The sequence below is a fragment of the Synchiropus splendidus genome, chromosome 4 (assembly GCF_027744825.2).
Source record: "Synchiropus splendidus isolate RoL2022-P1 chromosome 4, RoL_Sspl_1.0, whole genome shotgun sequence".
Classification (NCBI taxonomy): domain Eukaryota; kingdom Metazoa; phylum Chordata; class Actinopteri; order Syngnathiformes; family Callionymidae; genus Synchiropus; species Synchiropus splendidus.
In genome coordinates, this window is record NC_071337.1 from 14504968 (window position 1) to 14577056 (window position 72089).

The 72089-nt window shown below is 41.8% G+C and overlaps 1 protein-coding gene across 4 annotated transcripts; it reads left to right on the forward strand.

Moving 5' to 3' along the window:
- Positions 1-7846: 7846 nt before the first annotated feature.
- Positions 7847-56052, forward strand: runx1t1 (RUNX1 partner transcriptional co-repressor 1). Of its 4 annotated transcripts, none has more exons than XM_053862177.1 (11): positions 7847-8223; positions 34788-34925; positions 37032-37273; positions 38775-38864; positions 41462-41643; positions 45168-45430; positions 45833-45930; positions 47289-47484; positions 47657-47725; positions 50571-50803; positions 52129-56052. In XM_053862177.1, exons 1-11 carry the CDS (start codon positions 8196-8198, stop codon positions 52453-52455), a joined length of 1866 nt encoding a protein of 621 aa, XP_053718152.1. In that variant the 5' UTR covers positions 7847-8195; the 3' UTR covers positions 52456-56052. The 4 variants fall into 4 exon arrangements, with proteins under 4 accessions (XP_053718152.1, XP_053718155.1, XP_053718153.1 ...); XM_053862180.1 differs by having other exon boundaries at positions 50613-50803; XM_053862178.1 differs by having other exon boundaries at positions 45833-45921.
- Positions 56053-72089: the final 16037 nt, after the last annotated feature.

Sequence of the window (72089 nt, forward strand, 5' to 3'; positions counted from 1 at the left end):
CACGAACACAGACTGATGGACAGAAAAAGAGTGAAAATTGCCCTGAATGGACAAAATGTTCTTAATGTTCTTCTTAATGGTACGTGATGGTTGCAACGTCTTTCCGGGACGTTTCTTGAATCTGAGCCGGTGAAACACAGTCCTGATGTACAGATGAACTACCCAGAAGATATAAGCCTGTCAAGCCTGAAAAAACAATAGTCGGGATGGCATGATAATCACGTTCATTTTTTTGCAGCCACGGTTCAAACGTGGAAAAATAAACAACATTAAATCACACAATCGATTTGCTTAATTGTTCTGAACATGAATAGCAATGTTATTGTCACGGCTGATGAAGCACACGCCGTCGACAGGCTTCGGCTTTTGTAATATCTACCATCGCAGCTTCATAATGACAGCTGCGCTCGGCTCTTTGTTCGCTGTCACTTGAAGCAGGAGTCGTCTTGTGAGCCTCCTGATGTTGGTGTAACAAGTGCACACAACAATGGACGGAGCTCGGAAAGTAATTAACAGCTCAACATTGCTTCTTTCTTCTCCAGAAACAAAAGGGAGGTCTTGTCTTCCTTTGACACAGACGGAACAACTCACTGATTATATTCTCCAGCAAGGACGCACTTCAGTGATGTCGGAGGGAGATCACATGTGAATCCATCGTTCATAACATGCTCAAAATTTGTAAGTCTTCATCTGACGGTCAGCTGATGGTATCAAGATGTCTTGAGCAGGCCAAAGGTTGTTGCTATATTACTGCGATATTGCTATTTATAACCAAAAGTTTTATAACAAGGTGTTCCTGGGTCACATTTTTTTTCTTCTGGGTCTGCCCGCGGCCTCCACTCAGGCACGGAAGATGTCTTTACTACCATCTCAAATGGCTTCTGGGTCATTTCACAAAACTGATGCGGTTGCCTCTTAGCATGTGTTAGCAAGACATCCAACTTAAGGAAGACACATATGACCTGCCAAAATGCATCAGTATGCACTCAATTTGATGTGCAAAATTGTAGGTTGGCCATTCCATTGGAGATTTACAGAATTTTGTTTTTATTTTGGTTTTATATTTATTATGACATTGAAATAAATGATTCAAAACACTCTAGTCAGCAGTTTTCGTCCTTTTAAATCCACTTTGAGACATTTTCATAATGCTTCCGAGGGCATCCCAAATGGAGTCGACCAAAAAGGCACCTGTTTTCTGAAATAACCGCCCTCTCATTATAGAAAGGCAGCACTTCCACTCTGAGCCTCTCGAGGATGGTTCAGCACCTCACCCTCTAAGGAAGAACCTGGACACCACACTGAGGAATTTCTCATAGGGCTTTTCTCCAAAGTAAATAAAGCCCATATGTTCTCCTAGTTTTAAAATGTATCTGCCAAGGCTTGTTGTGAGCATCAGTAGCGATTCCCGCCGTCCTATCCATCATCATCACCTTCCTCGCTCGTGGACATGACTCCCCAACTTCTCCAAAACCATCCCCCAGATGGCTCTCTGCAGTGCTCACTCACTTCACACACCTGATGTAAGGCTATCTGTCTTCTGATAATGAGCCAGCGCTGGCGCTCCTGCAGCTGGGGCCTCTGTTCCGGGCACCGGTGGGTATCAGAAGTGGGTGGCAGTGAGGTGGTGCAGAGTCTAATTGTTATTGATGGATGAGTGCCAGGCTGTGAGGTGGGCTTCGTGGGAGGCTGATGAGTTGCTGGTGACCAGTGTGCAACATGTGCAGGCAGAGACGGAAGGACTCTCTTTGTAGATGAATGCTGCAGCGCTTAATTGTTCCATTCATAACACATCAGATTCATCTTCCAGATTTTATTTATCCCAGCAATTGAAGAGGACACTTCCTCCAGCTGAGCAAAGGAAGTGAATAGTTGGATTATTCTTGGGGATAAAATTGCTGTTGGTCCACTGGTGCTGAGGGGCTTCTGTTTGTTTGGTGTAATCTGCACCTGGAGTGGGATCTTTGCTGCGGTCCAGTGGGTCGGAGCTTCACATCGTCGCTCCTTCTGGCTGTTTTTCTGCTTTCTCCGCTGTTAGTTGGTTGACCTTTTTTTCTTTCTCTTGGTCAGCATGACCAGTGTCCACTTCATGGCTGTGCAATAGTGCATGGATGTGGTGTGGGTGTCACGTTTCGTGTCTCTTTTATTTTGTTATTTCCTGTGTTCCTGTTTCCTTGTCTTTTTTCAGCTCCACAGCAGCGCAGCTGGATCCCATTCCGCTGATCAGACTCCACTGATTTCTACACCTGGGTTCCAGTCTGCGCTGCGAGATGGTTGCTTCACGTCTTCACAGTTTTTCGCCCTGCCCTTGAGTGCATTTCCAGTTCCGTGTTCTGGTGTCGACGTCCTTGGTTCAGCGTTCCTGTTCGTCTTTTGTGTTCTCGCGAATTCTTGTGAATAAATCTACCCTCGATCTCCAAGCCTTCTGTCAGCCTGCAACAATCCAGCAACTGGGTCTGATCCCACAGACAGCCATGACAGCGGGTGTGGAACACACTTGGGGTGGGGGAGGTCCACCTACACACAATAATGGTTTTGCCAGCTGAAAATGGTGTAAGTTTAATAAAGAAAGTGATGATTTTGCCTCACATGAAGGTGCTCGGCTCCAGGTTGTCCCTCCACAGTCACGCAGAAGAAACCAGCAACCTTGGACAAACCTTTACTTCTATCTTGTAATCTTTTCAGTCGTGTTTCAAGTTTCCTCAAGTCGACTTTTTCATTTCCCATCACTTCTTTTTTAATTTATTGAAATCAGTTGCCACTGCAATGTGGAAGCCTTAGGGCATCCAATCGGCCGTCACCCCCTCCACTGACGGCGAGAGCATATCTATCCTAATGTGTCTTTCAACTTTTCCTTTGTTCCTTGAGACCAGAAGGAAGAGGGGTGACGAGGGGAGCAGAGGCTATGATGAGATAGACAGTGCAGTGGAAATAAGGGAGATCTGTTTTTTTTTTCTTTTTTTTTAAATCAAAGCGCCTTGGAACATATAGTGCGCCAAAGCACCGTGGGAGACTGCTGATTTTGGGACTGGATGTATCAAAATTCAGTACAGAAGAGAATCCTTTTTCTTCCCCCACATGTTCCCTGTAGACTTAAATGTAGACACCAGTCTTTGTACTCTTTAATAACTCGTCCTTTATTCTCTTTAGCTCACCATCAGTCAGCAGCGAGACGTGACATGAAATGTCTGACTTGTGTTTCAGGATATTTGTCGCCGTTATCTCATTTACATTTCCATCAAAGATGACAGTCATTGTCTCTCGGTGACAGGGATGTGAATTCTATATTACCCCAGTGGGTGTGTCAGGTTCCACTCTATACAGTGAGCCAGCATGAGGTGCTGCATTGCAGAAATCGCCTGCCATTTTTCTGTTCTTACGCAGGGTTAGGATTCTTTATTTTACTGGGAATACTAATATTGAGGTGCGAAAAAGTGACCTGTAGAATCCTGGAGCTGGTTTATGGTCATGTTAAATGAAAAATAAAGACTCACTTCTGAGTGGGAAACTGATGATGGATTATACAAACTATATCTTTTAGAAGATTTTAAATAAGTTCCCAATTACGGCAAGTCAACGCTCAGGAAAAGCAGAGCCACCACCAGCTATCCTGAAAATGACTGTGGGAAATTTATGGACTTTCACCTGCATTTATAATTGACTGTTTATACCATGGTTCTGAAATATTCTCCCTTATTTCATTGGCTGCTTCTTGAACTGCTGTGGTACTTTTAAAGTAAAATATCTCTACATTTATATACCATATGGAATATAGTCAAAAGGTTCATATATAACATACAACAACTCGATATCTGTTCAGTTTCCAAAAGCGCAATGGGACTGTGATTATACCACTTCTGTTTAATGCCAGTCTGAATGTGGTGAGAACCTGTTTGTACAGAGATTAACTGTCATCACAAACGTATCGGCAGTTATAAGCAGGGATGAACCAGGCAGTTCTATTATTACTATTATTATTATTATTATTGGGGTGTTTTTTTTAGTTATTATATTATTTTACGTATTTTTTTGGGGGGGATTCATCATACGAATATAAGAAAAGTATATAATGCAATTGAATAGCTGTGCGGAAAAACAGAACACATTTTGGAAAAAAATAAATGAGGACAATAAGATACAGTTTACAAGTTATAAGATCAAGAGTTGTAGCTTTAAAATACTTATTAAACTCTGTAAGTACATTGAAAAAAGCAATATAGGAAAAAACCTCCAAAATGAACACGGACAGAAACTTCACATAACTGATTATGAAAAGTTGTGTTTAAGGCCTTTTCATGTCGACTGACTTCTCATCTACTCCCACCATCACCAGAGGTGTCGGTGCTTCTCGGCCTCAGGTCACGCTGATCCGATGCCAGATAAGTTCTCAGGTTTGAACGACACCTGTTTACTGTCAACTGCTGGTATTATCCTTTGTTCTATGTGTAAACACCAACAAATCTTAATTTTTTTTTTAACTCTGTCCTCACAAATACAGATGTAAAAGTGTGTGTGAGCAGCTTACAGGTGGCCTCCCAGTAGGTGGGAAAATGCAGGAAGTCTGCTTGTCGTTGTGAACATGTATCAGACGCAGCATGTTTTTCCCTTCTAGAGGCGAGGTATCCTGTGTGTGTGTCCCGATCTGTGGGTGTTTGTGTACGTGTGTCGCCGATCACACTGGGCGACCGACTTCCAGGAACCCCTGCAGCAAAACAGGCACTGTGGGTTTCCTGATCTCACGCACTGCTATCACAGGACGCACACACACACACACACACACGGATCGTTGCCCAGTTCTTTTTTCCCTTGCAGGTTTCCTCAACGCCTATCCCTGAGCCTCCGGCCGTCAAGATGTTTCAGTGTGATTGTTATGAGAGATGTGGACCTTGTGGGGACAGACCTGAGGAGCCACAGAGGTGAGGAGCTACTTCAAAAGTCCTTCTGAGTTACTGACCATCCTGTGCTCTCAAAAGCGGTGCCTTTTTGCTTTTGGACCTAAAACACTCCAAAACTTATTTTTAGAGTTAGTCAACACCTCTAACAGTAATAAAATAACATTTTATGCCATTAATAAAATTATTTTTCTGCAAAATCATATCACCAAATCCTCCCTACGTGTGCTTTTAGAGCACATTCAACAAAATCAGATATGCCTTCATATTTAACCCAGGCAAACCCAAGTGCCACTGTTGGGTTTGGTAATAAAATGCAAAGGTTCCACCTCCTGCGTGCGTGAGCGGCTGAGATGCTGAGTCTACAAATATTTCCCGTTTGAATAGAACTGACTGAAGCTTTTCAGATGATATGGGAGAGATAAAGAAATAGAGAAATGCATTATTGAACTGTTGCAGTCAATTGCCACTAATGGCATCATCTTGCCCCCTGCGGAGACTCTATTGATGCAACATAAAGCTGCACACTGTGGGTTCCGTAATAATCCAAGACTGTTTTACACTGTCTAGCAGAGGAACATGAGTTTTGAGGAGTGACAGATATATTATTAGTATTAGTATTGATTCACCGTCCATCTCCCCTCAAATTCAGGTGACTGGGAGGGGGGTCGTGTCAACAAGGGAAAGTATTCTACTACCATTCTAATGGGGTTGTTGAAAATACATTCCTTAGAATGACTCACTCCTGACGCTCTGGCCTCTTCTGGGGTTTGTAGCCACGGCTCTGATGTTATACGATGACCTTGTAAGCAAGAGATTAAACTTAAATCGAGATGTATGAAAGCACTATACATTGAAATAAGATGTTAGATTTACATATAATAGAATTTAGACTGACAATCCATAAACGTATTTGTCATGATGAGAGCAGTTTTATGCATGTGGATGTTATTGAATATAGTTATTGAACAGTACAGTTTGGTCCCAACTGAGCTCTATTTCAAACGTGTTATATAAATACACGATTAATGAAAACTACTCAAAGATTTTGGATGAAGTCACGTGAGTGCCACTTGAGCTAGAGGTGTGTATAGAAGCAGAGCTTCGTGGCCTGGTTTAATTTATAGGATGGTTTGAACGGCTATGATGCATGACTTGTTCAACGATGCAGTTCAAGTGGTCGGGTTGTTATCACCAAGTTGTAAATGTAGCTTCTGCTCAGCGTTCACAGACTCTGCAGGCGAGATGACTTCCAGATGGTCTGGAGAAAGTGTTTGACTTTGGCGGGTGCTGCCAGACTCCCGGCTCTTGTTTCACTGCTGAGGTCAGTGCCTAAGTGCTCGCGGTGACGTGACCATAGCCTTTCATGCTACAGTCTGCATGAGCACATGACTGAGATACAACTCTGAAATTCAATGAAACATATATATATCGCTGATATGATTTAGATCACTTTAAAACTGCAGTATTTTTTTAAGGCTACACACAGTATGAATATTTGCACATTCTTTGTCTCATATTATATTTTAAATATGGTATGCTTTGACTATTCATTTAAAACTATACATAAATTATTAATTATAAAATAAGACCATCTTGTTTTTAAGCTTTTCTTTTATTAAATAATTAGGGAATTTAGAATTTAAAACTCCACCTGTGTGAAAAAAATAGTTTGAACGGATGCACAACACCGGAAGTGAGCCATATAATGATCAGCAAAAACATCCACTTTAAATACATTGAAAAAAAATACATTGGTTGGGACAGGCGTTTGCAAGGTGAGGTGGTCACATGACACCATCAGGAAGGAAATGCAGTCTGTTTGATGTGTTGACACCAGTGAAGCAACTGGGGCGCATGAGAGGTGTGAAAAGTCAGTAATGGCTGACAGATGAGTGAATAGTGCTTGTGGCACAAAAATGCAAGAAATTAAACGGGGGAAAAAAGGGAAGTCACCCATCGCCGCTAGCGCGCCAACACATGTTTACGTATGAATGAACTACACACAACTTCTTACATAGTAAATGTCTTAGGTGACATTTTCCTCTTATACCCATATTCCTTTCCTAAATGACCTAAACATTCATTTCCACTTCTGTACTACTGTTCGATATTTTGCCACTACTGTGTCTTGCAATCATAAATGGCGTTATATGTTCTCTGCAAACCGTCAGTTACGTAGTGTTGCTGTGGCGTTTTCCCTGGTAAATAAACAGTAGCGGCATTGCCAGCATGAAGACAGGAGTCCACACTATTTGGCTACAATGAACAAGCCGAGAATCTAATGGCTGTCATTTTGATGACACAGTATGTCATGGCACATTTAACTAGTAGGAGCAATGATTCATGATGAATAAATGATAATCTGACAAATCAGAAATTGAAAAAATATGAAATGGAAGAAGTACCTGACAAATCTGTTTGTTGTTATTACTGTGTGTTTTTCTGCTCCCTAGAAAAAGAGGTTTTTAATCTCAATGGGACAATGGTTGCATAAAGGTTAAAGAAAAGAAAAACGAAAAACATATATAGTCAAAGGAATTACAAATAAATAAAATAGAACATTGTGTGCAAATTGTGTTTATGACGAAATATGTGCATAATTCTGATGTGGCACACCAACATTTGCGTTATCATCCCTAGCTGGGGCTTGACCGGGCTGTCAAAGGGCCACACGTGCCGTAAGGGCCACGCTTCGACGATGTCACTGAATGACAGATTGAGACACAGGGTTCAGATCTAACAGCTTTGTTTGCTTTAGTCCAAGTGTTAAACGCTTCCCTACGTCGCCGTCGCACCTGCGCCGGGCTCCTGAACTCTGCTCCTCTCAGGACCCACAGATGCTGGAAGCTGACCAGTCGCCTGCTCCTGCTTCTGGTCCCGCCCACCGCCACCTGGCTCCGCTGCGCGCCGCCGACTGCAGGCAGAGCTCTGCTACTCCTCTTCCTCGCATCGACAGAGAGAAGCAGACACTCGCTGCAGAGACACCACCAGCGTGTCTATGATCCACATGGTGTTAGGAACGACCCGCAGAGACCTGACGGTTTAAGGTCCGAGAGCTGGACGGACGGAGCAGCCCATCATCTCCATCTCTTCCTGCGCGCTTTGACCAAGATTGTGTGACCGGTCCGATATTCCACGGCGGTTTTGGCTTTTGGGACTTGAGCTGCTGGAAGTAGCGCCATACACCAAGTCGGACTCTGCAGCGTCTGGGCAGCCGACAAACACGCGGGTCCTCGCGGGGACGCGGCGCGCGGTGGAAGGTTCTGGGAATTATAAAACCCTCGCACATCAACATACCGCATGGTTGGAATTTCTGACTCCCTTCAGTGTAAGTCTTCTTTCTTTCCCATTTTTGAATTTGAACCTCAGCTTTCGCCCCCAGTTTCTCTCTCTCTTTTTAACGTTACTGTGCGCTTTTGTCTCGGGAGCCGCAGCACTCCAGATGTGCAGAGGCAGATAGTGAAGCAGATAATTCATCATTTTCTTAAATGTTAACGACTCCTGCCTGACAGCTCATTCACGGACACAAACACTATTCTCGGGATAATCTGAGGACATATTCAGACAAGTGGCCCCTTGACTTTTTAACGTTAATTTAAGTCATAGTTATTTGAAAAGGATGTTCAAATGAGAGCGTCTTATATCTTGGAGTATTCCTTTTGACCAATATTTTATCCTGTTAAAACATTTTTCTAGCTACATTGTATTGATGGTGGCGATGTACATTGCAATTGAGGACTGGAACTTGAAGCAGAAACAAAATAATGCAGAGTGAAATGATCTTTTTTGGGGTGGGTGAGGAGCTGCTCCTTCTTCTGATGCTTCCCTTTGGTGTGGAACAGGGTGGATGAGGGTGTGACATGCTGGGGTGAACTTGCTCTACATACATGAATGACAGAACACTATCAACATGAGTGAACTCCATCCATAACATATTCACACACTTCCTTCATATCTTCTCTCATCATGCCCAAATAACACCAAATAACTTAGTTTTAACATATTCATATATGGACTTTCATTTAGGCAGGGATGACCTGAACATGTGTGTGTTCTCAGAGCAAGGCAGACAAAGCGAGTGATGGAGTAAATGAAAGGCAAACAAGTCTGCTGCTGTAGGGAGAGGCACGGATGAGTTCTGTTTGCTGGTTGACGTGCGTGTGTGTTTGCTGCATCCACACCATATGAGCAGACGTGTATTAATATCGCTGGCTGGCTCGGAGAGGTCCATCTGCCCTCGCACCTGTCCGCTCCTCCATCCCTTCTCCTTCTTGGATTGCAGGTCAATCGCCTTCTGATTTTCTCTCACGCTTTAACACGGCCACGATAAGTGCATCTGTACAAATCACATCACTACATCCAGAAGTGCCTGTCTGAGCTCCACACACTTAATAGCTTTTATACCGCGCAGACCCCGAGACAAGAGCAACAAGGACTTCAGAGGAGGACTAGATGGAGGGATAAAATTATGACCCACTTCTTCTGCTCGGTGGTGTCGTATAGCAACACTGACTAAACAAAGTGGCAGCAGAAAGACACCTTATTAAGTGCTGGCTCTGCATTCAATCTCCTCTAATAGTTGAAATACCGCAGCCGCACAGACGGGTTAGCACTGGGTTTCTCCTCGTGTTTTTAACCATGGAAGTGGCTTCATACTTCATGAGCTACCTCATAATAAGAGGTTTCATTATCTTGAGTTCTGCATTTCTGCCGCTCATTCCCTGTAGGGGCTGCAGGGGGCTGCAGTCGGCCCGAGCTACATCGGTGAGAGGCAGAGAACTCCAGGTTCCTCACTCCACTTCTCACTCATGCACAGTTAGCATCATCAGTTAACAGGTTTGGATGTGCTACATAATTCTTAAATGGGAGGTAAAAGATCAGCGATGGTCTGAATCAAAATAGCATTTTGTGAAGCATGTTGTGGCTACCAAGCAGAGCCTCGGAAAGTTCGAAATCCACTCTTATTTCGATGAAAAACAAGTTCTAGTTTGCAATCCACCTTCATTTTTTGCCTACTGTAGTAATGCAAAATGAGGCGGTGATCAAAAAGGTTTGAATTACCCTGCATTTCTTTTTAAAAACGACTAAAAATTGAGCCATGAGGAGTATATTTCATACGTTGATTCGACAGCCTTTAGAGCAGGGTGTCCAATAGGCTGCTGGTGATCCACCAGCGGATCACAAAGGTCGCTCTTGAGACTTGGAAAAAAGTCAGTCAAACTTTCATTGGACTTTCAGTGGAAACCTTTGGCTGGTGTCCGCGTATGAATCACATATATTTTAATAAACCCACGGAATATGGGAAGAGCTTCTTCTTCTTCTCTGAGCGACTTAGAGTGGTGCGTCTGCGCAGTACGTTCGAGCAGCTGGAGTTGTATGGGTTTCTTGAGAGGATGATGCTTTGATGAAAGCAGTAAAAAAAAAAAAATTGAGATACTGTCCCCCTGCAGTCATCGAGCTCCTCGCCGCCCGCTGCGTCTCTAATCTGAGTGACTGATTGATGGACGCAGAATTTTGGTCTGCGCACTCCTGACCTTGTCAATCGATCCGTCCATCGATTGTTATCAGCACGTGGGCCGGTCTCCGCGCTGCTTATTGAATTTCATCGCTCATGAAAGAGCAGCGGCGCTGGCAAAAGGACTCAGAGGTGTTTGTGTGTCAGAACACACTTCCTTGTGTTCTCAAATGCCAGAGGTTGTTGCCGCATTGTTTCATGACTTGGCCTTTACAGCCGCTGTCAATGTCACAGCGGAGTCGCAGAAATGATTTTATTTGTTGTATTTATTGAGGGCGGAACGCTTATGTTAAATCATCACCAGTTAAATGGCAATTACTTGAGAGTACCTGTTCTCTCTGAAAGCCGACGCTGTGCTTTGGAGCCCATTTAACTGTAAGTCTTTGGAGTCATTCTTGACGGTTGTTCTTCAAAGTAAGGACCACACTTGGAGATTTGTGATTTGAACTGGTGTCCAAATACTCTTTTCTGGGAGAAGAAAAATAATTACAGACAAAAATATTATTATTTTTTTTATTTCCTACTACTTTGCTGTCTTCATTTTAATAAGTCTTTGGGCTGTTTTTTGCAACCACTCACTGCTATCACTTCTTTCTTAAACAAGAAACCAACAACAAACATTGATTCAGTTTCTCCCACTGTCCCAGCTACCTGGGGCGAGTGGGTCAAACTTAGTGAGCTCAGTTTTAGATGAATAATTCTGATTGACAATGCACACGAAGACGCATAAAAATACTCTCCAAGAGCCAATGATGGAACTTCAAGATGAAGTTTTGAAATAAAACAGGTCCATCTATTCCCCTCCTGCTGCTATCGTGGCATATGTGCATTCAGTTCTGACAAATCTGAGTGAAAAATGGGATTTGACTATTGTGTGTCCAGCAAATGAATTTTAGTTGTTGGACTTGCTGAGAGTTGCTAATCAACTTTACTTTCAGTGCACACACATACACACTCACACACAGGATTCTTCAGTCTGTCCCTCACTCTCTGTTTCGCCTAGTGTTTATTTTCCTGCCTCCATCTGGAGTCTGCTGATATTGTAATCGCCCTAATGCACATTGCATACACACTGACTCTCTTTCTCTCTCACACACACGCACACCTCTTCTTATTCCAGAAGATAAGCCTCTGGATGTGACTGGTGACTGTACACACACACAGGTGTCTATGACTAATGAACACAAAGGAACACACTGCAGAGCGCCTGTGTCTGCTGCGCTCTTCAGTCACACCTTATTTTCAGGTGATGTGGAGCAGCGATAGCTCAGACGAGTCAAGATGTTGTTATTGGTCAACTCCGCCACTTGTCTCATCTGTATTTAGAGATCAGCGCACAGATTTGAGGACAGTGAGAGGTTCATTTTGTGGTGGCGTTTTTCTGCTCTCCAGTTGGGTGCGTTTAAATATTCGACTGTTGTATAGCTGTGAAGTGATTGAGAAAATGTATTGAAGAATATGAAGAATATTCTACCCTCTTGTGAATTGAGTCAGATGATGCTCCGTCTTTTCCTGTACGTGTTTTGAGTCCAACCACTGCTTTGACTGATGAGCGTTCTCCATTCAATAAATGCACTTGAACAATATACTTCAATTTTAGAAGCCTCTGCTGTGAGCTGGTAAAAATAAACGTAATTATGTTCAGCAGTCGTTCCGCCAAGAGTCGAGGAGAAAGCGAAAAGAGAGGAAGAAGCAGAGGGGGGTTGGAGGGAGATGGAGTGAATCAATATATGCAGACGGTGGAGCTTTTTTTCCCCCTCAAATATCGACATATTCAGTCAATTATTGTAAGAAAGTGGAGAAACAAGGATGAGAGTTCTAGTGTGTGTGTGTGTGTTTGTGAGGGAGTGGCTGAAATAGACTGAAAAATGATGCAAAAGCCGGTCCACACTAATGAATATGGCTGTGTATTGGCAGGTATCCTGCAATACGATACGTCACCCGATACAGGAGTGGTGATAAGAAATATATACTGTAAATTCAGCAATACATTATGATGAGAACTATCATCCAAAGGGGGGAAATCAGATAATGAAGCACAACATTATGTGCATTGAAACAACATAAACAAAGTAACTCCAGTCTAAGAAAATGTGAGTGTTAAACACGTCACAAATGCAGCGGCAAGTATCTATGTATTGAATGTGCTGTATGTCATGCTATTCAGTTTCCCTCGCAAGCGCATGCACACACAGCACCCTGACTCACATTCACAGAAAATCTATATAAATCAGTTGTTGCTTGATGTTGGATTTTTGGCTGCGTTTTGCCCGTTTTTCTTTAGTGTACTTTATTGAGATTTTTTATGTGTTTAATGGCAACACTTGCTATTGAGGCAGATGATGGACGGCAGCAGGAGACGCCAATATTAAGGTGTTATTATCTGATGGCTACACAGTGAGTTCCAGTTACCCAGGTCCTGATATTTAAAAAAAAACTGGGGCAAAACATACACAAACTGCGTCATGGGTGAGGACGCGTTTTACCTTATTTTTAAATCACTTTCTAATTCCTCTTATTGGTTGTCCAGAAGTCTGTAGTTCACATCCAGCCTCAGACAAACCTGTGTTGACCTTGGATTCTAATGCCTGCGTGGGTTTTCCCCCAGGCACTCTGGTTTCCTCTCACATCTCACATATAGTATTTATGACTCTAAATTGTCTGTAGGTGTGAATGATAGTGTGAGACTGTCCTTGTCTGTGACTTTGCAACCTGAGCTTCTGGGGACTGATGAATTTTGGAGTTTTTCTTTACTTAATAACATAGACACAAGTGAGAGACACACCTTCCGCTACTGCAGAAAAAGCTACGTGCTGTGTTCAAATGACATCAGATTGAGTCAAACATCTTATTCTGAGTGAAGATTGGTATCTGACAACGCTGCTTCTATAAGCCTGTCCTATAGTGGTGACCCCAGCTGCTCTTATAGATTTTCAATTGACAGCTTTTTCATGAAAGCATCTGTTCTCCCCCTCTGTCGCTCCGTCACCATATGGACGTGTCATCCACCACTGCCGGCTTCAAAGTGACGTATAGCGACACGTCTCTATGGTAACCAGACGGCACTTTTGGAAATATGATATAGAAAAGTGTTTTGGTCTCACATGTAGAGGAAGACGCTGCTGTCTGCCTGTCAATAAAGGTTTGACACGTACAGGAATCCAAATGAAGTCCACTGGACTGATATCTGAAGGATTCTGTCAGATCTTTTATAGCTCCTGCTGCTCGTAGGCATGTTTGCCTTTTTACATGATAAAGCCATTTGGGGAAAGAATCCTGGGTCCTAAAACAGATCCAGATTGTGATTTAGTCAGGCAAACAGTGTGACATGGCCAGTGCATAGCAGGGAGGACAGCTCTCACGGAGCAATAAAAGTCCAGGATGGAGCATAAATCCATCTTCCCTTGTAAGCTCTGAAGATTTTTTTGCAGATGTTTCAAGATGTTTAGCCCAAGCGAAGGTAATTTCTTGCCCATCTGTCTTCTCTCCTCCCCCTTTGTCTCTTTATCAACATCTGGTTTTCAGTGCAGCAGGGAAACAAGTATCCTTTATAAGCCAAGGGTTCCCAGTTCGCCCTCTGCTTGTGCTATTAACTACTGCCTCTTCTCTGTGCTCACATTTGGACATGTGCTAACCATTAGAAAGTCATACCATTCAGAAAATGTAATAACTTAAAGTCAGGACAATTTTTTGTGTGTGTGTGCTGTTATTCGCTCTGTTTTTCCATGACAAGGATGAATTTCTGCATTTTGGCTCCGGGCCGCCCCAAAGGGAGAACAAATTACTGCCTGGATGATGAAGGAACTGCTGCGACAGGAAAACTCCCTCTGTTCAGATGAGAGCTGGTGCTCCTCTTACGTCTCCAATGAGGGGAAGTGATGAACTTTTGTTGTTGACCGTTGTCAACTCAAGTAGAATTCACAACACTGCTCATGTTTCCATTCATCTTTAGGTCATTCAGGTGCTCACAATATGAAACTAAGTGCAGTGTTTATTTTGACAGCAGAATTTGATGTAGTTTTAGTCTTTTGACTAAAATGAAAATTTAGTTTTACCGCCAGTTTTGTCATCTAAATTGTTTTAGTCTTAGTCTAGTTTTAGTCGACAAAATATCACTACATTACAGTCGACTAAAATGAAGTTAGCAATAGAATATCTTCTTGTAATAGAGGTCTTCTGTAGCTATGATCAAGAAAATGAATTTATGTGCTGTGAACTGCAGGGTGAAATACAGTGTTGCCAATCCACAGGCCGATTTATCAAAGCCTCCGTTGTAAACGATAAGAGTCATACTTTTCACTATTTCACATGGTGGGTGACTCGACTGTCAAAGCGTCCCGCTGCACAGTTTCTTGTTTACCACCTGTGTTTGATTTCTGATGGACGTTTTCAACAAAACTTATCTCAAATACTTGACGTTCATTTCAAGGAATACTAGATTAAGAGGGCAACACTAAGCACTTGTGGCAGGTTGCTGTGTTGATCGTGTCTACAATGAAAGCCTTGTTTGATTTATTTATTTTATTTATTTATTTTTGTTGCAGTCTGGAACCATCCCTTAGTAAATACAAAGGCAGTTATGTTTTTACCGCCTATTTCTAATCCTGCAGATTGTTAAACTCGAGGTAGTTGTTTCTCAACTAAACCAGCCAACACATCTAAAAGGAAAGCCTTGAGTTCAGCATCTGATTCATGCGCTTTTAATCCAGCACGCAGCCATACAACCGCACTGCTCTTGTGTCATTAGCCACTTGACAAAAGCATGCTGCGCTCTTTTCATTTCACCAATTATGCACTTATTAAATCAGCCTTGCTACGGTTACATGGCATCCAAATGTAAAAAACTGTGACAGCTGACAGGGCTGCTGTAACCTGCACTTGATCAAGTGAGCGACGACATGAACGGGTGAAGATCTCACGTCAGCAGTTGCGCTGACTAGCAAAGACAACTGACGTGGCTCCTAAGATATATGGGCGTTGGAAGATGACAGAGCGGATCAAGTGGATTTAGAGGATCTTGAAGGGAGTCATGCAAATATACCAATATAAGAGGCATTTATGATTTCAACATGCGATTGGAGGGCTACGTACAGACTGTATTTACTTGGCCTTGTGATATATAACATGATATATTTTATATATATATTATATATGATACATTTTAATTTTCCAGTTCATTAAACTTCTTTGTCCATTTTTGTGTTTTACTGACTGTAACTTTTAATTTGTTGTACCTCACAGTCATTATTATATGAAATCTTTTTTTTACAATATTTTGCCCCAATATGGTCAAGGAATTACATTTTTTGTTTTAAGAATCTTACTCTACCTTTCAAAAATGTTAAGGTTTCCTTTTATTGATTCATAATAATTTAATCATACTACTTATTTTTCGGGATAGCATTTTATAATGTCTATATTTTTATAATTTTAATAATAACAGCAAATAATTATGTGCAAAATTGAGACCCTAGTTTTTTTCTGCCAGCTCTCTGGAAATTTGATTTCCAGAGAATTTTTCTGGGAACTTGCATTTCTGCTCTACATAGTCCAAAGACCAGCTTTCATCTGTCTCTGTGCGTCCTGTGATGGGCTGGTGCATGTCCTGGTGTGCGTCCACCCTGATAGATGTTACTGTATCTCTATTGACTGAGCTGGATCTGGACAAAAATAATCCTTTACTAAACACCGTTGTAACATGTTGTAGAAATGTGTGGCTGCCTCTATCTAAGTATGAACATTCATTTTTAACATTTTTTTGTATGATTCAATAGCCCACACCATTGGGCTCATTTCTCTCAGACTATTTCTGTACACTGTATTATGCCCCCGGCAGCAACTGAGGAAGCCTGATATGACTTCTTATCCCTGGCAGGATTCAAAACGAGTGGGTCACACTCAGGGTCATTCATCCTTCACCATTCGCTGACCAACATCCTCTTTTTCCAGTGTTGACCACCTGACAATCAGTGGAAAACATCCTGGTACTAGAGAGAGGAGACATTCTTTCTAAAATTGAGCTTCTCAGACTTTGGACAAATCCGTCGCGCTCAGGCATCCTGACCCCTTTCACAGGAGCTGCCCCCGCCCTGCATCCCAAGGTTCCTCCTGGTTCCACTTCTGGTTCCTGACCAGCAGAGCTATCTATGAACGTCCAGTGGTTCCTCTCATTCTGCAAAGCTATTGTCTGGAGATTTGGGCTGGGCAGCGAGGGAAGCCGGTAACGGCCTGGTTCCTGTTGCTCTGCTGGTCAGAGGAACTGTGGCACTGTTAACAGTTGTCCATCAAAACAACTGTGGAGCTGATTGTTTCAGGCTAAAGAGCATCCGTGATCAGTCAGCACATCAGCTGAGCCAAAGTTGTGCAAACACAAACTAGACGGACTCTAGTAATATACTTTCATGTGCATACAGTGTACAACACCCACTTGTTTGACTAGTTATTAAAGGGTGCTCTTTTGTTTTTCCTGGTTTTCAGAGTTATGTCCCTGCTGTGTTAGTAAGATGGCTTGCTACCTTTACGTATATAGCATTAGAAATAATATTGGTACATTTTGAAGCTTTTAGCTTGGTTGGCAGTCATGGTGAGGTTAAGGTGTACAGAGCATGTGCTTGACAACAACACATCCTCACTCCCATAGTGTGATGCATCGATGTTGGGAAAGTGGACTTTAGTGCCCTATACTGATGCTGAAGGCAACATCCAGCATTGCATTTTGACATGTTAATTCGATTGAAGCGCATGTCCTGCCATCTGCGACATATTCTGACGCTTTGGGCAACGCAACACGTAAAAAAAAAAGAAAAAAAGTCAGGTAAAGAGAGCTTCCAACCCTGCACCTCATGTCTTTCTAATTCTAATTACATTTTTATCGCAAATTGAATTGTAGTTGATCTTAAGGTGTCAGGCAGCGGAGCTGCTGCTTAGTTCACCTAGTTGAGGGCCAGCTCTGCAAGTAGTGTCCCTTATTATCCGCCCATGAACGATGGGAACCCGACAGCTAGGATAGATGTATCCACTGCTGCGTTACTATACCTCATGGAAAGACTTATTGAATGCAGTTGTTTATATGCAGAGTTTTTTTTCCGAAGGATGAAGATTGTTGTTAGTTTTCAGGACGAGGGGCACATTTTCCTTTCCTAAAAAAAACACAAATGGCTAAATTAGAATTTGGGCTTCTGTTGATGCTCTGGCAGTGAATGTTTGAGTTGAGTATAATGTGATAAACATACAGTTGAAATGTTTTTTTGATGCAGAGCTGCTCTGCATTATGTGAGATCGGATCACAAAAGAAAAAAAAAAAAAATCACGTTATGCATGTGTGACTATACAGTCGCTCTACGTTTAATGTCATTTGACATTGAATTCCTGGTCCTGTTTGCATCAACACATCTGCCTTAAGCTGCATGAATTCTCCTGTCCACAGAGTAAGAATGTTGAAAAGAATGTTTTTTGAAACAGTTTCATAATCATACACGACATGTTTGATCTGATTTTAAAAAATGGTTTCCCTTTGAAATGCCTGCACTCCCTCCATGTTGACTTTCATGCCTCCCTCCTTCTCCCGAAGTGCGTCTTCCTCCTGCCGTCACCGCGTCTCTAGTGGCTGTCAGTCCTGCTGTTGTGTGTATTGTTGCCACAAATCGAGCACTTCATTCATCTTGTGTCTGGAGCCTTGTAGAGAAGTAGAAATGTGTGCTGCTCTCGCCTCTCTTCTGTCTCCACTGACAGCCACCTCTCCACTTTATCATCCCCGAACAGATCAGATTGGAAGTGGGCCAAGTCACTCATAGCCAGATAAATGGAAGGAGTCAGTGAGGGAGGATTTATAGGGCTGCCGGAGGGTGCTGGAGCCGAAATGAAATAAAGCGCATCTCAATTGTGATCATGTGGTTTGTTTACTGACTCTCTTATTTCTGCTCCCCAGGGAGCAGCAAATACTGGATAGATAACTGATCTTCTCATCTTCTCATCTTCATGATGAAGAATGACCCCAGATTACATTGAGACTTGCTTTGAGCAGTTTCTTTCTCAGGAGGAAGACCTGCACATCAGACTCACACTCAGAAGTGATATGCAGCGTAGCATCCAACTCCATGTTCTAGTCACTTCCTCCAATATAGAATTCCAATTTGGATGTAGGAGTAGGGTCAAACCCAGTCATATAAGGGAGTGGATGTTTTCTTATTCATTATCTATGGTCTTTCTTGGCGTCTCAGAACTCAATACTACTTGTGCTTTTGTTGGTTATGGCTGTCAAATATTCAGCCTCCCTTTCAGAGCTTGGTCTAAAATACAGTGGTCTATAATGGGATGATCATCCAAACATGAGGCTGTACCTTAGCATGTGAAGTGTGTGTGTAGGGCTTAGCTACGACCCTTGACACGTACGCCCACACACAAGCTTGGCCTCCACAAAAAAAAAAGTCATTTGTTGGAGCTCATTATTATGTATAGTGAGAAGACGGAGTAACACGCTGAAAGGTGAAATGGGTCCATCATGAATAGAGCACCAGTCGACAGAGGAGAGAGGGAAGACAGGGGGGAGGAGAGGAGGAGGAGGTAGAGGAGAAGCGTCCAGATGGCTGGGGACCTGCTGCACACATGGGGAGTCTCTCGCTCGCTCTTTTTTTATTTTTTCTTTCCTCTGCTGATTGCACTGTTTGGACTTCTGTATATTGCTGTCCAGTCCTTTTCCCGCTCACACTGAAATACACACTCACACACTAAGCATCATCCCACTAGCAACACCACCACAACCTCATTCATCCCTTGGATGCTTCCTACCATAACCTGGAAAAAGTCAGAATTCAATCTGTATATATATATATATATATATATATATATAATAACGTTTTGGGTAGAGAGACTTAGGTGTTAACAGATTCATCGTATATAGCCACTGATTCCCGATTGTCAAATGGCTCTTTTTTACTTGGTTTTACCATGATTTCTCAACACCTACAGTGCATCATAATAAGTCAGTCATTCACACACAGATGGTCGAAGGCAGTGACTCTGCCAGCCAAACTATCAAGTGCCATCAGGGGTTAAGTGTCTTGCTCAGGGGCATATTGACAAAAACATGATGTCTGGAGATTGGATGAAACAGGCGACCTTCCCGTCATAGGTGACCACTGTACCACCTAAGCCAAACAAGTCATTTTCAGGACGCCAGAGGCCTGCAACCTATTTGACTTGGAGGCAACGGAGTCTTTATTAAGACCTGTGCCACAGTTTTGTAAGCATTACAAATGGCTGAAATGTGAGAAGTAGTCCAAAGCCTATGAAGTGGTGCCGTAGATAGACATTAGCTGCAGCTGTGTGTGAGATCAAAACATGTATTATACAAGTATACAAGTGTTTCTTCTAAGGAGCGAGGCATTCATCTAGTCAAACCATTATTATCATTGTGATGAACTATAAAAACAGTGGGGATAATTGCTTCGCTGGTGATGCTTTGTGTAATATACATGAGGGAAGTCGTTTTGGACACTTTTCACACGGCTTCGTTTTTTCTTACCTTTTTTTTTTCTTTTTTCCACGACATGTGTGACTGTGTTTGATATGCAGAATTGAGACTCTGTTTCTGGCAAGTTACATCAGAATGCTCTAAAGCTGAGGCCATCGGTGCTTGATCCTGCTGGAGTGAAAGACAAGAAAGAGAGAGTGGAAGTCACACAGAGGAAGGGTACTGATGTTCACTCGAAAGTTCTTTCTCTTTCTCTCTCCGGATTGTTAACTGCTGCCAAAATGACTTCATTTATCCTTCCATCTGCATTCGTCTGTGCGCCCGTCTGTTGTTGACTTAGTTCCTCCATGCTTCTCTGATTCATTACTTTACATTTTGACTCGACTCACTTTGCTTGTTTAGAATCACTAACAGCTTTAAGAGAAGATAAACACGTTTGTTACATTGGGCCATCAAGGTGAGTGAGGCGCTTGTTTGGCGGAGACTCATGGTAGTGCAAGAAGGGTTGGGAGAATAAACTCTGTGGAAACGTATTTTGTAAATTTGTATTTCTATGTTGGTCAAGTGTCATAAATGCTTTTACTCAAGCTTATCTTTTGTAGTTTCTACTTTGCACTACAGGTTGAAAAATGTCACTCTGTGATATCAATATAGTATCTATATATTTATTATCTATCGATCTAATACCTTTATTGTAAAACAATTCTTTACATCTTGTTCAGTGAGGCCAACCAGGAGGAGGATGTCACAGAGGAAGGCAACCAATGATGTTAGAGGATGTGATAAATAAGGACAACAAGAGGACAGGTGTGTGTAAGGAGGATGCACTTGCTGTGCCTGTGACAGGAAATGCCTTTAGACAAAGAAGGCAACGCTCACCAGCCCAACTAGGGGCTGTCAAAGGGGCAGTTGTGACCCCAAAACTGCACAATCCCTTGGTCTAGATGCAAGATGCAAGGAAGCCAGGAATGGCATATTAGCATAGTTTATCTCAGTATGTCAGTGGTTAAAAAGTAGTCAGTGTTAAAACCTTCAGTGTATGAGTAGTGTATGCTATATAACACAGCATATATTTTATAAAAGTTTCTCAATGGGAATTGTAGTCCAACACATCTGCATAATATCAGAGTATTATTCATTATGATTGTATTTATTATTTCTATTTTGTGACGTGGGATTTAGAGTGAGAAACAAAAAAAAAAAAATTCTGCTCCATCACTTCGTCCATCCAAGTCCTACTCATTGACTCATCGAGTGGACCATTTTAAAGCCTCTTCAGTGAATCATGTCCTCCACAAAATGTCACTGCAGTTCTTTATTTTACTGGCGCTAGCTGCTCACATAGGCACGCAGACACACACAGACACACGACACACAGAAGTTTTGTTTTACTGTTCACTCTCTTTAAGTGTTGACTTGTGTAGCTGTTGGATACCAATGATAACTTTAAACACAAAATGAGCAGTAAACCAGAAACTAAATAACTTCCGCTAACACTGGTTTCCAGCAGAGTGGGGGAATTCTAATGGCTCCCCTTAATGTTCAATCGCAGATCCCTGATTTAGAAGACAAGGTGTGATATGACCTTGAGTAGTGTTTCATAGGATTAAAAATCTGTGAAAAATAAAAATCCATGTTTGCTAATGAAATGAAGTAAGAGTGGAGGGTGCTGTGCATGTGTGTGAAGCAGAAACAGTGGTGCTCTCGGGAGATGAAGCTGGTATCATTGGAAATATTCCGACAAATGGGTGGGTCACGTATGTGTGGGTCACCCGTCAGGCTGGTGGGGTCGTGCGAAAGCACCCACACATGTATGCGGATCAGACGTTCCTGGGACTAGCAGAGAGGACAGTACTGGAGGAATAAATGAAATTCAATGGAGGAAATTAGATCGGGAGGACAAATTGAAAGGAAGTGGACAAGTGGAAGTGGACTGTGCAAACCACAACAGGGATCAATGCAATGCATTAGTTGTCAACAAGATCAATCCAGATTAACCAACATGCTGTTTGCCTTTTCCTCTGATGAGCGCGTGTAAGACTGAAAGATGTTGCAAATGGTGTCTTTATATTGGTGAATGTTTAAACATTTACTGATCACACTTGCTCAGTGTCAACTGAAGAAGGTCACCACACTTTAGGGGGGAGTATTTGTCGACCTGCTTGAAGTTTAAAGACAGAGCAGAGTCCTCTACACAGTCAAGCGATGCCCTTGATGATAGCGCTCATGGAATTAAATAGAACTTGTGGAAATAAAAACAGAAAGTAGCACACAATGGGGGAATCCACTGAAAGGAGAGCGTCTGCGTGAAAGTGGGGCTATTCCACTCGAGAGAGTTCAGAGGGGACGGAGAAGCACAGACGGCTGCTCCAAATGGATTTTCCGTGTTTGTAGCGAGGCGTCTTCTGATGCCATGTGTTAAGTTTGGGAGGCTCGATGAAAAGTGAATCGGAAGGGTGAAGTGGGGTACTGCGAGTAGGCGAGCGAGGAAAAGACTTAGTTAAACATTTGGGTTATTTAGAGAGAAAAAGTGTAGCTCTGAATGTAGTTCTGTCACATATGTTCCCTTGAGTCTAATGAGAAAGAAACGTTGGGGATGGAATGTGTTCCAGCTGTTGAGTTGAACTGTAGTGAGTGATGTAAAAAGCAGCTTCTGAGTGAGAAATGTGTGAGCGATGGTGCTTTAAACACATCATCATCTCTGATTCTCCAGCTCGGATGTTCCTTTTCATTCAGACTGCTAATCATGACTGATATTAGTGCAATATATTTTGTATTCAGAATATTCTCTGCAGTAATTCATGAACCAGATTTCAGTAGTCATGTTTGGCCTTGCATATTGTATCACTTTCTAACAGTACCAGTCCATTGATGAAGACAATTTGAAATGGGTATGTCATCTAAAAAGATCTCCTGTCATAGTGTGTTAATCATTACAATTTCATGTTTTCATTTTAAATTTGTCACGACCCCTCAGCGAAGCCGCTTGTAATGACTTGCGGATGTGTTGTTGCATCTCACACTAAAGGAGGCAGCTTCACATTAGAGCGAGAAATGGGCTGGTGAAGGAAACAACTGTGAGTTAAAGAAGGCAAAAAAAAGGGAAGCAAAAAACTAAGTAGAGCACAGGGAGAAGTCAGAGGCGGTGCACAGATGGTGAGCTGTCAGCATCAAACTGTGTTCATGCATGTGTCGTCACTTACAGTCTGTGTTTGTGTGCGTAGCTTCTGTAGTGCTCATGCATGAGGCATGCATGTGGAGTCTTCCCAGCACTTCCTTTTGCATTGATGCATGTGTGTCCTCTGTGCTGAGAAGAGCTACAGTAGCTGTTCTCTCCAGATGGTGCTGGCAAGCTGAACCTGCAAGGCTGGCAGAGTTGGCACAGCTACCAGTGCACAGTTGGCAGCGCAGCCACCATGCTCTGTCCCTGATGTAGCGGAGCGCGATACCTGCTGCCAGCCATATAAGCTCACTAACTGACTGGCAGAGTATCCACTAACTTACTTACCAAGCCAAGAAACTTTCTCTGCCTTTTCTTTCTCCTGAAAGTCTCACCACCGGGCCGTGTTTTGTCTTTGCTTGAGCCAAATGAATAATATTTCCGGAGCATGGTCTTCAGAAATGATGCACGAGTGTTGACAGTCTGAACTGAGGGATTGATGATGATGTTTGTGACACTTTGAGCATCATGTTTGTGTACTATATGAGTCGTCTCCAGTGCAGTCTGCCGGGGACAAGCGTGGCTTCTTGTTGAGGTTTACAGTCACCAAAAGCATATCAAACTTATTGGTATACTTCCTGAACTTACTTATTTGTCTGCTTCTTATATGAGCGGTTCAGGTGAGTTTATTATTTGATACAAATGCTTAGATGATGTTTGTCTATTGAGCCAAAAGTGTGCACTGACAGGATGGATTGTAATGATAATAAATACATGTCAGGGTTTCTGCTACATCTTGTGTGTGGCAATTTAAAACAAGTGGATAACACATAAAACATCATGGTGGTGGCTTGAATGTGACGGTTTCCAGCGTGTTTTACATGGAAAAATCCCTAAAGAAACCTGATAATGACTGAAGTCGGTTGCTCGCGGATCAAGTCTCACTTCCCGCTGGACATATGAAGCAACGGACCGCGTGAGGCTGGCTGCTGAGTGGAGAGAGATTTGCTTCTCACGATTAAAAATATCGTTTTTACAACTGTCTGTTGTTAATGGAGCTCACTTTATGACATTAAAGATTCTGAAACGTATTAGAACAGTCGACTGAGCATACAGTATGTATAGTGCCGCTAACTACCATGCAAACATCCAGAAAATATTGAAACCTAAAACAGTCATTTAATCACTGGGTTATTTCAATGGGAAAAGGTGTGAAATGTAAATGTAACTACAGTACATTTTATGTTCAAAGGGATGCAGATTGAAAAGACATTGTTCTTCACATGCCCTGCTAATTGATCCGAGATGTTTTCAGGCTCTACTGAAAGGCCGCTGACCTTCTGCGCTCGAGCATTTGTGGCCACAGGTGAATGGGAAGCTTTTTAGCTGATAATGGCGCGTCGGAGAAACCGCTGCGGCGGCTACTCGCTCTTTTCACCATCCATCGCTAAACATTTCTTCCACACTTCCATCTCTTCTGCTCGGGCTGAAACTAATTGGCTGCTCAAGGTCGACAGGTCCTGTCATATGTACTGGGTTTGAATTGTATTGTTCAGTAGCCAGAGTGGTGAGTCAAACGGAGCGCAAATGAATTTTCAGAATCAAAGCAGGTTCCAACATCAGACTGCTTGTCACTCGAACTCACATCACTCCGCTCGTGTTTGAAGCCACTTAAACAGCACACAGCTGCTTTCTAATTGATTCTATTGTTCCAGCACAGGCCTTCATGTCTTAATTTCATGGTGGAATCATTAAAGAGTAATGTGTCTTAACACACTGGTATGATCATGCTGATCTATAGGCCTCCTCTGGCTGGCAGCCAGAGCTGGAAGCATTCCAGACAAACATTTTCTCTCTCTGTTGAAGACATGAAAATGCAAGTGCCTGAATGGTGGCGGAGGCTGGAGCGGGGGGGGCGATGTTGTTTGTGTGCATGGAAGTGCGGCAGATGTTGAGAAGTTTTGTGTGTTGCGCGGATTGGAGGAGGAAACTGAATGCAGATGTAGAGTGTCTGTGTTTGCACGCGTGTGTTTCTTCCAGAGCATCTGCGCTCGAGTGTAGCAGGTCAGACTCAGTGGGCGTATGTGTGCGCACGAGCTCTCTCTGGAGCATATGTGTGCTGACTTCATGATAGGATGTGTCAATGTTTCGGGTGTGTGTGTGTGTGTGTGTGTGTAGGAAGGAGTATTTTGGTGACCCATCTGTGCAAGGCTATTGCGCTACTGTTACTCCAGGCACACACACACACACACACACACACGTACACAGATTCGCACAGAGCAATGTGCCAGCCAAGCTGTTCACTAGCTGTCGCTGGCAACAGTCCAGCCTGAGTGGTGGCATCCATCTGTAGCGCTGGAGCACAGTAAGGCATCTGAGCCAGTGAGTTGGAGTTTGGTTTATTTGTTGAAATACTTTATGTGTTGCTTTGATATCACAGGTACTGAATGCACAGAAAATAACAACTGTCATCACAATATCTAATGTTTAGTGTTGCATTTCTCGCTCGATTTCCGCTCCACCGAAGCCAAAACTATCAGAAAAACATCATTTCACTTTACTTTACCGAAGCCTGAGCCAAGGGGTTGAAGAGAAATTACCTTTATGTAACAGTGGAAATATTATAAGATGAAACATGAAAGTTTAAAAATGTGAATGGGAATTTCTTTTGTTTCTCCTGGAGGCTAAATTTGTTTCAATTTCCTCCCACACACATAATCATATCATTAAATTATGTCCATTTGTTTTCCTGTTAAAACATTTGTTTTCTCTAATTGTAAGGGACCGATATGTCAGGTTAACCATGCAGGCTGTTATATCTTAAACCTGCCTTGACCAAATCTGCTCTCCACCTTGCCCAAATTCCCCCCGTCACTTCACAACATCACGAAGCTACAAACATCTGGGAGCACTCAGGTGTGCTATCTTGTTCTCACTGACACAGCCATAATTTAACCCCAAAATAAAACTGACACAACACAGTCCGCCTTGTGCATTTCAAACTCTCGCTCATGGAGGGCTGGTTTTTCACGCCCTCTTTTTTGAGAAGGGTCCAGCTCCAGCTCTGGTGTGTTATCACATCATGACACAAGAAAGTGTATCGTTTTTGCCGGTTGATAGGCATCATCTGATCTAGAGTTCAGCCCTAAACCTGGACGCTGAAACCAGTATTGGGGCCACGAACCCCTATTTGTGGATGACATTGCCATTTTTCAGTGACACACAACACATGGTACGACTGCAGTAAAATGACTAGGGCTACATCTCATGCATGTTCAGATGTATGGATTGGAAATTGATGATTGAAATGTGGCTTTTTGCTTGAGAAACACACTCACCAAAGATGAAAGTATTCCCTCTATTTTGACATGTGTGAAATGGATATTTGTGTGCCTATTTCATGATAAAAGAACACGAAGATGGAGACGAGCAGCAAAGGTCAGAGGAAGGACGGTGTCCTGGAATGGTCTTTGTGTTACTGTCTTCAGTATTTTAAGCTATCTTCTGTGTCAAACACGCACGTGAGACTTGAAGAGCCGTGATGCGAGGTCACACCAGCCACCGCTGCTCTCCAGATGTGACTAAAACCTGCTTATACATGTCTTCTGCAGGACGTCGGGCTTCACGGGAGGGAAAAAAGGGAGCGGAGGTGCTAAAGGTTCACTCTCTGTTTTCTCAATCTGCTTCTACTTAGCAGAGCTCTGGAACACATTTCATAAATTAAAATACATTTTTTTGCTAGAAGTTTTTTTTTGGGGGAAAATAGTTAACCGGCAGTAATTTACAACACATGGCTGTCATGTGATATTCCCACCTTGAATCTGTCAACCCCCCTTTTTTGGACGCCTCTTTCATTTTATATGCTCATTAATCTTGTTTAAAGCAACGCGGTGGTGCAGCGGTTAAGACTGTCACTTCAGGACGAAAGCGTTTGGTGCCCGTGTGTTCTTTGCTTCTGCTACCACGGCTTTAAAATGTGTTTGAATGTGTCTGTGATCATGCGTCTTTGTTTGTTAGCCTCTTTACATGAGTCAAGACTTCATGTGTTCAGAGATTTAGTCATGTTATGCATGGTCTGGGCACGCATGATACCATTAGTACAAGTATATAAGAAATGCAGGACAACCAGCTTAGCACTTAAAATATGCTAAGAAATGACCTTGAGTCAAGGTGATGCACAGGTTCTGGAGGAGTGAGGAGCTTGTAGGTGATGGATCAACTAGATATACTTCCAACTTTTGTTCAAAGAAAAAGAAGGAACTGACTTAAAAGCCTGCCACCATCGCTCTCACACATGGCGCGCCAAGGAAAAACACACGAGGAATCCGTCATGAATCCCCAGATTGAAGGTAAAGGAACACTTGAAATACATGCACAGTTGTCTCTTTTTTCCTAGAATAGAATAAAAATATCCACGCTAATGTGTCATGTGACTTGCCCACATATTCATGCAGGTGAGAAAATGGAATTATTCAGGGTGGATTGTGTCTTGTCCTCCTCAAACTAGACTGGCAACTACTACCGAACAGAGCTGGTGTCTATAGGCAAAAGTAGATCGACTTCCAATGAAGAAGAATGTGTTACATGCAATTTTATTTTATACTGAGTGAAACCTCAGCAGCGAACTATTAACCGAAGCACAGTATGACAAATTTCACTTTCTCTCCCATTGTGGAACTAATGTTTTTAAAACTCTGATGATAGTTGGACTGCAACCTTTTGTTTTCCTCAGGTAAAAATTTATATAAAAATGTGAAGTAATGAACATGTCCTTTACTTGCATACTGAGGATTCAGAACATCATTGAGATTGACATAGAAAAAGAGCTAAGCCAGGCGGCAAAGTATCGATCTACTCAATCAAGGTTTGGACGGTGACTTGGTGCTGCCAGGACCTCTTGAGAGGGGACATGCAGTCACATTAAAAGATAAAAATAAGGCCACAGAGGGAACAGAATAAGACCAAATAAAGGAATGAAGATCAATTGAATGCACTAGAAATGGGTGATAGTAAGAACCAGATGTAGCCTATTTGGAAACTAATGTACTGTATGTTTTATTGAAATTGACATGTCAGCAGTTTGTGATGCGATGACAATATTGTAGACATATATTTTCAGTGTACCAAGCCAATTATAGGACGACATTTACATTTATCTGGAGGTTAATCTGCAGTAGAAGCTTCATAGACAAATCAAAAACCCTGACGGAATTTAGCAGAGGTGGGAAACGTACCCTATCTCATGATTCAAATTAGATTTTTCAGTTTAAAATAATTTCTTCTGATCTGATTTCTGATCGTGATCTACACCCATCTACTCTGCAAGACAGAATGACAAGTAGGGACATAAACTGCAGAAGTAACAGTTAAACATGTTGCCTTTTAAAATCTGAGGAAATCGCAGTTACAGGGGAACGTTCTTTTAGTCTCTTGGTAAAACTGTCTGTGAAACATGGCGGCATCAAACTCTGTGAGTCTGTGAACTCCGAATGACGCTTCACAATACAAGTCGGCGAATTTGTTGTGTTGCGCTGACTTGAACATAGTTTTGTAATGTTGTATGTGCGTCATGTCCAGCTCAGTGTTTTCATGCATTCGGTAAAACCAGCAATAATGGCGAACTCTAGCCTTCAGCGAAGACGTGCGCGTGCGTTCCAGTACGGGCTGCTCCGTGACGTAAAGACGTAGAGCGTAGCTAGAAAATGGTGGACAGCCAGCGGATATTTTTTATTTGTTTATTTTTTAATCAATTTGGGACATTTAAAATCAATTCTAAATTGTAAGAATCGTGATGTTTTTGTGAACTGATTTCCCTGGCACACGCCCAGAATTTTGTTTGGCAACAACATGCAGTGGTTTGATTTGAAGTGAAGTGTAACAGCTTTGTGAATCATTTTTATTGTTTCTTCACACTTTCTTCACCTCTCTTCCTCTCGCTGTATCTGGGAGAGACTTTTATTTTAACAGATGGGTAAAACAGACATTACAATAAATCTGTTCGCTGGGTAAAAAAAAAAAACAGCAAGGAATTGCTAATGCTGTCTGCTGCATATGTTTTATTGTTTGGTTCCCTGCATGTGTGCTGTTTGTGGGACGTGTGTGTGTGCGCAGTTTATATAATTTAATATTTGTGTGCATGCGTATGCTGATGGAACAGATGGTGTTCAGACCTTTGTGTGCAATAAGAAATCTCCTTATGTCTTTGCTGGCTTGACAAAGTGTAAACACACGATGCTACGTTGAGTGAGACTGAAAACTGATAGTGGCACTTCATGTTTTCACCTTCTGCTCTCTCTAACACCATGTTTTTCACTCATTACGCAGTTATGCTCTCAGAATACTGCGCATGTTTTGTTTTCAGCGTTTGTCCATGGAAAATAGTGGTTTACAGAGGACAAATAGGTGAGCATCTTTATCTCCGAGCCTCAAAGCCAAGGTCTCTTCTTAGTGTGTATGTGCGCGTGTTGAAGCATGTATTTCTTTCGCTTCTGCACCTGAGTGTGTTTGTGGGATTGCGGTAGGGCGTTGCATCCATATATCTTCTTGACAAGCGGGTGGAGTTTGATGGGACATGCGCTGCATAATGCTCCATCTGCCTGCAGATGTGTGTGCGTGTGTGTGTGTGTGTGTGTGTGTGTGTGTGTGTGTGTGTGTGTGTGTGTGTGTGTGTGTGTGTGTGTGTGTGTGTGCGTGAGTGTGTCCAGAGAAGCGGAACGATGGATAGGGAGTCGGGGTTACTCCACTTGCATACCGATTGATTTCTCTTGTTTCTCTTTGTACTCGGGCGGAATTTCAATTTACTCACCTGTCCTTCAACACATCTGTCCACAAATTCACTCTGTTTTCACCTCCTCTCTTGCTTCTCCAGCTACACTCACCAAGAACAACTACTCTGCCATCACATGCACCTATCACCTTTCCTTCCGACTCAGCTCCTCTAATGTCGCTGTGTTTTCGATGTGTATATGACAGGAACACAACACACGGAGGCTGTTGAAAAAACAACAACAACAAAAAAATCAGGGCAAATAGTTGGGGGAAAAAGAAACAAATAAAAGAGGAAATGTTTTCAATATTTGTTTTTGAGCCCGTAGAAGAAAGACGACAAAATAATGAGTTAATGCTACTATTGTATAGATGCCAAATGGTTATTATACTATATCAGTAAAATGTACTCATATAGTACATTTTATTTTGGCTTGATTATTTTGGCTATTTTTTTTAATAAACCTGTTAAATATGACACAAAAGATTTATTTAGTATTTCTCAAAAAACCTGTCAAGAAGAGCAGATGATTCATTTAGGTCGTTCAATGCAACTCTCACTTGAATTGCATCAAATAAATTCTTTTAAAAAATTGGGAATCAAGTTAACAAATGATATGTTTTAAATAACTACAGAGTCATGAATAACAGCAAGGGTAAATCATTCACCGCAGGACAACAGACTGTCTGCACACAAAATAATGGAGCATTTCTCCATCATTTTCACACAAAGGCCAGATGACTACAGGTACAGAAAATGCCAGCAGGTCTCACATCAGCTGCTTTGTGTGGCATCACTTTTCCCTTCATTTGTGTGGCAGTCTACGTGCGCTCCTTAATGACCACTATCTGATAGAATCCTGTGTTTGCTTAGGCGACATTGTTTATATCATAGCCATCACCCAGCGTGATTCAGTCTATCGTCATTTTGAGAGATAAGATCTGACTGCGTCAATTGGTTCATTATTGTCCCTTCGTTCTGTACACACAGACAGAAGGTTTCACATTAGGCTTTGTTTTAGGACAAGGGACAACCATTTGCTACAGGATTTATGCTGCTGCAGGAAATAAATACATTCATGGGTTACAAGTTGATAAGAGTGTAACTATAGATATGCAAAAGTATGAACAAAACATATTGCTAAAGGTGAAATACGTTAAATTTATGATAATCATGAAAGGCAATTTAAATAAAATAGAAAAGAAAGTAAAAGGAATGTAACACATGTATAAAAATTATATATATATATATATATATATATATTCCAAATGATTAAAAAACAGCAAGTTTGGTCTGAAGAAAATACAAAATAAAAACAATATATATATAAAATCATCAAGTACATTTGGAACAGTACAGTTATCGTAGCAAAGTATTCTTAAATTAAAAAAATTATTATATGTTTAAAGTTTGCTCAACTCTAATGACCAGAGAATCAAGATCAATTGGTACTAAAAGTAAACTCAAAACTTCCTAAATGTTCTTTAAGAAAAAGCACAGCTGATGATGAATTATAATACACACATCACAGCAAAATATACCTTGATGCTTAAAATATAATGTAACCCTGCCAGTATCAACATGACATGAGGGACATACTGTAGTAGTACAAGAGATTGCTAACCAAAGTCAAATAAAACATTTTACAATATCTGTAAAAATATTGAAAAAAATCAATATAGACACAAAGAAAGCTTCATTTCTACCTCTATAAAATTAAATATAGCTTATTGCTACATCCCAGTTAGGTTAAATTGATGTGTTCTGACTCCAAAAAAAAACTGTTTGTCTTGCATGAATTGCATTAAATGAATTGTTTTGCTCTTTGTATACAATTGATCCATTAGTTTTGTAATTGCTTACAGCAAAAAAAGAAAGTAGTAGTAGTAGTAAAGTAGTTGTTTTGTTGTCATTGAGTGAAAAACAAAGCAGCGTAACGTTATCACCAGCAAAGTGGTGATGATACGTGGGGGTGTAATGACGGTGCACTGCTATTGTCTTCATGAATAATGCACAACTTAGACGTAGACTGGTTATTAGGGCATGAACATAATCACCACACAGACCTGGTGATGAAATGTTTTGAGATCATTGAATGTTTGCTTTGATTTGTGGATATGAAAAGTCCTTCCTGAAGCGTATTGAACTGTTTCTGCGGGACCTTGTTCCTTCTAGACATCGTTCGCTGCAACAACCATGTTTTGGGTGAGTGATGTAACTAGCATGCAACCCTCAGAAAAAGGCGTGCATCCCAAGTCAGCGGGGGATGAAATCTCTTTTCTTTGAGCTCGGCCGAGAGAGACGGGGAGAGTTTGCAAACACGGCGCACCGCGTAATGGTGAACGATGCAAACGGCTGATGTAAATGTGAGGACATACCGGTGTGAGTGGCAGGTAGTTGTCCGAGCTTCGTCTCCAGGATTTCACTGTTCGTCTGTAGGGTAGCGGTGAACTTTAAAAAGCCGTAAACAACTCATTTCAATAATGCTTCAGAAACTTCACATAAAGATGATAACAAAGAGGTTGCAAGCAGCAGAGGGATGATCACACCACGACAGACGATACACCAAAACCCGAGGGTCGTGGGCAACCAGAACTCATTACTGCATGACAGAGGCAAGACAGTCAATTGAAAAAAGTTTCAGGCCAGTGCTGATCAAAGGGGGTCAGACCAGAACATCACAGTTGGTTGCTGATCGGGTTTGCTCTTTCATTCAGGTAGTTCCCTCACAGTTGAATTTGTGTTTGTATTTGGATTATTTTTTTTGTAACTGATCATATTTTTGCATTCACTCACAGTTGAACCGCACACACCACTGGAACGGACCACCTGCACTAAACTAAATCTTTTCTGTGACCCATCAAGCCATTCATTTCCGACCCTAACTTCCATCTTTACGATTGGCCATTTTACTGCTTGCAGAAAGCCAATTTAAATACTGACATTTAAGACTCAATCATTAACAGACAGTACTTCAAAGAATCCTTTTTAACTCTCATCTTAAAAGCTTCTAAGGACATTAGATAAGGAATATATTTGTTGCCAGAACATCTTCTCATTTGCAAGACCTTAACAAAACAGACATTTCCAAACTATATGGATCTCACGGCCCAATGAGCCGGACTTGTTTGCCTGCACATGCTCACATCCAGAACAAAGACCCGATTGAGTCAGGATGCCTGAGAGATGAATGATTTAAACTGCTCAGATTACAACCAGCATTTGGTTTGGCATCTGTACCAACATGTGTACAAGAGAATCAAAACACATTTAGGGTCTCATCTGTCTTTTTATGGCTAATGGATTCCCCCAGACAACTGGCCAGATCTTCAATCCATTAACTCATGAACAACAGCACTTCTGAGAAGTCATAAAGTGAGTTAGCAAAAGTCAAAGCACTCATCATCCCTTTCCATTAAAGCGCCGCACATCAATATCCGTCGGGCCTACAAGTAGGATGCATCTACAGCCACAAGGAAGGCTATCGTGTCCACCTAAATCTACTGGCTGTGCAGTAATAAATGGACAATAGATTCCCCTTAAAGTCGTCCATTAACTTTTAAAAGGTGTATTAAGCCTGTGGAATTATGTACCAGGTTGTTTAACAATTCTTTAAGTTGCCTTGGAAGGGAGGTTGAAACACTTCACCTTAGATACAGCAGGTGTTTAACATGCTTCCTTTTCCCTGGTTACAAGTCCTGGCAGCTGAATTTAATACGTATTTCTCTTCTCAATTTGCATGGGATTAACAACATTGACTTAAACTGAAGAATCGTCCTTTTTCTGCCTCTTGATTTTAAATGCTGATTGACAGCTGAAATTTTAATATGACGTAAATATTGCCTGCATTTGGCATAGAAGTCACTGGGGAATTAGGAATTCTCACCCTGTGAAGTTTTGGTGCCAAAGAAATACAACAGATGCTTGTAATGTTCTACTGTCTACTGTTGTCAGATGGTTAGAAAGATGCACAGTCAAGCATTGCAAAAAGTAAATAAACAAAACTAGCCAATAATTTTGAATTATGTTAATGTGAGTAACATATATTGATACAATAATTGTGATTTTAGGGATTTTGCAACCAGATCAGCCGCGCATCTAATTTGGAGAGGAAGTTTGGCGACAGGACAATAGACAAAATATCACTTCATTTATTCTGACAATAAAAGGGATTGTATTATGAAGAGCATGTGGCTGAAAGATGTTCACAAAAGTTGATATTAAATCGCAGACACAATTGTCAAAACACAAGACAGAACTCCATCCAGCCAGTTGCCAATCTTGAGATTTCTAAAAATTATATTGGGGCTTTCCCAAAAATCCTCTCTATTTAACCTGTACTTTTCATTGCTTAAAAGCTTCATTACAGTCAGACCGTTTGGAGCGTCGGGAGTCAAATGTTGCCTGTGTTGAATTTGCAGAAAATCCATGAGATCACTGACCATTTTTTTTCCTAAAAATAAAACTTTCACACAGCTGTTTATCCGCTATCCAGGGACATACATTTAAGTAAAGAGACAAAGTGTGTTTGTGTGACGAGTGCCGCAGCGGTGGCGGCGGTGAGGTGGGAGAGCGGGCGTGCAGCGTGGCACAGATGGCGAGAGATTGAGACTGAATCTCACTGCAGATTGTCTCTCCTCTCCTGGGTGTCTGTCTTTCAGTCTCTGCTTTCCCCTTCACTCATTATTCATATCTGAGCCCGACCATATGCATCAGTGTCATTGCAGGAAGACGTATCGCATCCCGTCCGAGCCTGCTGGGTGTCCCTCACTGCCATAACTGGTGTTATTCTTAACTGAACGGTGCAATATATCTTCAGCTGCTATGACAATTGCTAGTCATTGTAACTAGAACTAATCTGGTGATGCTGACAGACCTGAAAGTTTGTCTCACTGGCGATTGTTTAACATCTAATTTATCATAACATGGAGTAAGTCGTGCCATTTCATGCATCTGATGTATCCTTCTCTTTCGTTCAGATCGCACTGGGAAGCGCTCCACCATGCCCGATTCACCTGCGGACGTCAAGACACAGTCCAGGTTGACCCCTCCTACCATGCCACCGCCACCCACCACACAAGGAGCTCCTCGCAACAGCTCCTACACTCCAACAACATGTAAGTATGATAAGATAGCAGTGTAGCACCTGCACTAGCAACTTACTTCTGTGTGGAACCTCGCTACAATAGTGATGTACAACTGTGGAACTGTTAAAGTGTTGGAGGTGCAGAATTCTTCTTCCAAGAAGTTGCTGCAGAATGACCTTGGGTTAAACCAATACTGTAGCACAAGCCTGGATCGATGGTTGTAGACAGAATCAATGAATCAGGATTTCTTCAGCTCATTTGAGCTCTAAAAGAGGACTGTGCATCGGCCGGAAACAGCAACACAATACATATCCCAATATAGGGCTGGTGGTGCAGTGCATCCCATTTAATTTCCATACTGTAATTACAGCTGTATGTCATATTCATTGATAATAAGAGCCATTTTCTTGAGTAATAAATCTCTTTTCTAAGAAAACTATTTTTTTTGTGTTAAAAAATGTCACTAACTCTATACGAATGCACTGCGTGCTATTGTGCTAGTAATTTGATAATGTGATGGTTTATTCATTCTTTGTTCAGTTTAGAACACATTCTCTGTTATTTGTTGACTTTGATACCAACAGCATTAAGAAGTGACATATTGAAACTGTCAAGAATTTTGTTTTGTTAGTTTTTCTAAAACAAATGTTGCAATAGGCTTCAGTGTGGCACAAATATTGCACATCAACTGTAACTTTGTTCTTTGTTAATGGAGACATAAATATTACAAAAAATGTTGTATTATCTTAGTTTTATGCATTATTCTCTCATTGTAGCATGAGGTTAACTTTTATTTTATAATCTTTAGTCAATATGGCGGAATTGGAGCTCACAATGACATACAAACTGTAGATTGGGATAACAACAAGAATATCACTGGCGAACAGCCTTTCAAACTGCTGTTCTAAAATCGATACCACGAAATTGTGAAAAATCACCCATGAACGGAAAAGACAGATGTTTATATGATAAACAATCGGCATAATCCACCCCGATCAATCCGCATCTGAGCAGATTTTCAGTTGGATCATTTTTTTCTTCAATAAGTAAATATAGATGCAGCTATTGAAAACGTCAAAACTCAAGTTGGTCCACATAATAAGCATGAAAGCATGAATCAGAAACAAACCTGTCTCTGTGTGTTAGGAGCTAAGAGAATGCTTCTTACGTCACCTGTGAAACTATGAGGACGAACACTGGCTGATAAAACCAGATGCAAGATTGAAGAAAGGCTCAGCTCATACTCTGCTTCAGTCTTGCTAGAATCAGTGGCAAATTGCTCTTTCTTTTTTTCTTTCTTCCTTCATTCTTGTATTTTCCTTCAATGCAAACACTCTCCCTCCACAATTAAGGAGGGGACCCCCCCGCCGCCCCATTGTGATGCTTCAAGGTTTTAACAAAGCTTTGATTTCCACCCGTTGTAATTGTAACCAGATGCGTTTTGAGTATCTCGTCTCTTTGCTCACTTTGCAGCGGTGGGTTTGGACGGCGGCCAGAGAGGGAGTGAGCGGATCGCTAGACCTAATCTCATTAGAGAGAAAGCATTGCGCCGCCTTGTATCTCTTTGTACACCCACTCCCCCAACAAACACTTAAGACTCCTGCGCCGTCGTGACACCACAACTGTGGGGAAGACGGAGACGAGAGTTGACTCCAGTAAACCTGCGTCTACTGGAGTAACTAATATCTCAATTGAATTAAACAAAAAGGGTTTCAATCCAGCTCTGGACCTTTCTGCGTGGAGTTTGCATGTTCTCCCTGAGCCTGGGTGGGTTTTCTCCGGGTACTCCAGTTTCCTCCCATAGACCAAAGACTAGGTCAATTAGGCGCTCTGTGTGTGTGTGTGTGCCCTGTGATGGACTTGTGACATGTCCAGGGTGTATTCCCGCCTTTCGCCCAATGACTGCTGGGATAGGCTCCAGCACTCCCCGCAACCCTGAACATGCTTCTTTTATTCCAAGCATAATACTCTCTAAAATGACGTTTTATCATCATTGCTTGCACCCGTGGCAGCAATCTCATTTACATTTGGATTATCATGGAGTGGAAGGAACAATATCGAAAAGCAGCACCCGGCAGTTACTTCTTGTCAAATACGCAGATAAATTATATTTATCTTTTCTTGTCTCCACTTAAGTAACCAACGGCAGCACCCACTCCCCCACGGCACTCAACGGTGCTCCATCGCCCCCAAATGGCTACAGCAACGGCCCGAGCTCCTCTTCCTCGTCCTCGCTGGCTAACCAGCAGCTCCCCCCGGCGTGTGGCGCCCGGCAGCTCAGCAAACTGAAGCGTTTCCTCACAACCCTGCAACAGTTTGGCAACGACATCTCACCGGAAATCGGTGAGCGAGTGCGCACGCTAGTGCTGGGACTGGTGGTGAGTATTGTTCTAACTCTGTCACAAGACCATTGAGGAGGGCGAGACGAACTGAATACAGAACAAGCTAACAGATTGCAGAGATGTATTCATCTTGGTCTCACCCTCCTCCACGCTTCAACATTCACAATTCAAAATGCAAATCCGATCATTCAGAATTCTTCTTCTGCGTATTCCTGTTACGCATCGCTGGGATTGGAACCCAGCTACTAAGGGCAAGAGCAGGGGGACACTTTGGACAGGTCGTGAGGGCATGGTCAACTCCTCACACACAAAGATTCCCTTCGGACACGCCTCGCAGCTCTGAGTCTGTCGCACTAACCACTACTTTATAGTGCTGACAATATGCAAGCATAAATGGATAGAAAGCCTGCCTTCTTCTTTGGCTCTTCTGTTTAGCACAATGAACAGCAAGCTTCTCCTCCTTCCCTCCCCCTCCTCATGTTCTCTCCATTTCCTCCCCCAGCCTCGCTGAAAGATCGACACCGTTAATTAGTTAGATTTGTGCTGGGTAGAGAGAGAGGAGGACTCTGGAGGTTTCACTAGCTGTCAAGAAACAGCACCAACACAATCTGGGCAAACAGATGTGAGGCCGAACCTAACAAACTTGGGGTCTGGGACGGAGCACGGCGGGGACAACAATATCTCTTCTTCTGCTTTTCCTTCTTCTTCTTCTCGGATTGTTAGTTATTTCGCAGATTCCGGTCCCATGTGAATGGTTCCCCTCCTCCCCCTCGCCCCATCCGCACAGCAGTGTACATATTTTTAAAATTACAAACAGTGGTAACAGCCTTTCTGCTTCCACTTGGGACAAATCGTTCAAACATGCAACCCACTTTTACCATCAACTGCTCTCAACACATCACTGAACTACATTTGTCGGCTCAACAAAAACCACTGTCATGTTCGGAGTAAATACGAATAATTGCTACTTTGACTTTAATATCTATATCATTGTATTGTTCAACTTCAGTGAGTGTGTCCATGATGGCCCCACCTGTCACTACAGCTATAGTCAGAAGATGAAAGTGAATGAAACATATGAAATATTAAGAACATTACTGTATGGAAGAGGAAGTTATGGAGTGAGGTGATTCTATTTTGAAGAAGGCCTTTGAACCCTGTACATTTTGAAACAACAGTATAGCTTATTCCAGAGGTTACAGAGCACAACTCTACTTACGCAACCCACGCATGTTGAAAATTGTTGTGATAAACTAAAGCAAAAATGAGTCTGTAATTACCAAATTAATGACTTAACTGTGTGAAAATGTTCCTATTTACATAAACCAAACACCAAGTTCAGCACATGGATTTCATTTGTCCACAGCGGGCTTGTGTGTCTTTCTTCCGCAGCCGTACACTCATCTGCTTCCTATTAGAAAACTCCAAAACATTGAGTGGAGGCCGGCGGAGAGCTTAGCGTCCAATAAGTAATATTATCACTTAATGTTTCCCACATGGACTCATGTGCTCTCTGTCTGTGATCATCTCGTTCCAGAATTCCACACTCACCATCGAGGAATTTCACTCCAAGCTACAAGAAGCTACCAACTTCCCTCTGCGGCCTTTTGTCATTCCTTTCCTAAAGGTAAGTGAGAAAATATTGACAACAAATCTGGGAAACAAAAAAAAAAGAAAAAAAAAACACAATGACACAGATGCTCATTTATATTTATGTTATTTCCCATTGCGTTTCACGAAGGGAAATGCATAAATTAATTAAAGTGCCAGCAGCTTTCGCAACATATTGTTCATGTTGAGAATCAGAATCCTGAACGTGACTGAAAATCTCCAAAGAAACCTGTTCCACGTTTAATTACGGCGGCATTTATTATATTTTCGGGGCTTTTGTCTGCGTCTAAGTAAACCGTCCTCTCTTAGTTGATCTGGTTTGCCATCCTCCGTTCCCTCTTCCTCTCCTGCCAGATGGTGAGAGCATCATCAGGATGGCTGCGCAATCAAAGATGCAACTTTTTTTTCTTCCCCTCCTTCGCTACATCTCAGTCTCTCTCTCCCCAGTCTAATTTTAGTGTCTTCCCACTGCGGGGTCTTAAATGCCAGCTACCATATGGCAGCGCAGAGCAGTTGGAGGTGTGGGAGGACTTTAATAGGTACATATAAGCCCAGCTGCAACAATGTGCATCAGGACCCCGAGTTTTCATGATGCTAATGTGAGCTGGAGGTGTCTCCGCAAAACCCTTCCAAATACGGTGGAATTACGTCACTAAAATTGTCATCACAATTTTCAGCAATGTTTAGATCACACCAGCAATGTTTAGATGAGATTGGATTCGATGTTGTTGTTTATATCAGAAATATTTTGGGTGCAAGGAGGAGCCATTTTTGAGATGTGTTGCATGTGTTAATGGGTCAGGAACCCCATGATCTGTGAGCACCACCCACATGACACCACAAGGAAAACGATTTTCAAAAACACATTCTGGTCTGCACAAATAACTTTTTTTTTAAACAAAATTGGATCCACCCTCACCAGAACACAACTCAACAAAGTTTTCCAGCTCTACAGTTTCAACGTATTGGAAGGTTGTAATATTTTGAATGATTTTGTGAAATAACTTGATGCTGGATCCGGCTGCTCTGCAGCTCCATATTTGGCAGGAGTGCACACCCGGTCACATTAGAAGATGAGTAATGATCCAGGTTTGCAGTTCTGGACTGGTTGTTCATGCTTCCCACTTCTCTGCAATGATGCTGACCTCTAATAAATGAAAGATGAGTTCACTGGGGTCAAAGCAATCTACTTCACACTCACTCTTCTTGCTCTCTCTGAGGCTAATTACAACCATAAACTATTAACGCACCATTTACTCAGCAGGTTCAAAAAAAAAAAAAAAAGCAGGGTCAGAGGAAGTGGCAGACGTTGGACTGGAGAGAAAATGTAAACGCAAGGCAAGAATTATTTGGATAAGACACGGAGAATCAAAGCACACGACTTGCGTTTGTAAGGAGAAAAATGGAATCCGAAGTGTGAAAATGGAAGATGGCCTCTCCTGAAACGACTGCCAAAATAGCCCCCTCTCTCTTTCTGAACCCGAGTGATGCAATGCTTTCATCTACTTGCAGCAACCATCCCATCACAGGACTTTGAAGTTAACGCTTGTATACCTGCAGAGCAGGGCACCTCCAAACAAGAAAGCAATCCCAGGCTCCTTATTACAACCGTGTCCCAAAATCCCACACGTTTTTGTTCCACTAATCTACTCTACTCTGGAGGGTCACGAATCCAGTTTCAGACACTTTGGTATCCGATAGATGTAGTCTGACCTGAGACGTGTGTTATCTTTCCCCTTGATCACAGGATCCATGATGACAATGTACATATGGACATAACGGTGGAAAACTCACAGCAAATGAATTGGAAGTTCCTGGTTACAATAGGTGCATGTGGTTATAAATCCCCCAGAAAGTCTTTGAAACATGACTCAAATAGTTGTCTATCAAACAGGATAGTGTGTCACTAAGTTAAATCATCTTTGTTTTTGCTTCACTTCTTTACAAATTTGTAACTCAATGATTTGAAATGACAACATTGGACAATGAATGGGCAGGAGTCAACCGCTATGATGCATATCCCGACTGACGATACGATACTATATATTGTCTCATAACAATTTCAGGGGAAAAAAACATTACATATACAACAATATTATGTGCTTGAAACATACTTAAGTGTAATGAACTTAACTCAGTTAGACCTTCAGTTACATTTCACAGTCCAGCAGAGGCGTGAACAGCAGCCTTCGGTTCATCTGTGCTTGTAGGTTTATTGTGCTTCTTCAATATTTAACAATGAGGCACATCTTGCAAACAACATTCCAGATGCTGGCTCACCAGATCTCAGAGCTGTTGAATTATTGTTGACACCTATATACAACTAAAATACTAAATTACAACTAATGGAACAATTAAAAAAATAATAATAATCTATGGTATCCAAATATTTATTCACAAAAAATGCATACATCAATCCAGTATCACGTCACCATCGATATTTTCTAGAACGCCTACGCCCTACTGAGCGAACACCACTGGTTGTAAAAGACTTGTTTTGACCTGAACTAAGAATGTGTTGTTACATTTGGCCTATCATATGACTGAGCATTATATACAGAACAATGCATCAATAAGGTTTATAAATAAAGACTGTATTTACTTGTTCCACAGGCAAACCTGCCACTACTTCAGCGAGAACTCCTTCACTGTGCCCGGTTAGCCAAGCAGAACCCGGCTCAGTACCTGGCCCAGCATGAGCAGCTGCTGCTGGACACCAGCACCACCTCTCCAGTGGACTCTTCTGAACTAATGCTCGATGTCAACGAGAACGGCAAGAGGCGGACACCGGACAGGTCAGTCTGTGAAGAAACAGTCACCAATTCAATTACGGAAATCCAAGGTGCAGTACGAACAAGCCATGAAGATGAGACAGAGGAAGTTGAAATCTGTGTTCAATTTGTGCGTTGATAAGCACCAGCTCAATTTGGGTCCCTTCCTGTGCGTCTCTGCGGCGAAACACCCTTCTGGACCTTATCTCTGTTTGTTGACATCAATTTCACTAATGATGTTCTCTATGCCAATGGACAAGCAGCGAAGCATAACGTCCAGAAATATCCTAACCTCAGTTCTTCAGTCCAATATTCCGGTCCCTGAGCACAACAAAACCACAAGCGTGCAGCCAAAGTAAAGCATAAATTGACTTTTTTTCAAACGCATTACATCAAAACATGCGTAACTTTGACACTGCAGTGAAGGCAGCATGAAGCAAAATGGGCAAAAAAACACAGTTGAATTGAAATATTGATGAGCTTTGTTGCGAGTCAGTGCTCGGTGTAGTGTCTCTCACACACAAACTCTTGGGCTTCTGAATACTGTTGAAACAGAGGGAGAAGAAAATGTACTTTTCTGTATCTGCTGAGGGACAAAAATTCTGAATATGATTAATAAATCCCAGCTACGTTGTCCCCAAGCAGTTGAATATACAGACTTTTATTCCTTGCTTTACCTGCAGCAGAAATGTCTGCACACGAGTGTGTACACTGAGACAATGGGGATTGTACTCTGAATTCAATATTGTGTTATTGTGTGTTTTATCGTGGCGCTCTTGCCGATGTGAAAGTGCATGGAGCATGTGTGTCTCAGGAGATGAGCTGATAACACATACAGATGAGGCTCCGGCATCAATACGGCTGGCTAAGCACCTCTGCTTTCTGCTTACCTCTGCTCTGCATCCCTGCGTGTGAGGGTCGGAAAACATTCGGAGACAAAGAGGAGTCCGGCGTGGAGTTCAGGTTATCATGTGGTATCGATTTATTTCACTTACCCCGGACTCCAGACCCTGCTCTATTTTGATGTTTTGCCCACGGGGACTGCAGAGGGACTGTCAAGGTCCTATATATGGCCAACAGGTTGTCTGCGTCAAGTCTAAACTGTTTGTAGGAGAGGAGTTGTTTAGGACTGCACTGATCGATCGACTGGCCGATTTATTGGCACCGATATGGGCATTGATGACGTCATCATGATCAGCCGATCGAATGGCGAATATAAGCCAATTACTTATTTATTTGAATAGGGTGCTATTTATATTTATACACGATGAGAAATGTTACAACTCAAAAATGTTACATCACAATGTAAAACTGACAAAACAAGGCAGGCGTCGCTCCAGAAAATCACACTTGTTGTGAAGCTGCAGAGGAGACCTGCAGCTGCAGACATTAGAGCCGCCCAGCCAGGATGGCGGTCATTCGGCAATATTTCTTCATCCAGGAAAATGACAACCAGGTTGCAGTTCACAACGTGTGCACCCACGGTCTCAGGAGCGGCATTAAAACAAGACACTTGGCCTCAAATCACCACGGCGAATTTGAGCGCTACCAAGAGGCTAACAAACGAATGCTAACCGGAGCTAACCACTGGCAAAACCAATGCAAATTGTGGATGAGCAGCTGAGTTCCAGCACACCTGGATCCCAGACACTCATTCCCTGGACATAGTAGTCGAAGAAAAGAGGAGTGGTCTCGCTGGTTATGAGGCAACATTCAGGTGTTTACACTGTGGGTTTAATCTGTTCATTGAAAATGGAATATTATTTCATATTAAGCACTTTGCCCTTTTTATTGTTTATTTATTTGCTTTTAATGTTGCAATGTCTTCTATAGTCTAGTACTATTATTATTATTTAGTAGATCTGTGTAATTCATCTGAAAAAACCAAAGGACTTATGTGTGTGATTTAAACAATCGGCAGCAATCAGTATGGGCCAAAAGCAGAAGGCGTATTGAAGTTGTGCAACACAAGACAGCGTGCTAAAAATGATGCTGCAGTGCATTGTGTCTGAAGCGATGGAACTTGTAGCTGAGTGTTATGTTGCATAGCAACCATTCAGCTGTGTTGTGGACCGGCAGGTGCACACTCTTCATTGATATTCTTTGTTAAGTTCAGGAGAAAAGTGTAATACTGTTGCAGTCGCTCAACAGAAAGGGTCTGCAGTATTATATCTGAACCTGGGTCCTTGTTTACACCAAATAAAGGGGCATTACCAGCAGGTGCATTTGTACCCCAGTTTCATCCTGCACACTTGAGTGTATGTTGCAGACGATGATGTTCCCACTGGAGCCAGCAGATATTAGAAATTGCAGAAACACTGGTGTGATAAGCCTGTGGCTGTGGGGAGGAAGAATGGATGGATGAGTCAAGCGAAACCCTGAGAGACGGAGGGGTGGTGGGAAAAGAGCATATGGAGAGCTGTGCTTGAGCATTAGGAGCCCATAAAAACAGCTCATTAAGAAGTTCAATCTGTTCATCACAGAGAGATGGGAAGAACAGTAGAGCGAGCGAGGAAACTGAAGAGCAAGGGGAACTGAAGGATTGTGGGGGTGGGGAATGGGCAAGAGTGAACCTTGAAGTGCCAAAAGTGAGAGCACACCAAAACATGTGGGTCATTAGATGTTTACAAAAACCCAGCTGGCAACGAATCCCTGAGAAGCAGGTCGACCAACGTCGACAGGATCCCGCTGAGGCGGTTTGTTTTAGGAGGCTGTGTTTCTGGACATGTTTACAGTATTTTCATGAGTGTACGCCCTTCACCTCAGAGTGGGTATTTTGGGGTAAAACAACCTGGATAGCATGCTTCTTTTGATAGTGCAACTCGTGCCCTTGTGTTGCCTTGTGTCTGACCTTATCACTGACGTAATGCCTGGTGTTTAAATTGGACACAGTACCTACTGGGATGTGCATTTATCCAAGCGAAAGCCATTTACTAAACAGTTCAGAAGATTTCCAAATAAGAAGAAAGTAATTATGGAGACTTTCTGTAGAGTGCAGTGGTAATAGCTCACATACAAAGAGAACAATAAAGTGTTCCAGTGTTTTCTGTCACAATCCACAAACAGTGTAAAACAGCAGCCCACGTTCCTCTGCACAGTTATCTGCTGGCGTTGGAAGGATTGGCCTAACCCAGGGAAAAATTGTGTTGAGTTGCTATCGAGTCAATGTTTCTTGTTGTTAAAAAAACAGCCTTGTCAAATATAATACTGAATCTAGTCTCTTTTTGGGTTGGGGTTTGAGTCCAGCAATGTTATGTGACCAAAGAATGAGGCTCAGGCTTAGTGACTACCTGAATACAAACCTACACATTATGATGTTGTCGATCATCAGGTGGCAGTGTACTTTCCTTGATCATAATATAGGTTTCAGATTGAGAAAAGCAAGTGAAGTCTTCCATTATTGAATCAAGCCGTAGCTCCGCCCACTGCTCTGAACACAGTGTGTGGGCCGCTCTGAACGTTTTTAGTGGAGAGCACAAAAATCTCTCACCGTGTAATAAAAACATGAAACTGATGATGAAATACCAAACTCCACTTTTTCTTTTCAGAACCAAAGAGAATGGCTTTGAGCGAGACGGCCCTCTGCACACAGACGTCCACCCCAGCAAGCGGCCCTGCACCATGAGCCCCGCCACACGGTTCAGTCCGTCAAATGGCATCTCTTACCAACCCAACGGCATCCCACATCCGGGTCCCATCCCCCCTCAGCACTACAGGTTGGATGACATGGCCATTGCACACCACTACCGGGACACCTACAGACACCCAGCATCCAACCACCGAGAGATCCGCGAGAGAACCAGACCGATCGGTGAGAACTTTTCCAGAAGGTATTGGGGGAATTCATGTGTGGTTGCTGAGCATTTTGTGAAAGATAAACAAGAGTGTTACCACAGTTGCATCATGTTATCGTCATTTTTTTCTGCCCCTCTGTTCTTTAATACCACTAAGATCAGTTCATGAGTTTATTATGACTCTCACATAGAGTGAAGCACTGTCTGACGAAAGTCTGCGCTTAAAAGACGCTTTGTTGTGGTTTCAGTATTGGGAAATCAATGGTGCTCGTGTTTTTAAAAAAGTTTATGTAAAAGACATATATATATATAGACCAATCATGGTGTGTCAAGGGAGGGATACAGTATCTATGTAGAGGAAAAGAAACTGTGATGGAGTTAACTTTGCCACACTGACCAATGCTGTTTCTGTCTTAAAGGTTTGCATCCAACAAACAGGCAGGAGGAAGTAATTGACCACCGGCTGACGGACAGAGAGTGGGCTGAGGAATGGAAGCACCTTGACCATGTAAGAAAAGTAATAACATTTTTTTTATATTTCTACACCCACTCTTATTCAATTATAGTTCACTAGTGACCACTTGGAATTCCCTGTAAATATATATGTTTTGCATCAATGGTTCTGTCTGCATTTACTGCTAAGATATTTCATAAATCCTTATCTGCATGTTAACATTTGCATGTTAACCTCTTCTCCTTTAGGACATGGAAGAGTCAATGTTTTTATCATCTATACTTTTCATCCTGATATAGCCGTAAAAAGAAAATGATGGAAGTATTTGCACTCTGTCCGCTTATATTTGCCGCTTGGTTCACGGCAGCAGTTGATAATCTCAATATGATGAAAGAGCGATATGTGTTTTTGATGAAACGTCAGGTCAGTTTGAGACTATTAAAATGTAAATCCTCTGGACACCTCTGGTCTATAAGGTGCAACTGCATGTTCTGATTATGATACATGTCATCCTTCTTACACAAATCAAGGCTAAAGGTTAGAAGAATATGAAGCAAACAAACAACAGCAGATGTTAAAGTGTAAAGGAGGCAGCAACAGCAATGACTGGACACTGTGGATGGCAAATAAAGACGCCATTAAGTTGTGGATGTAGTACTTTGTAGAGTCCAATCTCCAATATGGAGGAAGCGATGGCAGATTCATTTCATCTAGGTAAGTGTGGTAGTCTAAAACTCCACATTTGCAAAGCCCTGGGGACAGAGATTCATGCTGAATTACTGAAAGCTCTGGGTGTTGGCTGTCACGGCTGACAAACCTTTTAAATATTACATTGAAGTCTGGGGTTTTGCCAAAGGAGTGGCAGGACATTTTAGGAGTTTTGCTTTTCAAAGGGGAGCGATGGGGAGTTAGCGGGTTTCTGCCAAATATCAAGGTAAGTTGTATTACTCAGTCTCAGACTACTTCACGGGTCATGGATCGGTAAATCTTCACTCTTGCAACTGTGCCTGAGGTGCTGGAGAGAATAACTATCCAGTCAGCAAAACTTAGTTTCATGGAGCAAGTTGTGGAGATTATATTCGAATGAAGGGCTTTCACATGAGATCCAGCCTGCACTAAGGGGGGGTGAGTCATGGTCTTCACTGTGGTGTTTGGCCGCACAACACTTGGGATCAACTTCGAAGTGTACGCCTGTGGTTCCATGAAGGACTGTCATAGCATGCACAGCTCATGAACAGTGACAAGAGATGCAAGGGGACATTGATCACAGAGTCAGTGAAAAGTTTTCTCCACTCTCTTCTGTCCTCACGAACTTAGTGCCATGAACATGTTTAGTGCAACTGCCATGATATTTTACGTCATTTTAAAATCCCAGACCTGGAAAAGCTGAATACTCAGCACTCTGTTCACTCTTTCACCAGCTGCTGAACTGCATCATGGACATGGTAGAGAAGACGAGGCGCTCGCTGACTGTGCTGCGACGGTGCCAGGAAGCCGATCGGGAGGAACTCAACTACTGGATTCGACGCTATAGTGACGCAGAAGAGCTGAAAAAAGGAGCAACTAGTGGGCAGCCCAGGCAGCAGAGCCCCGCGGCACAAGAGAACGCTACCCCAGGTAGATCTGTCAGGCTGTGCTTAACTTTTTTTATGTTGTTGATGTTTATGTTATGTTGTTGTCATACTGGCGAGCACTGGCTTTGAGGGCACCTAGAAGGGCCCTTTATGGTTGTAAAGCGATGCGTTTCAGTTCGCCAGGTAGCATCTAATTTCTCTGTCTCCCTCACCAGAAATCCACAGGGAACTTCTGCAGCGACCGGTGTCCGGCTACGTCCCTGAGGAAATCTGGAAGAAAGCTGGTGAGCGTCACATCCTGGGCTTTCATTAAAACTCATATGACTCGCTTTCCTAAAATATCTGCAGATTTTTAAGACATTATGCTGTAAGAAGCAAAATAAATATGAGTCAAGGCTTATAAAAATAGTCCTCCTTGACTTGAATATAACCAGACGCTGAAGGAGCAATAAAGTTCAACCACAAGACACTTGTGCACACTCCAAACATGATGTCAGCTTATAAATCATTTGACTTTGCTGCTCAAATAATACATGGGTCACAGCAGAAAAGGTTTGTTAAAATTGAATCAGTTCAGTGGTGGTACTTCTACCACACCCAAATCCTCACTGTCCTGCGCGGGTCAATAATCTGTGTATTTATTACGCAGCAACCTTATCACTGGAATTAGTACCAATCTGTAGCCAGTCACCGTGAGCAGGGGTTCTGGTTAGGTGGTGTCAGCCCTGCTATTATTAGATGATGTGGTGCTGTTGACTACATCAAGCCCGGCACTTCAAGTGTGTGAAGCAGCTAGGGCTTTAGGATAAACTCAATCCCAATATAGACTGTGGCACTGAATATTAAAACATCCTATCTTGGTAACAGGTTCTGGTCTAGTATTTTGGGGACTTGCTCTCTGGTTCACAGTGGAGGGCACTCAAAACCAAGTGCTAGTGTTAGGGTGAGAAATGGGACATCAAGATACCTCCTGGACTACAGCAGACCCTGGACAAACTGGAGGGATTACATCATATAGTATGGGTATAATTTTAGAGGACTCACAGCAACGCTTGATTTGGTTTAGTTGTTGTGGAGCCAACGCTAAATGTGGATTGCAATATTAACATAAGCAGAACATTTCTTAGGCAGACTTCTGAGCATGTCTTTGTGACTGAAATGTAATTACGTTTGAATGTTCTCTCACAGCTCCACTGCGTTAATATCTGAGGATTTGGCTTCTCTCCTTCTTTATTTGGCAAATGTTGAAGAAAAGCCTTTGACAGCCTTGAATGTGCCTCGGGAGTCTTTCTGAACACAGTGTTGTGGTAGTCCTAGCTACTCCATCAGTCAGCGTTTCTGCCCTTTTGTGTCCACCAGTGTGTCGGGTATAATTGACCATTAGGGATTTAATAGCATCCACACAGCAACAACCAAACACAACCTGAGATGTAACTCCTTCTGGGCCTATCTGTCTAAAAGGGATTGAAAATGATGTATTCTGGGCTTAAAGATGGCTCAATAATGGTCCCTGTATGACGTGTCTAAAGGTCCATGTGGCGTTAATACGAGTGCTATATTTGTGTGAGATGATTTGCCATGTCTGTTGTATAGTGAACACATGTACTTCCTTTATGAATAGCATTTCATTGACTGTTTATTGATTCTCCTTCAAAAAAATTCAGTCCGTCCTCTGACAAACAGCCACTCAGGGGCGGCATTGAGACACCAGTTGGACTAGCCAACTCTACCATCATGTGCAAAGTACTGTATCTTGAAGCTGGAATTAAACTAGCAACCCTCCAGTCACTGGTTGCCGTAGAAAATGGGGGGGAAATATTCATATGAATCACCACCCATGTAAACAAATGAATCCCAGTCATTTTCAGATGAGCGCTGCAATCGTCCCTCCTTGTGAGGTCATAACCCGTAAAAATATGCATTTAAATTAAATGTGTGTCACTATCTGTTTGCCATCTGAAATAGCAAACCCATCTCTGACCTCCTCTCCCTCGCTTTAATCGAAGTTCCATCTGATGTATTCAGCGGATAATCCAAAGTCTACACGCAAGGAAAATATGAAACATCACAATTTCCATGACTGGAGGCGGCGCGGGAGGTTAAAGACAAAAATGCCCTCATTTAAAACCAAGCTCACAAAGAACGTAGATGGCGCTCCTCAGAATTGCAAACATTCTGCTTGACATTGAAAAGACATTTTTCTTATTTGTATTATAAAGGAAAGTGATGTTGAAAGAATTACATTTGCCGCACACAAAGCTGCATTTACCTCGAGACGCTCGGGGTCTTTTTCTCCCCGAGCTTTTATTGTTCGCGTTATCCTTTACACCTGAGCGGCACGGGCAGAGACTTGATTTCAATATGACCCGAGGAGGATTGTAAAATAGCAGTGTAGCACAATGGAGAACAGAAAAGAATACCTGGGTTTGAAATGGGCAAAATGTTTACAGTTGGTGATAAATATTCAAGCGCCTCGCAAAGTGTCCTACTGCTTTCCCACTTCCTCTCGCTGCGTGGGCCTCTGGGATCACAATGGAAATGCATAATTTAAATATAAATTGCCTGATTTGCATACATAATTAGTCAAGTTTCAGGCAGCAAACAAAAGGCCTCCTTTTTTGTTTTGACATCCGTTTGAATTCGACTGCTTAACATCCAGACGGGAAGGTTACTCAGCCACAGAGCAAGTTTTAAATAACACGCCTGAGCGCCACTACAGTTTCCTGAGTGATGAAGTGGGATTACTCCGATAGCTCTCCTTCTAAAGATGAATTTTCAAATTAGGATTTCGTTTTAATTAATTACCTACTATCTATTATGCCTGCAAATTTTGAAATTAGCATTGGAAATTACACATCTGTTTGTGGCGTAAGGGGATAAGAAGCCGGGGACAGCAAATGTATGAAGCATATAATTACGCAGAAAAGAAGAGTTTATATTACGAGGAAGGACATCACAGAATTGCTGAATAACATTACGTTTGTCTGAGTCATTTACATAATAAGATTAAACCACGCTGTACAGGCTGTTTGGTCACGGCGCGGAGAAGCTGTGTCAGTTTTTGTCATGTCAATTTTCAGTGATTTGTCTGTCCACGAGCCGAGGAATTCATTGAACACTACGTTGCAGGTTCGGGAGGGTTGACTTCCTCTGTGTCCACACTCTTTCCAGAAGAGGCCGTGAATGAGGTGAAGCGCCAGGCCATGTCCGAGCTGCAGAAGGCCGTGTCTGAGGCGGAGCGCAAGGCTCACGAGATGATCAGCAGTGAGCGAGCAAAAATGGAGCGCACTGTGGCTGAGGCCAAGCGGCAGGCGGCCGAGGACGCCCTTTCCATTATCAACCAGCAGGAGGACTCCAGTGAGGTGAGACGCGGATGCGCACACATTCTCATATCGACTATGCTCCAATGGACTTTAGTGTCCATTGTTGGTTCAGAACTCAGCTGATCATGTGCTTCAGTCAGAAGCGAAGAAGCACATTCAAGTATGGCGGGGTACAATTGTTTCCCAAGCTATGTGAAATGCTTAGCTACAAAAGATAGCAAGTTTCATCCACAAAAACTCACACAGACTAATGAAAATAGGATCCCAGACTCCTACAGCATCAGGGAATGTTAGTCCACAGTTAAGTTCCAGGTTCGGACGACTCATCACCTCACAACTAGATGAATTTAGTACTGAAAGATTTTATTTTTCAGAGACATGATCAGCATGCAACATTTTTGATTCAGGAGTGAGCAATGTTCTGTGGCGAACCACACTGTTAGCTTTGTGATTTAAGTTCACTCTATTGAAGGTTCTTTTTCCAACATGGACCATATCCAACTCATATTTAGTTAAGTGATGGAGTATATGCAAATGAACTGAACTCTTCCAGCTGTCTGAATGAATGTCAGATGTACAGTTTTCCAACTGTTGTAGTGCTTAATGGGGCTTCTAGTATGATTGGAGAAAGCTTTTTTCTTTTCCTTTTAGTGTTGAGTAAATATTATATTTTGTCTTACCGTAATTTCCGGAGTATGGTGCGCAGCGGAATATTAGCCGCACCCACTAAATTTAAGAAGGAAAATAGATCTTGTTGATGCATAAGCTGTACCGGTCTATAAGCCACGGGTGCAGTTGAGCTGTCTGTGCTGTTGAAAGGTCAGTGGTGCACACGGGTTAAAAACGCTTTTCAAAACTAGTTTTAAAAACCATCTCCAGCATCAAGACTGGCTCATAAAACAAACAATGGGCAATGTTCTGAACTTGAATCATGAGCTCCTCACATTTTTTATTCACATTAAAGCTCACATAAAATGCACTGTTTTCGCCCGCATGCCCGAAGTTCCAACACCATAGCCAGTCATGGCAGCTGCCTGTCGATTCTGGACCTCTAGGAGATCGGCACTGTTGCTGGTGCTGTGGACAGGTGGGCGAAAACAGCGCGTTTTGAGCAGTTTAAGGGTCAAGAAGAAGCCTCTGATTTCATCGATTTCATCGCCTCCGATTTCACCCAATTTCAGCCTGTAAAAATCCATATATTAGCCGTTCTGTTGTATAAGCTGCAGGGTTCAGACTGTGAGAAAAAAGTAGCATCTTATAGTCTGGAAATTATGGTACTATAATATGTTTTTTTTTTCATTATTAAATAATCACACTAAGCTCTAAACAATAATTGGCTCATGTTGCGTTGATCTGTTTGCCAGAGTTGCTGGAACTGTGGTCGTAAGGCAAGCGAGACCTGCAGCGGCTGCAACACCGCTCGCTACTGCGGCTCCTTCTGCCAGCACAAGGACTGGGAGAAGCACCACCACGTCTGCGGTCAGACCCTGCAGGCCCAGCAGCAGCAGCAGCAGCAGGTCAGCCAGCAACAGGGTGGCGTCCCGGGGTCAGAGACTCCTGCCCCAGTCAGCTCCTCCGCCTGCACCCCGAGCAGCACGGGGAGTCCTGCTGCCACCCCGCCTGCTGCTACCACCCGCTCGTCCACACCCAGCACCCCGTCCTCTTCTGCCATGGATGCTACACCGCGCTGAGAGAGGCAGTGTGTAACAGCTGACTCTTAACCCCACAAACAGCATGACTGTCTTCATTGCCTTGTAAACTAAGCTAACACGGCCGACGGTGGATTAGACAACGTCGCTCGTGTCTGTCTCACAGCTTGGTCATAGAAGGAAGTCCGTAACCAGGTCATATTGACTAACCGTGACTTCAGAGGGACACAAAGATATTCTTTGCTTTGAATGAATGAATTTAAATAATGATATCATTTCATTGTTGTTCAATTGTCTGTTGGCTGTCGTCGTATGTTGTTAATGTTGTTGTCATTGTCTGATATTTTTTTCCTGTTAATATAAAGAGACTGGGCAAAGAAAGACATACATTTAATACAACAATATCTCACTCCCTTTCTTTTCCAAATAATCCAATAATCCAGAGGAGGCAGCATCCACACTCCTAGAGATTACAGCGACCACATGACTGGACTGGACGTAGCTCCCCAATTTCAATGGTGTTAGTGTTTTTACATTGGACAAAAATGGTGCTTATTTGGTAACACAAATAGTGCGTTCACTTTATGATAATTTCCCTTATGTTTTGGGGTCTAAAAGAGCCGGTTATGGTTGATGGTCGGCAGAATACTCGTGCATATGGGAGGATAGAAATCATGAGATTTGGATGTTTGGAAGAAATATCTATTTTACACTAAAACACTGGAGTGTGGACGCAGCCCAATTTCGATTACAATCGTAAGAGAGTGTTCACTTGATTTGGCATAACAAAAATGCTCTTGAAATCGGAAAGTGAGAATGGAGGGACTGATTCTATGACCAACACCATGAGATGGGCAGATGTTGGGCAGATTGTGAGCAGAGCCAGCTGTTCAGTGTTATTTCCTCCTCACTTGTAATATCCAGGTCAGTGGGCCGGGAAATACTCCACCAACTCCCTTTGGGACAAAAGCTGAAGAACCCTTGAAGATGATATAACTTTCCCCACTTGAGGAGTACAATTTGCTTCAACGCCGTCACGGAAATAAAACTACCATCATCATGGAAGGTTGTCCAATCACCAGAACAGCAGACACTCGCACGGATTGTGCCACTTCTTTCTTTATGCCCTTTTTATTTATGTGTAAAGACTGAACTCACTTGGTGTCCCCAACTATTATTTATTATACTTCAATGGACAATGGGGAAACCTTGAGAAGCTGTCACGTCATCTCTGTCCACAACTACAAAAAAAAAGATTTTTTTTCTCTCTCTCTCTGAGCTGCTTTTCTATACCCTGTCATGATCATCGCTACTTCTACAAGTTCTTGTCCCCAGAAAAAGACGGACCCGGGAGCCACCACAGGGACTGATTCCAGAGACAGCATGTCGTGCTAAATGATCATTCAGAGGGGACACCCATCAATGTATTTGCACTGTCACCGATGTTGTTTTGGCATGCCTTTTTTTCAGCATTGTGTTGTTGCTATAGAGCCATAATGCAACACTTTTGTATGTAGCAATAGCCTGTTACTATTTATTTCATGGTGAACTTACCAGTCCCTCCTCATTTCCTCTCATTCCTTACATGACAGTGACGGTGTATTTTCTTCCTCGATAGTTACAGACAGTGCATGCACATGAAACATTTGTTCAGTATTTTTTAGAAAACAGAAAAAAACGGTTGAAAAAAAAAAAACGTCTAACAACAAACTTTCCAAATGCAGAGGTGTAAACTCCAATTTGACAGCTTTAACAACACAACACACCAGGTAACAAAGAGTGTTAACACAAGAGACGAACTCAAAACAGCCAAAGACTGACACCAAGGACCAAATCTTGATTTTAAACAACTCACGAAAGAGGTTTGTTTTAAACAAGTGATCTTTTTTTTTTCTTTTCTTTATCTGTCTATAACAGTTCATGGTAACTGCTCTACGATCTGCAAGTCAGTGGCAATTATCTTGTTTTATGAAGTGAAAACATCCAATTAATGAAAAAAAAATTGCAATAATACACAAGGTTACAGAAGCTACCACATTTTTCAATCTCAAGCTACAATTTTGTAATTATTTAAAGCTCACAAAACCGAATTAATTTGGTTTATAAGGGGTTAACGGGGATATAAACAGTAACTGTGTCATGAAGGTCAGAGCGAAGGTCATAAATATACAAAACTCTTGCCAACAACATGAACTTTTTTACCGTACGCATCGTCAAGAGTTTTGTATATTTACAGAATGTCATTTGTGAATGAGTAAGATCAAGTCGCCCTGCCTGTTATTTTAGCTGCCATTCCCAAATTGCTTGTCATTTTTGACAAGCATCACGCCGAACCGTTCCCTTAGTCTTAACTCATCCATATTTACTCTCCACCATTGATCTGCCTCCAGGCTGCTACACAAATGAACCTGACAAGACATTGATGAGATTTGGTGACACTGCTGGTTAAAAAACAAGAGCAATTCACAAGAGCCGGTCAGAACTTTAGAACCCACAAAAAAGAGGGGCGAGGTTGGAACAAAGGCTTCTTGCATTTGTCACCTGAATGAGAACCTGCACAGACAAATGTTTTATGTTATTCTTCTGAGTCATTCTTAAGAGTCATGTGAATGTCTGTATGGTATCTTGAGGAAGCACCCCACACAAATGTCAAACAAAATTTCCTAAATCTTTGTTGGCTTTCGTCAATCTTGTCACAGTAAAGCAAGAGTATACAGTAAAAGCTAGTCACCCTAAATACTCTGGTGCTATGGAGATGCTAGTCTCTAGTTGTTTTTGGCAGTTTGCTCCCGCCGTTCTCTTCACATGATCATTCATTTGACCTCCAGATGCACCCACACGACTGCGTCCTCAGATCAGATCGGAGAATGTAACACTTCCATCATCAACCCTCTGTCATGTGACAAGAACTGACACTAATTTTAGATGACACATTTTTCTCGAGCAGAAAGTCACATGCACAGTGTTTGTTAACAGGACATTCACCCCAGTAGTGTGGCCGCAGCGCAAGAGGTCAAAGTTCAAAAAGCCTGTTGCAACAGGTTTTAACTAAGTCTACCAGACCCCGAACACCAGTTACTGTTTATAAAAACTAAATTGTATCCAGATGAATATTTTTGTTTTCCTCCCACCTCAGTGTGTGTTTTGCTACAAAGTCCTCAGTAGCAAGCCAGTCTCACTCTACCTCTTACAGCACGATAAGAGCATCAGTCCCAGCGCTGATACTGGTCTAGTCGAAACCAAATGGGCACAAGTGAACAGGAAAAAAAAAAAGTAAAAACCCAAAGTCAAAGCTAATATAGCTGCGAAACCATATCACTACTTGGTAACAATGCAGACCTCATGAATAAATACAACATAAATGAATAGAAATGAGAAAAAAACAGAATGTTTCGTTCATTTACGCTTGTTTTTTTTTAACAATTTTTTTAAGACCAGATTTTAAAAATGTGCTAATTTGGGCTGCGATCCGTTACTTGATGCTTAATTTTCTCGGTTTTTGCTTCAAGTATTTCCTCTATTGACCCTTTTCTAGGTTTCTCTGTCCTGAAAATATGCTATAGTCACTTGTCAACTGAGATAAATACAATTACAGGATCATACAGGTCTTGTTAAAAAAAAAAAAAAAAAAAAAAAGAAGACGATTTAGGCATGCCTGTTTTTCCTAGGAGTTAAAAGGTTCTATTCTTTTTATTAAGGAACGGCAGCGGTAAGGGAGAGTTTAAACTTTGGAACATTTTCGTGTGTGTTCTCTTGATAAATTAATTGTGACAAAAGAATTATTTGAAGTTGTTGTGCAATACTTTATTAAAACCTAAAAACCACAGGTTATTGGCTGAAATTGAGCGGTCTTTCCATCGCTTAGTCCTCAGAAGAGCTTTCCAGTCAACTATGTCAGAACTGTGGTTTCATATCAATCTGTTTTGTTTTGATTTATTTTTTAATTCTATTCTTTGCGGGCTATAAACGATGGTCTGTCAGTCTGTGAAACTTTGCAGTATAATTCTGGTATTGATGTTCTCTTTGCGGTGTAATAAATATGTTAATACCTGCTTTGTTGAGACTATTGTTTCTCGAACCAGCAGTGCCCAAGCGGCTGGAAATAGAACTGGGATTAGGAATATGAGAAGTCCATGTAACATGCAAAATATAAAGCTTAGCATAAAGTTTAGCACATGCATGCAGTCGCTCGCATGAATATCAGGAAGAGGGTGACGGAAAGACGCCGATGTGAGTACTAGATTCACTCGGCTGTTAGATGCCGCGTGATGGAGTGGTACCAAGGACAGCGTTGAAACGACCATCACACTTAAGCTATATGTTTAAGTAAACTAAATGTTGAAAAGTGTGTTTACACAGAAGGAAAAATGGAAAAGTATTGCCACAAACACTCGACAATACTTTCTATCGTCATCTTTTCCTGGACTCAACTCCACTCATCCACTCAAACCTCATCACTAGTTTTGCGGAGGCGATGTCTCAGACAAGACTTGTTCTCTCTTCTAAAGCCGTGCGTCTGCCTTCTTGAAAATTTGAAAAACAAAACAAGAGTTCCAGGAGCAAGTCGTGAGAGAGACGCATTTGACATCTGTGGATTTCCCGCTGAACCATTCAGATCAAACCACAAAATGTAATTATTTCCCTTGACGTTCACTGATTGATGTTGGAAGATATTTTTTTGTCGTGTTGCCATCCTTGGGGATGAAACCATCCCTGAACTTGAAACATAATTTACAGCAAGAGGGCGTCTGCTGGAAACTGTCTTTGACGCTTGAAGCTAATAAGACATTGTCTAATTTTGGATCTCCAGCAACGTTTCACGTGGGAAAGATGTTAGAATGTACTTCGAATGTTAAAAAAAAAAAATCCGGACTAGACTTTGTCAAGCAGTAAAATAAAATGGTTCTACAAAGAGTCTGGTGTGAAAGATAGCTGGGATTTTAATTTTCCCTCCAATGAAAGAGGTGACTCAATAAAGCGGCTTTGCGTTTCTTATCCTCCTCGACCATCCTCTTATTATCTCCAGCGCAACACTTTGGAGTTGATAAAGAGAAGAGTTAGTCTGCTGCCACATTCTTCCAAATAAAGTTCATTGTGGCCAGGACTCTTTTCTTCCTCCCTCTCGTCTCCTTGTCTCGTCCCCGTCTTCTCTCACTCCGGCTTATCACGTCGGGCAGAAGCCGACAGTGACTTGAATTAAACGTTGGACGGGAGAAGGAGGGGAGCTGCTCAAGGCCGATAACAATACAAAATGGATTTTCTCAAACAGAGAAAAACAGCTGTCTCCATTATTTGAATGCTTCACCTTTCCCCGCTCCATTAATTGGCTTTTTGATCACAGGCAGAGGTGCACACCGCCTGATAAGAAATAGGTTATTAGTAAAGTAGCCTAGAGGGGCCAGAGGCGGCGGGCCGTTGCTGGGCTGCAAGAGATGAGATAAAGGCGTGGTAATGCCTGTGTGAAAGAGTGCCGGTGAGTGATAGCGCCTTGCCGCCTGGACCTCTGGCACCTCCCGGCTAACACAGCTTACTGGGAGGAGGGAAGCAAGACAGCGGCAGCAGGATTTCCACTTAGCTGTTGGGCTGGACGTGACTCCATGCTACTGCTGAAAGTCCGCGGCTATGACTTGTAGAAGTCATCCGCTTAATAAAAATAGTCGTGCTGCATGGGGTGGAAACGGCGGCAAGTGAATTATTGAAATCGCATTTGAAATCTCATACTAAAATATGTGAGAGGAAATGATAAAGACAAATAATAACCAATTAAATTCAAGCTGTCCACTCCATTTGGTGTTTGTATGGGTTTACTCTGGGCTCCCTGGTCTCCTTCTGCAGTCCAAAAACATACAGAGGTTCATTTGGTTGATGCTTTTCTCTTTGGTGATCAGCTGGTCTGAGACTGTCAGTGACCTATCCAGGTAGGGAGGCGTGAGTGTGAACGGCCACATCTCTCTGTGATAGGCTGGCAACATGTTCTGGGTGTCCCCCCGCCTCTCACCCAAACCAACCAGGGATGAGCTCCAGCAATAAGCAGTAGATGATGAATGAATGAAGATTCAAACATATGTAAATGAAAGGTCGACAAAGGTTGCACCAGAAGAAATGGCAGAACCACCTCAACTGGTAAATCTCAATTCAGAAAGCCGTGAGTGCGATCCAAATCTCTTACATAGCTCTGAAGTACAAGACAAAACTAATATGAATACATCTACACCTAATTTATGGGACATCAAGATTCGATTTTGGCAGGAGCTAAATGTTTCCTCTCATGATTATGATACTGCTGAACCACTACAAGACTTAAACGTGTTCTGAAGGGGAAAAATGGTATGACCTTATCTGTAACTTTCCCAAATATTGTGTTTTCTTTTGAAGTTGTTCAGGGCTTCACCTTAAGCCTGTCTGTGTGTTTTTTTTCTCATATGCATGGATGAATGGATATCAGTCAGTTCTACACGGAGGAATCAAAGAGAATCCCTGTCCTGTATTTTACTCTCTCTATCTTCCACTCAGAACCAGAGGGGAGACTCGGGGTGATTTTCGGTCTAAACCTGCTTAGAAAAGAGGGCTTGATGTTATTAAATTACAGGTTATCGAGTCTCTGCACATGGCCAGTCTGCCCACAGCCATGGACTATCTGCACACAGTGTTCACACTGTAGAAATCTCAGTCAGGCTACAGATACAGAAAATACAGATGTGTCTGGCTTCTCAATTGTAAGCCGAAGTCATAAATGCTTTTTTATGGGCAAGATTTCAAGGTGGGCTCAATGGCTGTTGGGTTTTCAGTCCAATAACGCGATCGCTGCGGTTGCAGTGGAAGCAGGTTTGGTCTATCCAGCAGCTTTTACTACATTGGCTCACACTTGATGCGTTAACACAGAGCACTGGAATCGGAATGAATGGAATGGAATGAACTACATCTGGATGAAAATGCTAATGTTAACGTCAAAATAGCCCTTTGTATTGATGTTCCGCAAAAGCAAGGGGTGTCCCAATTCTGGTACACCTCCTGTTCCTCTGTTCTGTTGTATCTGTTTGTTCACGTCACTGCTGTTGGGTCAATTCCAGGAAATTATTGTGGGACAGTTGGGACTGAAAGGAAATGTGACAGCCCAACAAGCAGGAAAAAGTCAAACAAAAGTACAAGCTACGTTGTATTTATGATTATTAAAAATGCCAAATCAATAAAAACAAAAGTGCATGTCAACCTAATTATTACAATGCCTGCATTAATAGAAATATTATGTCATAATGTTCATGGAACTCTGTTCTTTGGGAACTTTAGGAACTTAATGAACCAACTGCACCAAGCACAGCCTCCCTGTCTGAGGCCTGTGCAACATCTTCCACAGCATGAAAAAGACAAAAATGCATTTGGACCTGTTCATGGAGGAGTCCAGAAAATAAAAAGTTTTTAGAGTGCCAGTGTGCCTTATTTATGAGCTAATGTTTGCATTAGTCTTTGCATATATTTTTTGTTTTAACTTTGAACCCATGACAGTGTAATGTTGTACAGGTATGTATCAATACATATTTCTTACTTGTTCTTAATGTAGTTACTGTACAATAATAATTTAAAAAAAAATCTAATTACTGTATGACACTTATTAGAAATTAGCTAAATCTACTTCTTTGCTGTCGCTTCTGAAAAACCTAGCATTCAGTCAGCCGCAGTCAGCTGTCGGGCTATTTCTTCGTGGAATATGTTACCCCAACACCTTGATGCTCATTTTTGAGGGCGAAGGTGAAGGGGTAACACGGAGGGGTAAGTGGGAGAATTGGGACGCAGCCTTAATCTTCAATAAGAATGCATTCAGTCAGATTAAGGAAAAAGTGCCCATGTAGCCGCAGCTAATAGGAGCCAAATGGTAGGATCAGCGCCTCCAAGTCACAGTGCTGGGTTGCAATGTAGGACAAAACATGAGGTCAGTGTGGCTGTGAGAGCAGAAGGAAGTTTGATTTATCGCACCACTGTGATGCACAAATAGCAAAGAGAAGATTCTCTCTGAAAGCCAGCTGCTCATCTTGGGATGGAATAGAGAAAGTGGCTCAGGTATCTGCTGCATGGTCAGAGTTCTGAAGGACAGACATAGCACTGCAACACATCATGTAATCACTCTTCTGACTTTCAGATGTCTGCGAATTGTGTGCTGTTCATAATGTTCTTCCATTTTAATTCAACAACAGATACAACTCTTTCTGTGCAATCTTAAAGATCCAAATATCACTGTGACCCTTAACCAATACTACGCCTCTTTTGCTCAACTTTAAACATGCAGGAATTCACAAAAATCTTCAGTAGACTGCAGCACAATACAAGTACCGTGTTCATTCACTGCAGGCATATGTGGGTCAAGGCACAGCCGATGCAGCAATCCACTCCAAGTAACAGCCTGCATACAATGTCCAGCAGGTACTTGTAGAGAAAAATACACAATGGTCTCCCCCATCTGTGGAGAACAATGGAAATCGAGTGTCCTACATTATTTACACTCCATCACTTCCATGATGTGTTGTTCATGTTGAAACAGTTGGGTTTGTTTAACAAATATAGGAACATTTGTCACTTGAGAATGAATGATGCAGAACAAAAAAAATAAACCAATTGAACTACCTTTGCCACATTTTTACTAACTAGAGGTTGACCTTTGGTTTGCAGGCCGCATACAATGAATTCAAGGGTGTATTGATGACCGGTTATCAAAGAAATGTTATCCTCGAATGGCTCAATATTGAACACACGTTAGAACAAACCCCAATATATTCTGATCAAGGATTTTCTCACTGAGGTTAATTGAAGTAGAGGCATTTAACCAAGTGCACTAAAAGAATGAAAAACACATTAAAATGACACTGAAACATGAAAATCAGGAGCAAAATTCTGAGGGGTCTGGTAGCAAGTGTTGAGGGCTGCCCTCTCAAATAAAATCCAAGCTTCCCTTCCTGTTCTCTCTTCATTTTCACAGCATTTATTAGCTGTTTTCCCCATTAAAAGCAAACAACAATCAGCACCAAGAATTATTTTACAGAGGACAGGGCTATGAAAAAGTTACACACAACTTTAAACCCTTACAGCATTCTAATATCACTGAATCCATGCGACCAGGAATGAACACTCATTTGCTCTTCACTGGGCTGGAAACAAGTGAGTGATCAGTCATGTGGCTGTCACTTCATATTCCGGCTTTTTATTACAGTCTCATACCATACAAGACACAACGGCTTTGCGCTTGCTTCCCAAAGAATATAAAAAAAAGTTTTGATCCATCCATACGTTTTTAAAACTCTGAATCAAACTTTCAAAAGTTTTGAATGCACCATATTTTCCACAAATCCATTGCTGTGAATAAACATTTTGATTTGCAAATTATGGTCACATGATCACAAGGGTTCCCCTATCAATGCGCTAGCATTGATAGATGTTACGTTTGCATGCACGTTCCCTCACGGTGTATATAAAACATTTAGTTTCATTCCAGTGGCAATCAATGACTAGTTCTCTGGCTTGGACAAACATATCAAAGTTAAATGCTGATGTTGACTTCTGTTTGAATCGCAACAACAATAACATCTCTTGTTTTACTATTATAAATTCTCGACTTGATATACCTGCACCTGTTTTCTTCTTTCCTCTTCACCCCCCTATTGCTTTTCAATCTGCTGTGCACCTGGATGCTTTGGCATGGAAAGTGGTGTGTGTGTGTGTGTGTGTGTACAAGCTGGCCATAGAATAAAAGCTCTCTTACTTAAACTTGTAAAGGTCAAAGAGGTCACATCGTGACGGCAGAAAATGGATCTACAGAGGTAAAAAGTGGTTGAGTGTCTGCTTAGAAGTGTGCAGAGGCTGAATTTCAAGATATATACTTTACACATTTAATTTCTAGGAATGTGTGGTTAGGAAGGTCCTCAAAGTTTATTTATTACCATTAGTTAATAAATTCATATTATTACTGGCATACTTTGATACAAACAATAGTGAGGACGAGATCCCTGTGAAACATCCAAAAGAGAGATCAATGGTCTCAAACATATGGGTTTGTTTAGTGACTGACATAACAATGTGCACTGCCCACTGACATGGTCACTTCAGTGGGCAGTGCACATTGTTATGTCAGTCACTAAGCTGCACCTTCAAGGGCGTCAAGGGTCTTGTTTACTTCCACACGCACACATCCAAAGATGGGATCAAACCGGGGATGGTTGAGTGGCCGACCAGAGCCAACCATCTAAGATGGGCAACTACGAATACCATATTTTCTGGATTACACTGTAAGTCACACATTTTTTCATAGTTTAGCTGGTTCGGCGACTTATACTCCTTCCTACACACATATTATTATTTTAACTTGCGGTAAAGATGAATTGTCTGCTCCTAGCCTCGGGTTTTCTCATTTGAATTTCCCCCCCAAAAATGCGACTTGCAGTCCAGTGTAGCTTCTGTACGTTTTTTTTTTCATTTCATCATGCAATTTATCTGACTGCTGCAACCAGTGGTCCAACAAATACAGTCATTCCCACAGTGAATAGTGAGTTGTCTGCAGGCTAACACACCTTTAATAACAACTGAGGTGGCATCAGCTGACAAATAAACTGGACTTGATGCATTTGAATATGTTGTGAAGAACTGTTCTTTGTTTAAGTATAATTTGTATTTCTTTATTTATATCCAATTCTTGGTTAAGTCATTACAGTATGGTGGTCAAATTTGGCAGAGGGCCATGCGCTACAATTCCTTCGAGTCTGTCGTCTTGGGAGCAGCGCTCCCCTTGTTGCTCTCACAGTGAAATGTCTTGGATGGAAAATGGCAGCTCCCACAAGAATTCTGAAGCTGACATAAGCTGAATACTAATGCAGAAACTGCACACAAACACAGGCCAACGTACAATATGTAAACTGCGACACAGAAAAAGAACAGACGGAAGATAAAATAAATTCCTCAACCATTTCCCTGCTCATCATCTCCATTCTTCTTCTATTTTTTTTTCATTTTTTAACACCTTGTGAGGGACACTAGTTTTGACGTCGCGGAAAAACTTCTGAACCAGATCTGTTTATCTTAACTTGAAACTAATTACATCGCCCAAATGTCTGTCACCAGACTTTGGCCAGTACTGGCTCACCATCCTTGTTTGACTGCTTCTTCACTAAACCATTGATGTCAGATGACATCTTGTCTCCATCTTTTCCTCCACAGCCATGGCGGCCTCAGCTATCCTCCATCGATCTAAAGCAAATGTTTGACCAAGCTGTTCCACGCCTGTCTGTCTCTCAGCATGACAGGATGCATTGACTCTGTTTAATTATAGAGAGGCTGAATAAATATTTACAAACAGCTGATCCGTCTTCTCAAAAGACTAACAAGTATGATTTATGAACCATCAGTCCACATAAAATTACTAGACGCTGTAATTACTGTAGGACGCATTATTGCCAATAATAATAAGCTTTTTTTTACAGCAGAGCTTGCAGATTATTATTATTGTTGTTGTTGTTATTATTGTTATTATTACTATATTATTATTGTTGTTGTTGTTATTACTATATAGATTATTAATTATTAAATTACACAAATATGTAGGTGGGATATGTTTAACCATGTATGTGATAATAAGGATCAGTGTCAAGTTAAACATTTCAAGCAACAGTGTGTGTGTTGGTAACTGATGGATTTGTCCAGGAGGTCGAAGGAGATCGTTCACTGAATCTCACATATGTTTATGTTGCCCGTGACGGTGATGTAAATTGTTAGCATTTGAAAAAAAAAAGTCTATGAAAATGAATAATCATGATCTAAGTAGGTGTCACACATGTAGGTGTCCACCCAAAACACTAACTTTCACCATCACTGAACTGAACTGTTTTGGTGGATTGGATGGGTTATTTTTAGTGGGAAATGGTGGTGTAAAGCTGGTAATGGCTGGCACATGAGGTGGGTGGCAGATACTGTATCTTTGCTCACGTCAGAAATGGCGTTTTGTTTTGGGTGGATGTTTTCCAAGGCGACATCCAATCCATTTTATTTTGGTAAATACAAATGTTTCTTTTCTTCATGCTTTCTTCTGTGTGTGCGCTTCCTCAGTTCCCTGGGTTTTGTTTCCCAGGGTCATGTGACTCACATGCCTACACTAGTCGCTATCGCTCCCACATATATAGATATAGCATTAAACACTGTATGGTTTGAAAAAATTTTCTGCATTGCTCTTAAATGTGTCGGATTACTTGACTTCAGTTGATCAATTCTTCAGCATCTGAGCAAGAATGACGTGTGAAGAATGATGTGCTTCTTTTCCTTTTTCAAAACGACTGAGGACAAAGACTGGGAAAGATGCAAGTTTGAAATACTGTAGACATTGTTGCAGCAGTGAGCAGTCAAAGACAGTCTAAAATTCAGAGCATCTATTATTCAAGTGATCAAATGAGCGCTGCTGCAGATGGTCGCGGAGGCAGTTTGTTGCACTTGCAACCAAGCTAACCGGTCCTGACACCACATGAGTTCCGACTCGATCAGCGTGTTGAGTGGGCACTGTATTGAACGTTACTATAGTCATGGTATTTGCATCATTCCTTTATTCCTTTAACATGACCAGATCATTTGCAAAGCCTCTGCAATGATCACAGCACTCTTGAACTCACTTTTGTGAGATTTAAGTCAATTTGTGTTCCGGTTCCCGGCATCTGTTCCTAACAGTTTGTGCCAGCCTGTGCCAAGTCATCCATTTAGCATCTGATGGCACTTCCTTCCTGCAGGTTGTCCTCTGCTATCAATTACAGTCTCCTCTCCCGGCGAGAACGACGCTCTTTGTCCTTCGTCACACACACAACCGCGCGCGCAGCCAGGACGCAGAGGGACGGACACCTGCAGCGATTTTCACCTCTTCTGTTGGCATCTGTGGCCACACCGCGTTGTGGGAGAGACGACCATCTGTCGTACCGAAAGCTGTGAGCGAGGTGGTGGTCAAGCGGGCATCATACATCACACCATGCTTCGAAGCATTTCTACCAGTTAGCTATGTTTATGAACAAGAAAGAAAAGTGTATTTTATTGTTAATGCCCTTACACTAAAAAGTACCTCACAAGACGATGCTCACGCGCCTTTGATACTGAAATTGATACTGATTCATTTTGTAAAATGTTCTAAGTATATTGACCAATGGACCTTCAGCTTGAACAGTAGCAATAATTTCTGGTAAATATAGATATAATGACAGAATAAGAGAAATACAAAATGATCTTGGCTTAGTGTAAATATTACTGCTATGACTACTACTACTACGATTAATAATGACACATTACTTCTGATTTACATCACTTGGGAGTTATTTATTTTACCTTCAAGTGCCAGTTACGTATTAATTAGGGATGGGATTCGATTTAAAAAAATTATCTAGTTAATTTGAGAATTTGTGATGAATTAATCTCAATTAATCGCAGTTTAATCGTATGAGAATACTTGCCACAAGAAACCACATTTTTCAATTGGAATGAATTTGGCATATTAGTGAATCAAATGATGGACCCATACATACATTTAAACAACAAAATATTGTTTATTTTGCATCAGTTTGACAACAGCACAATAAATCACGATGGTGGCTATATTCAAGTTTTTATATCACCTTATTTAAACTAAAGCCCTTTTAATGTCTTGAAAATATTTGTATAAGAATTTCAATTTTATAAGAATTTCAAGTCCATTCAGAGTAGTGGAAACCCTGGCCATTGTGTAGTGAAAAACCTCCCTGAACCAAAGCAAACAGATGCTTTTGTTTGCTTTTGTTCAGGGATTCCTCCATGTTTGTTGTTGTTGTTATCATCCTAGCTGCCACGTGTCTTGTACATCACTCTGATCAGTGGACCAGGAACTCATGCACTTCCCTGTTGTCTGTTAAATTAAATAAAATAAATTTTTTTATTATTTAAATTATTTTTGTACAATGAATTAATTGTAATAATGTAGCAATTAATTAATTGTAATGAACTTGTTCAAGTCCCATCACCAGTATTCAGAATTGCTCTTAATAACTGGTTTTAGATGCTGTGAAAACGTCTTCTTACATCTCGTAGACAATACGCCTTTGTGAAGATGAATGTTTTGATGCGGGTGACATATACCTCTGACATTCAAAGTTTTTAAAATAACTTTTATGAGTAGGAGGTAGTGAGTCAGAATGCATTTAATACTGTGACCTTTTCTCTATTGTCATTGGAGCTTGACTTTTTCCTGACAGGCAGTTGATGGACTAAACCTGACATTGGTACAGATATTCATCCTCGTGTTTCTGATAAATTGATTACTTGCTGCTGAAAATGTCATGATTATGTGTGATTTTCCTTTTCTTTTTCTTTCAATGGTGGAAAAAGACTGCAACAAAACCTTTCAATGAATCAATCAAGCGCCCATTTGGATTCACAATAGCAGACCACCATGGGAGGGACGTCTGTCTGCACTGCTGCCAGCTCCAGTTTCTCACCATCAGCCTGCACAACCACGGTCTAAGACTTATTTCATTCAAACGCAGAACTCTTGGACAAGAAACAATAAAAGCACCTTAATATCAAGTGCGACCTTAAAAGCATTTTTAAACAGACAGATTTACCAGAGATGCATGAGCTAAACTGACCGACTGCAGTTCTGACACAAAGATAAGAGGCAGATTTTGATGTGGCAGAGGTGAAGATACTCAGGTTTTCATTGGCACTGACAACAAAGGGCAAGACCAGAATTGAGTGACGAACAGCTCATCAAAAGTGTGGAGTCAAAGTTAAGGAGACCAGGCTTCTGTTTGGATGGTGGAAATGCAGAACAATGGAGAAGTGACCCGCTGCAGTTGACCCGAGCACCAAATTAAATTGAAACTAACGTCTCCTCAGAAGTTTTAACAAAGGGCGACTGCGTTTTTTTTTTTTAACAGTGAAAGAAAGATGCTCAGAAACAGCTTTCCTGAAGGACACGCTACTGTACAGGATGCTTCTTTGGCAGGCTGCTTGGGTGGAGGGTCTGCTCATCCAGCCGGTCCTGCACATCGCCGACAGATGTTCAGCCAGCCAAGCCTGCAGTGCCACAGGCAGTGTGTGTTCTAGAAAAAGCCGGAGACCAGATGCTCCTACCTGGTGTCCCACCCGCTGCACAGCCATGCTCCAGTGGCCATCGCGTGACCTTAAAGGAAATTCCGTCAATCATGATGCTGGTCTTCTACAGTGAAGCTGGAAACAGCGCAGCAGATGCACCCTTTTGCAAAGTTTTCAAAAGACGGACTTATATGTTGGAATAAAAATATGAAAAATAAATTATTATTGAGCTTGGTGGTTTATCTGTAGCTGCTTTTAAAGGTACACTAGGAAAAATGCGAATGTAGAAATGAGACAAGGTCAGACGTGTCTGTCATTGTTGTTATTATCAATACATATAGCTAGAAATCAGGACTTTTTAATGCAGTTTATTTTATTCATTGAATGCGACAGCCCACAACATTCAACGCTTCTCAGAAATCTCATTTGTGGGCCATTTTACTGCACAGCTAAGTGAAACTGCATCCTGAGAATGAGTCGATAATTCAGTTTGCTACACCTTCAGCTGGTTCCATCACCTTCCAGCGGCGGAGCACAATACACCTGCCAGTCTACCGAAGACTGCCGCTTGTTAATGTCAGTGCACCATCTTGCTATTACAAACGCTTTGGTGAGCTACATAAAAGCTTGTCAGGCTGGTTGGTGGTTTCAGATTGCTTTCATGTGCGCAAGGCCTTACGTTGGCATGGGATACGAGACAATAGAATTGAGGATGTCAGAGGGACAACTCAGGGAGAGTTTTGGAAGTTTGGAGACAAGGTTAAGGCGGCCAGATTCAGACGGTTTGGACAAGTGGAGAGGAGAGACAGTGGACGTAGTGGCTGGAGAAACATCAAGAAAAAGGGTTCCAGCTGTTCATGGATGCAGTCAAGGAGAATAAGAAGAGGTGTGAATGGTTGCTGGCATATTAGGTGACTGAAGAGGAGGTCTTGCTCTGGCAAGTACTTCAATGAGCAATGAATTGATACATATTTTTAACAAGGAATGTAATATCTATTGTCATAATGAAGTGTGTTCCATCAACATTTTTCACTCATTCGCCATTAAATATGTTTTTTATATTACACATGCGCACGGATGCTTTGCTTGTGTTTTTTTTTAACGTTAAAAATGGCATTTGACTCTTACTATTTGCAGGGTGCATGCAGACATCCCACCACGCACACATCTGTCAGGGACAAGCAGAGACTAACACTGCCCCCTACCGCTCAGGATTATAAATCACAACGTCAAAACAATCCCAGTTGTTGTTTAATCTCTGATCATCGTAGCGAACCTTAAATAATTGATGTCCCTCAACACTGTATTTAGGTTAATGTTATTGTTCAAAGTGAAAATAAAGGTTCGATTCTATTGCCTTTAATTGCTTGTGTTGTATAGTTGACATTGTTACATTCATAGCATTAGAAAACAGCTCATTTTATCAACCCACCAGCAGTGACAAAAATAAGAATCCGAGTTCGATATCAAAGCAGCCAAACAATACGATTCCACACGTTTTCAATATGCCTACTCATTAGCAAGGACATCCAACTTTTAAGACAGTTGTTTTTAATGAGTTATATTTTTAAAGTGTGGCAAGAAACCCATTAAAACAAGAGCTGAAAACCGTGTTTATGCCCAGTCAGAGCTCTGATGACACAAACCATATGGTCCTCAACACATATCTGAATCATATTTCTACCGGTAAATCGCGTCTTGTGATCAAGTAAGCGTATCAAAGCACACTGTCTTTCATATAAGAAATAAAGGGAATATCCGCAGGGACCACCAGGGTTGTTCTCTTCGTGGTCACCCAGAGCCCACATCACTCACGTCACCTCCAAGCAAATGGGAAGCCAGCGAGCCACCACTCCACTGTAGTCATTCGCCAGCACTGGAAGGTAGCCGGGCCGCGTGAGACAGACATTTCCACCAAAGGCAATATCGTCTCCCCGTAATTATATCAGAGCAAGCGAGCAGCTCATTAGCATAAGTGAGGCATGTCAGGAATTCATACGCTTCTTTTTTGCAGATGTCTCCTGTCAGTGCACTGCTCCCGCCCGTATGGCGTCGCCTCAAAGATGCAGCCCCTTCATTTACATACACGTCAGTCAAACCAGTGTGTTTACTCTCCACAAAACCGGGGGTTCTTTAAATCTGTTAATTACTATTAACAACAACAGTGTACACATTTGAGGTTGCAATGAAAACAAATACCCAGGGAGTGGAGTGGTCTATGTTGTGTTTGAGCGGTATAGAATCTGTGTTTGTTCTGTTTTTTTGTCTTGGTGTTGGTGCTGGTGTGAGGACACGTAGATAACAGGCTGTTAGACACCAGACAAGTCCTGGGGCCACCGAGCTGCTGTAGCTCTGTCGCTTCAGGACCAAACATCTGCTGCGTGCACAAGGGCAAATTACCATCAGCCTCTCAACCATAAAGATTTAGCAGAAAAGAATGACCTACTTACAGACCAAGCAAACACCTGAATAATAACATTACACTACACTGGGGAGCTGTCTGGCTACAAGGAATGAGGGCTGAACGTGTTGAACACAACGTTACACATGGTGTTGTGTAACGTTGTGTTCAACGTTAAGGTGCCGAACATCACTCCAAAAAAAATCTGTTTTTAAATGTCAAAATATTTCATCTTTTTTAGTGTTCTGGCTGAAAAACCACACAATGACAGGGAAATCAGATTCTACCTGAATGACAGATCGTTGCAAACACTGTACTGTACTGGGGGAACACCTACAAGACCACTATTCTGCTGCAGATGAAGGCTATTGGAATAATGTATAAACCAGATTACAGAGCACATACGAATGAACTGTTAACAAAAGCAAGGGCACTGAGGTCACCTGAGCTAGTAGAGAGACACAGCTGGTCATGTTGATCTACAAAGACTGATGAAGAGGAGCAGAGAAGAAGAGGGAACTTCTACCAAGCATATGCTACAACCACTCAAATATACAAATGGACTCTGCAATAGTTCACTTTCTGAAAGATAAATACAGAAATAGATAACTACAGAGAATATTCCGCACAATCCACAAACTGCTAGCATGCTGACAAATGAAGCGTATACTTGCTATTATAATCATCTGCAGCGTGTTTTCGTAATTTTGACTGAAGGACAGTTACTATCATCCAAGGTGTCACTTTGGGTAACTTTACTCACTAAAAGTGCCGCTAAATCACAACAAATATACTGTTGTATTTGGAGCATCTCATTGTAATTTGGTTATAGTTTAATATGGAATCTTGATATTTTAAAGGAAATTTATTAAAGGAATTGTATTATTGCCATATCTTTTAAAATGCATTAGTTTAAAATAAACTTTTGTATGGTGTTGAGTTTATAGTTAAATCACCCTTACATCCATATATATATATATATATATATATATATATATATATATATATATATATATATATATATATATATATATATATATATATATATATATATATATATAAAGTTTTTTATTATCTTAGACACAGCATGTTACTTGATATACCGGTACCTATTTTCCTGCTTTTTATTGATGCAATATCTCAGAAGCTAAATGACCTATAAAGTATAAAAAGTGATCTTTTTCTCTTCTGCAATCGGCAAAAGTATTAATATTTTAAGGGGAAAGTGAAGATGAATCGAGTGCTGGAGAGTAAAACGGCGGGGGTTATTTATTGACAGAAAAAGTCTGGTTCACTTCCTTGAATGTCACCTCATTGACCTCATTTGAAATGTCCATTTTTATTACCATACTGCTCTATTTCTGGCCCCTCGTTCGTGCTCATTGTCATTGGCTTTTCTCTTTAAGTGCACTTTCGCCCCCACACCACTTGGAAATTGATTGAAACAAAATGTCACAATTATGCCCTGTAGCTAGCCGCCTCAATTATTCATCAATTAGGGACTAGGCGGATTTTTTTCTCTCCTCTGAGCTGATTTTTCATTCAGTTTGCAGGAGATGTATAGCTCCCCTGCTGTTAACCAGTCCAAAGTCATTAGTTTCTGGGTTTGCAATTAAACCTGATGCATTATGCATGAGGCTCCGACTCAGTAGACACATGCAGCAGCGTCCGCAGCACTGAGAGAATGAGCTCGCAGGCTCTGGAGGTGTGGACGGAAATTAATTTGCTAGAAATGAAGTTCTCTTTCTTTCTAATCTCTCTCTTGCATGAACAGATGCCACTGCTGGAGATGGATGAGGAGATAGGGCCGCTGCAGGATGTGGGGCAGACTCTCGAGCTGTGTTGCTTTTTTTTTTTTTTTTTTTTTTGTAGAGGCTGGTATCGCTTTTTAATAGAGCAAAGATAACATTGTTTGGTATTATATGCTAAAGCAGAGTAATGAAAACTTAAAATGGATTATGATCTCCTCTTGCAAAGATACTAAACATGTCTCATGAATAAAACTTCATTAAGAAGACGTTTAATGAGTATATAGGAGATTTTTTTTAATGTCATATCTATTATCAACTTTATCACGCTTGAGGAAGTTGTCGAGCTCAACAAAAATCCTTTTGCCTCAGCAACACTAAAAACAAAGACCTAATTTTGAAATAATTTTGTATACATACGTAAAAAAAAAGAATTCTAAAAATATGATTTTCAT

Excerpts from the sequence above, each read along its gene's own strand:
- runx1t1 (XM_053862177.1), top strand. The coding sequence starts at position 8,196 with ATGGTTGGAATTTCTGACTCCCTTCAGT. Across the intron at positions 8,224-34,787 it reads AATTTCTGACTCCCTTCAGT|ATCGCACTGGGAAGCGCTCC; the intron begins GTAAGTCTTCTT and ends TCTTTCGTTCAG. Across the intron at positions 47,726-50,570 it reads GGAAATCTGGAAGAAAGCTG|GTTCGGGAGGGTTGACTTCC; the intron begins GTGAGCGTCACA and ends ACTACGTTGCAG.